At 38.7% G+C, this 72089-nt stretch overlaps 1 protein-coding gene across 1 annotated transcript; it reads right to left on the reverse strand.

Annotated features, from left to right (window-relative positions):
- Window positions 1–18291: 18291 nt before the first annotated feature.
- Window positions 18292–51611, reverse strand: LOC127550791 (tyrosine-protein phosphatase non-receptor type substrate 1-like). The gene is made up of 6 exons (XM_051979975.1): window positions 51413–51611; window positions 38800–39123; window positions 27707–27835; window positions 25785–25806; window positions 25231–25267; window positions 18292–21414 (listed from the first exon to the last, which is right to left on the reverse strand). The coding sequence occupies exons 1-6, from the start codon at window positions 51474–51476 to the stop codon at window positions 21295–21297; spliced, it is 696 nt and encodes a 231-aa protein (XP_051835935.1). The 5' UTR covers window positions 51477–51611; the 3' UTR covers window positions 18292–21294.
- Window positions 51612–72089: the final 20478 nt, after the last annotated feature.

Here is a 72089-nt window from a genome sequence, read left to right on the forward strand (position 1 = left end):
AGTCATTTGAAAAAATGCACTAAATCATTATTGATTAGAGAAATGCAAATTAAAACAACTCTGCAATACCACTTCATGCCTTTCAGATTGGCTAAGATAACAGGAAAAGATAATGATGACTGTTGGAGGGGATGTGGGAAAATAGGGACACTGATACATTGGTGGTGGAATTGTGAATACATCCAGCCATTCTGGAGAACAATTTGGAACTATGCTCAAAAAGTTATCAAACTGTGCATACCCTTTGATCCAGCACTGTTACTACTGGGTCTGTTTCTCAAAGAGATCTTTAAAAAGGGAAAAGAATCCACTTGTGCAAAAATGTTTGTAGTAGCTCTTTTAATGGCAAGGAACTGGAAATTGAGTGGATGCCCATCAGTTGGAGAATGACTGCATAAGTTATAGTATATGAATATAATGGAATATTATTGTTCTATAAAAAATGATCAGCAGAATGGAGGGGCCTGGAGAGACTTACTTGAACTGATGCTAAGTGAAGTGAGTAGAACCAAGGGAACATTGTACACAACAATAGCAAGATTATGTGATGGACGTGGCTCTTTTCAATAATGATGAGATTCAGGCAAATTTTAATAGTCTTGTGATAAAGAAAGCCATCTGCATCTAGAAAGAGGACTATAGGGACTGAATGTTAATCACAACATAGTGTTTTCATCTTTGTTATTGTTATTGTTTGTCTTTTTCCTTTCTCATTGTGCAGCATAATAAATGTGGAAATATATTTAGAAGAATTGCACATATTTAACCTATATTGAATTACTTGCTGTCTAGGGGAAGGAAGAAGTGGAGAGAGAGGAAGAAAAATTTAGAACACAAAAGTTTTGCAAGAGTGAATGTTGAAAACTATCCATATGAATTTTGATAAATGAAAAAAAACTATTATTATACTTAAAAAACTATTAGTCAAAGTCTGGTCCCAGTCAGTCACTGGGTCAGAGAAGATCCCCAGGGAGTGGAGAAACTCTGGGAATTTCCACCCACCTATGGGCATTCATTTTTAGCATCCTGATTTAATAATATAATATAGATCCAGTGGACAGAAACAGGAAATAAATGAAGAGTTCAGGAAACAAATCCCAAGTTTATCTTAAAGGCTATCTATAATAGGATTTACCTTACTGTTAGCCAAAAGAAGAATAGCTACTTTCAGTTTTCCTTAATGATACTTTCATTCGTCAACAAAGAGAAATTCCATTCTGAGTCTCATTTTCACCAAAAGAACACCACTGGTATCTGGGGTAGACAGGATGGGAACTTTGGGGAAAAATGATCACATTCTAGTATTCCAGAATTCATGATAGAGAAGTAGAGAAAAGCTGGTAAAAGTCTGACCTGCCCTCTAGATTTTAAGAAAGCAGATTTCAAAGGGTTTAGAGGATGGATAGGTAGGATCCTATGGCTTTAAATTCTATAAGAAAAATCAACCCAGGAGGGAATGGAAATTTTCAAGAATGAAATTTTGAAGACACAAAAGGAAACAATTCTGATGAAGAAGAAAAATGATAGTTGTGTGAAGAAACTCATGTGGAGGCATAGGGAGCTCCCCAGGCAACTTAGATAATTAAAAGTTTTATACCAAAAATGAAAGGAAAAGCAAGTGGTAGAAGATGAATAAAAAAAAAATCATAGAATCATCCTCTAAAAAATAGTCTTGGGTGTGCAAAGGCTCAAATGATCTGTGTCTGGCAAAGACAGCTAAGAATAATACATTTTTATTTGTTTGTTTAGATATAGTGGGAGGAAAAAAGGATCAAAGAAAAAATAGAGTTCCTGTCTAGAATGGCCAGAATGTTTATAGAAGCACAGCAAGGCTGCTCAAATCTCACTTTGCTCGCCTTTTCATTACCAAAGAGATTGAACTTTGGACTGGAAAGACCAGAACAGCAAAGGAAGTTGGAACAAATAACAGATATACAGATTCTGGTTTCTCTCTACTTTCCCCCAGACCTTCCTCTCCAACCCAATACCTGTCTTCAATTTTAGCGACTTGAGTGTATCTTGACTTCTCTCATACCCTGGTCTTCCAATTAATCAATCTCTTCAGTTCCCAATGATCTGCAATTTCAGTTCCTTTCAGCCATGCAAGTGACAATCTTATCCTTCCATCGCTCATTACACAGCTGCCTCCATGATTCTGAACCCTGAAATCCCTATTCTGATCACATTCTCCTGGCTTCTCTTCTCTCCCCTTTTTCTCATTCTTTCTAAATCTGTCTATTGTTCTGACCCTACCATCAGTCCCTTTGATCTACCTCAGCTTTCCTAGTTCATAATAACTATTCTTCCTCACTTTCTTGCCTCTGCAACTAGGAACCTATGGTTAATCAGTTCAATTATATATTGTCTTCTACCCTGGAATCCCTCCCCTTTTTCTCCCACTCCCAGCCCCATCCTATCACTGCTTGTATCTTGCCAAGCCCTGACCCTGGTTTACCCCTACCATTTGCCTTTTCCACACTTATTTGGGTACTATTTAATGTCTCTAGAGGAAGTCACATAACTGTTCCAACTGGGTCTATTACACATTTATGTTACTCAATCTCAACCCTGCTTTCATGGCTCGTGGCAATCCTTTTATTCTTCTATGAGAGACTACTGCAGTTCCCACAGTGACTGTTCCAAATCTTTTCTTCTTTCCTCAAGCCTCCTACACTACTCTCTCCCTCTTCCCTCACAGCAGATCTCAACTCTCACTTTATTGAGAAAATAGATGCCATTGGTTTTGTGAACTCCATTTTCTCTCCATTTCTATATCTCAAAATCCTTTGACATCGATCCCCCTTCTTTTCCCAAATACTTTACTTGAACTCTCAAACTCATCTTGTTCTCTTTATCTCTATATGTTTCTGTCCCTGTGTTTCTTTCTGTCTGTCTTTCTCTGCCTGTCTGTCTCTCCAATTTCTCTTTTTCTCTTGGTTCCTCCTATGTTCTCCCTTTCCTTAAAAATGTTTTACTTCACTTGGCCATCCCCTCATCATCTATCTCTCCAAATTCCCTGAAAAATCTGTCTACACTTTGCGTTCATGTGTTCTCCTCTGATTCACTACTTGGTTCTGTGCAGTACAGTTTATGACTCCATTCTTTGCCTGAAACTGCTTTCTCCAAAGTTATCAATGATCTCTGAGTCCTTTTTTTAGTTCTCAGCTTCTTGATTTCTAGGCAGAATTTTAATTTAACACTTTCTAACAGCCCCTCCTCCTGAATATTTTAACTTCTCTCAGCTTTTATGATTCTTGTTTCTCCTGATTCTTTTCCTGTCTATAACTGACTGCTCCTTCTCTGCTTGCTTTATTGGGTTATTATCTATCTTTAGTCCCCTTAACATGAGTCTGTCTTCTCAAGATCTCTTTTGAGTCCTTTTCTTTTCTCGCTCTAAAACTCCTTCTTTGGTGATCTCATCAGCTCCCCAGGGTTTCATTATCATCTCTATGCAAATGACCCACAAATATAAATATATATATCTAGCTTGAATCTCTCTTTCTCTTTTAAAAATTCATTTTATTTAAACAAATAGAATAAGAAAAAAAGAAAAACAGAAAAAGGATACAAAACAAAATAAAACAAAAGAGAGCATTGTCATGTGCCCAGCAGAACACCAGGTCTTAATCTCTCTCTTGAGCCTTAATCCCACTTCATCAAACTCTTGCTGAACATCTTTACCATAGACATCTCAAACCCAACATGTCTCAAACAGAATTAATATCCTACCCTACAAACTGAATTCTCTTTCCAAACTTCCTTATATTCAAAGTTATGTTGATGTGATGGCCCACTTTTCCCAGCTCTACCTGTCTATCGGTGTTAAGGGACATGTGACTCAGTCTCCTATGTGACCTGTAGCCAAGTCACCTCCTACCTGTGACTTTTGTATCCCATCTGCAAACTATCATGTTCTTACTATTTTGGGAAGGGATGGAGATACAAGAGTCCAATTTCTTTAGGGGACATTGACCTGTCTGAATTGTTTATCTCATGAAAAGTTGCCCCCCACCTTAAAGTCATTGCTGATATTCAGTGATCAGTCCATCAAACATTTTATGGCTTGATGTACTTATAACAAAATCCTTTTAATTCTTTTTGTTGAGGTATGAGAAATGAGGGTTGAGAGATCCCCTGGCCTGTGCAGGTTTTGCAGAAGAATTTGCAATTCTGAATGTAGGTGAGGTTTGTGGCAAAAATGGGTTTATTACACTGAGAAAATAATTCAGTGGGCTGTTCCAAAAGGAATTTAGCAGAGGTTTGGGGTTCATCCTTTGATTATATTGGGTTTTTGTGGCTCAGAGCTGGGGAGCCATGTCCAGATGAATTTGAAGGACTAATTTTCAACTCAATAAAGGGTGGTGATGATGCCCCAGGCCAAGATCACCAATTGAATTGTGGGTGGAGATCACTATGGGAGTTTCCCCTATGAACAGGAGGGTGGGGCTTTCTCTAACCCAGGACTACCCCCACAAAGATCAAGGGGATATAGTTTACATCATCTTTGCCCTGAATTTTGTCTTATTAAAGTGAAAGCCCCAAAGAAGAATTTTCCTTTTAACACCTATATTTATTGAAGGCACCATAGGTTTTACCTTCAAAGCCATCCTTGACTTGTTCTTCTCCTTCACTTTCCTGTCTGTTTGTTGGGTCTTCTCAGTTCTACCCCCAGAACATCTCACGTATCTGTCCTTTTCCATCCACTCACAGGGTCACCAAACCAGTTCAGATCCTCATCAGCTCTTGCTTGGAACATGGGAGGGACCAGCCTCCTAATTGAAGATTCTAATCTCTTACCTCTTTAATCCAATGTTGGTGTAGCTATCAAAACAGTCTTTTTAAAACAGTTTTGATCATTTTGCTTCTCAGTTCAACAACCTTCAGTAGCTGGGATGGAATAAATCCCTCATCTTGGCGTTTGAATCTACTTCTGCTGGATTATTTCACATTAATCCTCTGTACATTCTCTTTGCTTCAGCCAGATTGGTTACTTGATGGTGTTTAAAATCAGAAATCCATCTTCTGTGTGTCTGTGGGCCTTTGCACACAGAAGGAGAACAGCAAGATTTTGTTTCTAGCAAAAATACAGTATATAACGAAGGCAGGGATATGGACTAGTGAAGATGGGGTGGGAATATGTAAAATGATGGCTGGCAGTGTCTTTCATGGGTAGTTTCCATTCTATCAGCTTCATTTGCATGCTAATCCAGAAGATTTGGGGAGTGAATGTCACTCAGGCCTTCATATATTCCTGTGTTTTGTTTGTTTTATTTTTTGAGGAGGGGAAACTAGAGTCCTTGAAATAGGCAGGGGACACAGACTCACAAATAGGAATATAAGGAGAATTATGAAGTATTTTCTAACCCTAAGAGAGAGAGTTTTCTGAGATCATGAACCTTAATTTAGTATCAGATAGGAAGAGACAAAAAAAAAAAAAAAAAAAACGCTATAATCTTAGACTGGGTGCTGTGATCTATGATGTGGGGTTTGTTACCAAATGGTGGCAGGTACTAAAAGCTGGGGTTTGTGAAGAATTCAAAATGGCCATTCTCTTTGGCAAAAGGCAGATTTATTTAGGGGAATAGGTCACAGACAAAATTAAGGGATGCAGTAGACACTGGGAATGTGAATATGAAATATGAAATAGTGGGAGAGCATATGAAAGATAAGCTTCTCAGTGAAATTCATAATTACTCAGGAGAAAGGGAGCACCCCAGGAGGTTGGGGCCTGCCCTTAGCTGGCAGGCTAAATCCTGAAAGGGACTTAGGACCCTAAAAGAGTTTGTTAGCTATAAAAAAGAGAAGGGGGGTTGGGAAGCATAGTGGAATTAGAAGAGATACCATGTGGGGAAGGGGAAAGACACCGGAGGCAGAGTGCCACGGCAGACTGACCCAAAAGAAGCCAACAGCAAAGCCAAGGGCCATAAGTTGTTTTATGGGGAAAATTTAGCCTCTGAGTCTTGAAACAACTTGGATTTCTGACTGGATTACCTTTAGAGGGTAGGACCAAGGAACTAAAATGAGTTCTCCATTATCAGAGCCTAAGGGATTGATTTTTATCAATTGTTCTGCTAACCACACCTAACATTGAAGACCTCAAAAGGGGTATTTTATTGATTCTTGTTAGATTCCCATTAGTTATGGTGCTCGTGTCTTTGCTAAAAAAGAATCTAGGTGTGCAGTAGATAGAGTACTGCTCCTGAAGTCGGACTCATCCTGAGTTCAGATCCAACTTCAGAGACTTCAGTAGTTGAGGGACGATGGCAAATCACTTCACCCAGTTTGCCTCAGTTCCTCTCTTGTTAAATGAGCTGGCAAAAAATGGCAGACCACTCTGATATCTCTGCCAAGAAAACCCCAAATGGGGTCATGAAGAGTCAGACATAACTGAAAAACAACTAAACAACAACAGGGGGGAATATCTGCTTTCTAGTTGATTTTCTAGTGTTTTATCTCAGTGGAGAGTGGAGAGTGGAGCAGACCACTCTGAAAAGCTGAATACCCGCAGATGATATTAGGAAGCATTTTTGTCATGATGGAGACAACCAACAGAAACTTTGTAATGGAGAGCAGAGAAGTAACCCCTCAAAAAGAGGTATCCAGTGGACAGCAGACACGGGAAGAGGCCTTGCAGAAGTCCGATGACCTGTCCAGAGGACGTCTGTGGCTTCATGTTATGCCTTTGCCACATGTGGATATGATCACCTGTGTCCCTATGTGTGCACCTTCTGTAATGTGTCCTGAGCCCATCTGTCCCTTGCAACGCAGCTCCATGGAGTGCCTGGGACTTGGAATTGCTTTTCTAGGAGCTCACATGTAAGGGGATGTTCCAGGTGCTGCACATATGCTCTCTTTTGTGTCTAGCCTATATTCCCTACTCGTTTCTACTTAGAATCCTTAATTTCACTCAAAACTCAAATCACCTGTCACTTCATACACAAAGGCTTTCCTGAGCCCTTTAGTTATTAATGTTCGTTCCCTCATCAAAATGTCTTCTATTTACTCTTCTGTATAAATGTTGTATTTTTCCCCAGGAGGATGCAGTCTTTGAAAGCAAGCATTGTTTCTTGTTTTGCCTTTTTATCCTTGGTGTTTAGTACAATTCCTTAGACATGTCAATGTGATACATTAAGGATCTTGGATTTCATCAGTGCACGCATATAAATTGTGACCCATTTATTAAGTCTTGCAGATTTGCCTGAGGTATAGGGAAATGACTTGGCCACGGTGACTCTTATTTATTTGTTTATTTTGAGGCTGGGTCTCCCTACCACGCCCAAGCTAGAAATGCGGTGGTTATTCAGAGACCCAGTCTCATCCTGATCCGCATGGGAGCTTTCACCTCCTCTGTTCCTTGCTCCTCAGGCACCCTTGTGCCACCGTTTTGGTGCCTCATTTGGTGCAGATACCAAATTGGTTTTAACTGTATTCTAGTTCAGTACTCCTGAGTTCAAGCACCAAACTCAGCTCCCCCAGTAGCAAGGATTATTAAAGGTATATACCACCGTGCCTGGCCACACTTTATTTTAAATTAAAAACAAATTTAATTTTTATTGATATCTTTTGTTTTTATATCATCCCTGAATATTCTCTCTCTTGAGAGAAAAAAGGGATATAGCTTTTCTGCTATCTTTATAACAAAAATTAAAAAATATATATTTAAAAAGCAGTTCAGCAAAACCAGCCATTGCATCCTTGGACTTTGACAGTATATGCAATGTTTTACATCCATAACTCCCCTCCTCTTTAAAGAAGAGAAGCAGGTAAATTTTCTGATATTTTCTCTTCTATGGGGAGAAGCTTAGTCACTGTAATCTTCAGTATCTAGTTTTGGAGGGTTTGGGGAGAGTGTTGTTTTTCATTGTTATATATGCTTTTTTTCTCTAGTCCTGCTTCCTTCATTCTTCATTAGTTCATGCCTTCTCATATTTCTATGAATTCTTCATATTCATTATTTCTTACCCTATGATAATATTTCATTACCTTCAAGTACCAAATTTTCTTTTGTCAATTACCAATGATGGGAGCATCTTTTATTTTCAGTTCTTTGGAATCATAAAATATGCAGTTATGAATTTTTTTTATATTTGAAAGATTCCTTTCTGTTTTTGTTTTAGTAAGGGCATAGTAATAGAATCCCATGGAATTACTTAACTGATTGATCAAGAAAATCCTAGAGAAATAGTTTAATCTAGATTTTTTTTGAAATAGAGTTAAGTGACTTCTCCAGAATCATACACCCAGTAAGTGTCTGCGGTCAGATTTGAATTCAGATTCTCCTGATTCCAGGGTTGGTGCTATACCCACTGAGTCAGTGCCCTATTTATCTGTATTTTAAGAAAGCATGTGATGTAATGTCAGGCTGTGCTTATGAGAAAGATGGAAGAATGTGGAATTGACAGATTATAATGCATTAGATGGATTCAGAATGATTGAATGGCCATAATCAAAGAACAGTCATTAATAGGAAAGCTTGAAAGGAAGTCTTCAGTGGAGTGCTTCAAGGATCTGTGCTCAGCCCTATAATGTTTAATATTTTTATGAATGACTTAAAATTTTCAGAAGTCAAGAGAACAGTTATATGTTAAGGATGATAGAGTCACGATTCCAAAATATCTTGACAAGTTTTATTGGGCTGAATCTAATAAAATGTACTTTAAGTAAAGTCAACAAGCATTTATGAAGCATTTGCTACATTCCATGCTAAGTGCTAGGAAATGCAAGCGAGGTTAAAGATAGATAGTCCCTTTTCTCAAGGAACCATCTGCCTAGAGGGCAGGAAATATAAAAGCATCTTGTACAAACAAGATATATACAGGATCAATTGGAGACAATCTCAGAGAGAAGACACTGGGATTGGGAGGAATTGGAAAAGACCTCTTCTAGAAAGTGAGATTCTAACTGTAATTTAAAGAAAGCCAGGAGATAGGAATGAAGAAGTAGAGAATTCCAGGCATGGAGACAACTCATGAAAATACACAAAATTGAAAATAGAACAAATGTGCACCCTTTCACTGGGGTTCAAAAGATCAACTTTATACGTATAGGATAGTTAAAGTCTCATTAGATGGAATTTTATCTGAAAAAGGCCTAGGGGTTTAGGTGAGCAGCAAACATAATAAAAGTCAATAGTGGGTTATAGCATCTAAAGTTAATATCAAGTCAACAAGTGTTTTTTAAGCACATTGTGCTGAGTGCAGAGGAGCTCCTTATCTCAAGAGACCTTAGGTTGCATTGAAAGATGTATGTGTAGGACCAAGGAGGTGATAGTGACACTATATTCTGTCCTGGTTAGAACCTTCTGGGAACCATGTTTTAGGAAGGGCATCAATAGGCTGGAAAGTGCCCAGCGGTGGACGATTTGGATGCTCATGAATCTCTTCATGTCACATGAAAGTCGTTTGAATGCATCCATGAGACAATAAGTGGGTGGCTGTGGTAGAGTGTGGAGCAATAGTTACCTTCAAGTATTAAAAGGCCTTGGTCCTAATTTGTTCTTTCAGACACCTGCCACCAGAGCTCAGAGCTGGGGGTGATGGGTAAAATTTGCAAAGGCCAATATTCTTACAATCTGAGCTATTTGAAAGTCCATGGGAATGCCTCGGGGAGTGGAGGGCTCCTGCTCACTGAAGGCTTTTGTGCAAAGGTTGGCTGATCTGATATTCTGCAGAGGGATTTCTTATTCAGGCTTGGGCTGGACTTGATGACCTTTGGGATGCCTTCTACTGCTCAGATTATTCTGTAATTCCAACATTTGGGATTTTATGATTCAGGTGGTCTGTGGTTAGCACTGACCTGTAGCCCAGAAATATAGACTTGGGTTTACATGGAACAAGTTCAACCTTGGAGATGTTACAAATTGCTCTCCCTCATGCCCCAGCCCTGGGCCTTCCTTGAAAATATCAGGGTGAGATTAAATGTTCCAGACCTGGGTTTCCCCTTGGAATATCAGAGTCTGGCCTATGTGGTTTATATACAAAAGTACTCTCCTGTTAGGACTCAGACTCAGAAAACCTTAGCTATAGGATAGGTTTCATCTATATCCTCTCTCCCTTCTTCCCTACCTCCATCCTAAAACAGAAAGTACTCACCTTCAAATCCATGAACAGTAAAGAATCTTCTTCCTTCTTCACCTCTCCTAGGGACCCATATACTCCTCCAGACTTGTAGCTCTCCCCTAGAGTTGGGATTCCCTGACAAATGGAAAGTGTTGCTGAAGAGCAAAGCAACCCCCTAATTCCTGGTACAGCCTCTAGACTTACTGTATTATCCTGGAGGAGAGAGCCCCTACAAGTGGGAAATCCTCCCTGGTTGCTTGAGAACAAACTCCTTTTCCTTTGGGGAGTCCCCTTATCCACTCAGAGACCCTTCCTATCATCTGCAGACCTACAGTATTACTTTGAGACTCCTGCCTCCTTGTCCCCTTCTTTGTTCCTTCTCCTCTCCACTGGCAATGAGTGCTAATGAAGATCATTCAATGTCTCAAGAATCAGTTTCTTTTTCCTCAGCCCGGTCCATAGAACTCTCAGTACTAATGAAGGCCCGGTCCGGGTTTCCTCCTCCTGGGGCCCCTTGGCCAGCGTTCTGCTCTGATCCTGTAGCTCCTCCTTGGTCCAGGATTCAGCACTGATCACAGCTTCTCATCTTGCTAGGATATTGGTCCAGAGACTTGGCTGTGTCCTGGAGACTTGGTCATGGAATTCTGTTTGTCAAGGAAACTCCTCCATCCCTCCTTCACTGCTACTCTGCAGCTTCTGGCTCTTGACTCTGAAGCTTCCAGTTTGGCCCAGGAACTTCTCAATCTTTCACTAATTCCTCCACATATGGGACCATGTCATTCTCTTCTCTCCTGGGACTCTGATTCTGTTGAGACGCTGCGCAAGTTTCTCTCTAGGAAAGTAGAGGCTGTCCAACTGACTTTTCTCTGGCCCTTTTGGTTGAGGTTTATTCCATGCCTGTCTGCTTCTGTTCTTCCTTTTAAACTCAAAAATAATCCATAGTTCAGTGGTATGATTCTCCATGACTCAGACCATCATTCTCAAATGTCACATTAAAGGGAATGTTTACACCTTGGGAAGACATCTTCAAAGCCAAAACAAAAGCCTTATCTTTTAACATTGACTGATTGCCTCCTGGGCACATCAATTACATAACATTGTATGATTTTAAGATTCTAGCATTCTGTGATTTTGTATTTCTGAATTCTATATTTTTGTGACTCAGATTTTTTTATTCTATGATTATGATATTCCATGGTCCTTTGATTTTAGAATTTAAATATTCTATGGATCATCAAGTCAACAAGCATTTATTAAGTACCTACTATGTGCTGGGCATTATACTAAGTGCTGGAGATACAAAGAAAGGCAAAAACAGTTTTTGCCTTCAAGGAACTTATATTCTAATGAATGGAGCTCATAATTTAGTGGGAGATTCAACATAAAAATAACTATGGACAAACTAGGTATATATAGGACCAATTGGAAATAGTTTTAAAGTGTTGGGGATAGCCAGGGAAATGACACAGAACTGGAGAATGGAGTGCTGTATGTGAGAAATAGCAAGAAGTCCAGTGACTCTGGATGGTAGAGTATGCAGAGAAAAGGATAAGCAGATTAGAAGGTAGGAAGGGGCCAGGTGGTAAAAGACTTTAAATATCAGAGTATTTTATATTTAATCTTGGAGGGAAGAGGGAGCCTCTGGAGTTTATTGAGCAGGGGTAAAGACATGATCAGATCTGCCCTTTAGGAAAATCACTTTGGTAGTGAATTGGAGCATGGATTGGAAACAGAGAGAGACCAACTGCTCTTGAAAAGGTCAGCAATGAGTTGATTAGAGCCTGTGGCAGGGTCATAACTATATGCATGTAGGGAAGGGAATGAATACAACAGATGTTGTGAAGGTAAAAATGACAAGATTTGACAACAGTTGACTATGGAGTGTAAGTATGACTAACTCCAGGATCACACTTAGGTTGTAAGCATATGTGACTGGGAGGATGGTGGTGTCTTTGACAATAATAGGGGAATTTGGAAAAAGGAAAGGCTTGGAAGAAAGATATGAGTTCTTTTTTGGACATGAGTTTGAGATGCTTAAGGGACAACCAGTCTGAGATATTCAAAAGGCAGTGAGTGGGTGATGCAAAACTGAAGAAAGGTGTCATCCAGCAAAGGAGATAGGAGGTAGGATGAACAGTTCCATTTATTTTATCTTTTCCAGAAGATTGCCTCGGTTTACTGGCTGCTCCTCTACTGCCTTCAAACATGGTGATGTCTCCTCCATTCTCAAAAGATCCAGCCTTGGTCTGTCCATTCCCTTCTAATGTCCATCCCTATATCTCTTCTCCTTTTTATGGCTAATCAACTTGAGGAGACTCTCTACAGCTGGCATTTTAGCTTCCTTTCCTCTCACTTTCTTCTTAACTCTTTGCAATCTGGATTCTAATTTTATCATCCCACTGAAACTTCTCTCTCCAAAATTATTGATGATCTCTTTATTGTCAAATCGAATGGCTGATCTTTAATCCTCATCTGTCTTGACCTTTATAAAGGCCTTTGAAACTATAAATCATCCCCTTTGATATTCTCATCCAAGTTTTCCTGACCCTGCTCTCTCCTGCTTCTTCTCCTACTCCCTTCTCTCTATCCTCTGCTAGAGTTTATCTAGGTCACAACACTAACCATGGGTGTAACCCTGTCTTGAGCCACCATCTTTTCTTCCTCTATTTCACTTGATCTGCTCCCTGGTTTTAGTTGTCATTTCTGTGTAGATGATACAGATCTACTTGACCAACCCCAAACTCTTTATGGACTCCCAGTCTCTTCTCACTAACTTGCTGTTAGATATCTTTAACCAGATATGCTGTTGATATTTTAAACTTAATATATCCAAAGATGAACACATTATCTTTTTCTTCAAGCCCTCCCTTCTTCCTAACTTCTCTTTTACTGTCAGAGGTACCACCCTTAGGCTTCCAACCTAGAAGTCATTCTTGATTTCTCCCTCAGTTTCTTTCAACCCTTATATCCAATCAATTGTCAAATCCAATTTTTTGTCTATTTAAGACCTTTGCTATGTACCTTCTTCTCTCCTTCATAATTGCTGCTACTTTGGTGCAGGCCCTCATCACCTTACACTTACATTATTGATATAATCTTTCAGTTGGTTTCCTTGTCTCAAATCTATCTCTACTCCAATCCATCCTCTATTTAGTTGTCAAATTGATATTCATAAAGTTGATCGAGTCTGACCTAAATTCTGACCATGTCACTTCCTATTCAATATACTCCAATAGCTTTACTTTTAAAGTCAAATAGAAATTCTTCTTCTTTTGGCTTTTAAAACCCTGTATAACCTGTTCCCTTTTGATCTTGCCACTCATTTTGCATTTTATTCCCTGCCATGTATTTCCCAATCTAAGTTCAATGGCCTCCTTATTGTTCCTTGAATAAATAATCCCAATTCGAAGCCTTTTTGCTGTCTGTCCTTCGTGGCTGGAATTCTCTCCTTCTTCATCTCTAACTCTTGACTTTTCCTGGCTTTTTCCACATCTCAGCTAAAATCCCACTTTCTATAAGAAACCTTTTCCAGTCTAATCTTAATGCTTTCCCTGAGTTAATTATCTCTCATTTCTCTTGTATGGAGCTTATTTGTATGTTTGTATTTTGTCTTTCCCATTACACTGTAATTATACATTACATAAGCCAAGATTATTTTTTACTTTTATTACCAGCATTTAGTGTAGTGACTGGAACAAAATAGGTACTTAATAAATGTTGGTTGACTACCTGACAGATTGTGGAGAGTTTAGAATGGAGAAGTGGACAGAGCAAGTGTTGATGAATTTATCAAGTAACTTAGTCAAGAAAGGGAAGAGACAGGATGATAGCTAGAAAGGATGATAAGATCATGTAAGGTTTTTAATTAATTTTTTAAAGATGAAGAAGATATGAACCTGTTTATAGCAGCAGAAGCCAGTAATTAAGGAGAGATTGAGGATTACAGAGAGATTGGAGATAATAGGAAGAGCAATCTACAGAAGAAGAAAGAATAACTTGATGAGGGATTCATGTCAGGAGTTAGCCTTGGCAAGGAGAAGAGCTACTTCTTCATGAGAGAGAGGATTGTAGAGGATTATCAAAGGAAGAAATCTGAGTGATATGCGGTAAGGAGAAAGAAGAGAGAAACATTAGTAAATGATTTCTTTTTTTTTTTTTTTTCATTGAGTTATCAGGCAAAGTCCTCAGCTAAAAGTGTAGGGGAAAGGATGCCAAGAAAAAGTTTGTAATAGCCATTGTGGTGAGTTGGATAGGTAAGGAATTAGGGAGGTATAAGAGGACTGCCTTGCTGCACTGAAAGACCAATTAAGTTTATATAATAGAAATTCTCAGTAGACAGAGTCAGAATAATTTTGTGACCACTCAGCATATGAAGTCATTTTAACAAGCCAAATTAATAAGCATTTATTAAGCACTCACTATGTGCCTGTCACTTTGCTAAATGCGGGGAAGTTTTAAAAAAAAATAAAAGAAAAAAGTCTCTGCCCTCAAACAGCTTACAAGTCTAATTAGAGTAGGAATGAAGATGGCGGCTGTCAAGGCTTGATCAGAAAAGGAATTCAAATGTGGAAGAAAAGGTAGAGCTGAAGGAGTTCACAAAAGACTAAGGGAAAGAAGGGGAATAGAGCTAGTGCAAGGGGATGGCATGGGAAAGGGCTTAGGGTGAGAAGGACTGGTGGTCATAGTGAGGAGAAAGAATGGGGTTAAAGATTGTAAGATAGAGGGGGAGGTGGAATTCAAAACAATTATGATCAGATAAAGGGATTTCCAGCTCTTCCACTAGGACCAGTGAAGCAGGGATAGAGTGAACATGTAATCAGGTGGCCAGAGATATGGTATTGTTCAAAGGTAACCACATGGCATTGAGTTCTGAAGGAGGAAGATGTGAGAAAAGAAAAGGAGTAAGATAAAAATGAGTTTGCTAATTATGGAGGTGACAGTCCACAGAGCACAATGGAAGGGGCAGATCTGAAGTGGGACAATTTGGGGTTCATAATAGTTGGTTCTTACGTAATACGCTTCCATTTACAAAGTGATTCATTTCCTCCTAATAGCCCTGTAGGGCAGTACAAGAATGATCACCCCCATTTCAAAGATCATAGATTTATTGGGAAGGGATCATAGAACCTCAGAGGACATCCTGTGGAACTCCCTCATTTAACAATTAAGGAAATTTAGTGAATACTTAATCAATGAATCTAGATTTAGTACATTTATAATCCATGAAGTGAGTTGTTTGGTGTAACACATCTAAGGGATGAGTTGGATAAGTGCTTTTGGTCTTCTCCGGGTATTAGAATGGGAGAAAGGGAATGAGGAGAAAAGTAGGGTCACAAATAGAAATGAAGACGTTTCGGTGGGGAACTTCTTGGAAGCAGGGGAATCAATTTGAGATCCTCCCTGAAGCACCAGGAACTTCATGCTGCCTTGCTCAAGCTTCCTGGAAAGGGTGATTGTTTGGAAGAGGAACCAAGTGGAAAAGAGGGCTGGGGAGGAGTGGGGTTCGGGCCTCCGAGCAGTGGGGTTGGGGGGCAGTGACCTTCCCACCTCAGCACCACACCCTGGAGGGGAAGGGGAGTGGGCTGTGCTGCAGCCAGGACTCCCCAGGTGCCGGAGCACGCTTCTGGGCTGGTCATCTCAAGCATCCTCATGATCGGCAGCCTTCTCTTTGTCAGAGAGCACATAGATGTGTTTCATCTTCACTGAGCAGGAGGCTGCCTCACGTGGGCTCATCAAGGGGGCTGCTACAGCAATTTGCACATTTAATACGACTTTTCTCAGCTGCCCTTGGAAATCAATCTGTTCTCGGGAAGTCTTTACCTGGCAACCGCCGCTTAGTGACTGGGGAATGGCCCTGGTGGAAAGTGGAAGGGATTTTTCAAGGGAGGAAGCTGGTCCATCCCTCATGCATCGGAGAGACAACCTGCCCCTTTCCTGTGACCTTCAGGAAGGATGTCTGTCTCTCAGGAAGGGGCCCTGTCTCGGGGAGCCGGACTTCTGCTTTTGAGCAGCCCCAGACTGGGCTCAGGGAAGTGGGCCGGAAGGGCCGCCTCCGGGAAGCTCTGCCTGATCCGGACTCGTGCCTCAGTGTCACAGACATCGGCAGATGGGGAGCTCTGACCCGGAGCTGGGGTCCCACCAGAGTCGGTGTGCTCTCCTTCGGTATCTGCCTCTTTGTGACCCCACGTGGAGTGTTCTCGGCAGAGATCCTGGAGTAGTTCACCATTTCCTTCTCCGGCTCTTTATACAGATGAGGAAACTGAGGCAAAGAGAGTTAAGTGACTTGTCCAAGGCCACAGGGCTCATAAGGGTCTGACACCAGATTTGAATTTAGGGAGATGAGACTTCCTGCTTCCAGGGCCGGTGCTCCATCCACTGGACCACCTGGGTTCTATTCTCAGCTCACTTTGTGTAACCTGGGGCAAATCTGAGGCCATTGTGATCCCAACTCTGCAGCAACTGCCTAAGTAATTGGCCACTTGGCTCTCCCTGCACCTCGGAATCCCTGTAAAATGAGGATGACACAATCTGGTAAGGAAAGAACAATGAACTTGAGAACAGGAGCCCAGTTATTCAAACTCCTTGGGCCTCAGTAATGTCACCTGTAAAATAGGGCAATAATTAATGCTTATTACACCTGCCTCACAGGGCTGTAAAGTACTTTGAAGCACCTAAAGTTTTAGAAAAATGGGACCCATTCCCTCCATCCTCAACTCCAGTATGATTACTATTCCCCAGCAAGACTGGTTCTGTGCATGAAAAAAGTGCTCAGCTCGCTTCATGGTGCAATTTGAGAAACCCTGGCCCCTCCAGTCTATTTTGTAATTCTTACCTATTTCAGTAATGACTTTTGTCATCATTTTTGCCTCATAGAGCATTTCTTTCACCTCTTTGGTGTTCTTACCATGTAGTGCTATATCACCCTCCTACTATATCATGAGGGCCAGTGATGTCTTACCTAAATTTTGCATGTTTTCTAATTCCCAGCATAGGACTCTGCCTGAAGTAGGTGTTTAATACATATTGAAATACATCGTGAAATAAAAATAAAATGTATTATTCCTCAGGGGGTCATTGTTTCTGGAAGGCCATTGTGAAAAGGATGGATAAGGTCATAAACAGATAACCTCAAAAGGGAGGGGAGTAAGATGTAATGGAAGCAGATTATAGGTTGAGTTTTGGCTGAGCCATTTTGCTCTGTGGTCTCTTGAGCACATTTTTTTAAAGCATTTTAAGAATGTGAGCTCACTTTGAGTGGGGATTACTTCATTCTTTGTACATATATTCCCAGTGTCTAGCACAGGGCCTGGCTATAGTAGGTCTTAATAACTACTTGTGAACTGAATGATTGATTAAGGTTTTTACAAAATGTTTTCCTTGGAACAGCCCCTGGAGATAGGGAATACAAGAATCACTGTTTTACAGATGAGAAGTCTCAGGAAAGTTAGCTTGCCCAGAGTTGTATTTCGTAAAGGTCAGAGAGGGTACTCCATTCCAGGTCCTTATAATTCCAGGTCATTCTCTTTTTATTATGCAATATGGTCTCCCAGTTAGAGCTGGAAAGAACCATTTATTCTAACCCTTCCATTTTTAAAATGGTGATTTTTTTAAGGTCAAGAGAAAGGGCACCTCAGTCAAGTGCATGGCAGGGCTTGGCTAAAACTAAGGGCTTGCTTTTTAATTGTTTTTCTGATTTTTGCTTCAAGTATGTAAATATCATTTCCCAATTAGACTGTGAAGTTCTTGAGGGCAAAATCCATATCTTTTCTTTTTTTGTATCCCCTATAGGACTGGGTACACAATGAGCACTCAATAAATGCTTATATAGTGATTGACTTTAGAATGGGGTTAGAATGATTGACTTTAGAATGGGGCCTCACTGCCTGAATAAGATGTATACTTAAGGTTGGTTTTTTAATGAGTAGGAATAGGGAGCTTTGTGTCATCCAAACACCATCCACTTTTCTTGTGACCACAACAAAGTCCTACTTACCTCCTTGACTTCCTTTAAGTCCTCAACTAAAGTTTCATTTTTTATAAGCCTTTCCTAACCCCTATTAATTCTCTCCTTTAACTAGTTTCTTATAGAGAGACAGATAGACAGAGAGAGAGCTTGTTTGTACATATGTGCTATTCTGCTGTCTCCCCCTAAATTGTAAGCTCCTCGAGGGCAGGGACTGGCTTTTGCCTCTTTATATCCCCAGCATTTAGCACAGTGTATGACACATAGTAGTACCTGATACAAAAATTAATATTTATTGCTTGACTGATCCATATGAATGGAGTTTTCATACAAGGATTGGTCCTGTCCCCCGATTTTTTTTTTTTTTATCACATGTACTAACAAATTGCCCTTTGAAAGTAAAAAGTATGTCTAGATCCCAGAAACATGGAAATAAGGCATTTCTTTCTAGTAGATTATTATTTAATAATAAAACCCTCCTTTGAGTAGCCAGTGAGTGGGTCAAGAAAAATGTTTAAAGTCTCTTGCCCTCATAGAAGATGAAAAGAAACTCCAGGGCCTATTTATGGGATCATAGATTTGGAACTGAAAGGGATTTCAGAGGCCAATTAGTTCATCTGAATCCCATTTTATAGTTGAAAAAACTGAGACCCAGAAAGTGATTTTTTTCTAACATTACTTAAGTAGCATCAGAAAAGGATTTTGAACTCAAAATCTGTGATATTTTTACTATGCTTCATTGCACTATTATCAAGTTATTCCTTTGAAATCCTCCTTGATCTCTCTTAAAAAGCAATTTCCTTGGGAAGGCATCATGGCTACTTCCCTGTCCAGGGAAGGTTTCTGTCCTTGGGCTAAGGACACTTGTGTTAGCCTCCCCATCCCTAATCCCCTTTTACATTTGGTACCAAGGTGGGCCTGATGATGGATATCAATGATTCACAAATGGGGAGTGTTCCTAGGTGTCCTTGGTTCCACTGTCCCTTTTCATGTCATAGTTAGCCCCATCTGGCTGGGTAAACAGGGAGGGAAGCAGTAAAGAGCCTGTCTTTCTCCTACCTGGTCAGTGCAGGAATATTTCTTCATGGGTCACCGATTCAGGGGACGCCTTTCTAGCAGAGACACAGGGCAGGATTATCTTGATTCAAGATGATAGCCCAGGGATTCTTAATCATTTTTTGGGTTAAGGATGCTTTTGATAGTGTTTGGTGAAGCCTATGGATCCCTCAAACTGTTTTGCTTTATAATCCTAATGCATTTGATTTTAGGTATGCAAGATTCCTCAGAATAACAGTTTTAAAATGCATAAAATAAAATATGTAGGATTATAAAGGAAACCAGTTATAGTGAAATAAAGACATAGGATTCTTTTTCTTATCTAAATTTACAGGCCTCCGGAAATCTATCATGGATACCTCAGGGGTCCATGGGGAGGGAGATAGTTCTGTTCATTAAATGGGGGTCACTCTCCCTTCTGACCTGCTGTCTGCTGGAAGAACTTCCAATGGCACTATATGAGGACCAGACTAGAGCGATGGAACCTAGCAGGTTCTAGAGTCTGACCTTCCCTCCTGCTACTTCTCTTTGACCTTGCAGCTCTGAAGGGTCTGATAATTCTTCTATTTTTCTTCCCCCCCAGGGGAGCTATGGGACTCCCTTCTGGCCTTGCTTGCTGACCTAAAGCTGATGATCTGACCAGTCCTGATTAGCAGAGATCTGGCTTTGTAGTTCTTCCCTGCTCTCACTTTCTTCCCCAACTCCTCATGCCCACTGTGGATGCCATCCAGGAATGCCCACCTGGACTTAAGAAAAGTAACCTAGTGCCAGTCTGTGGGATTCCTTATGTTGTTTCTTTCTTTATTTTTTAAACAGGCCATATGATTGTGTTCTTGGGGGGAGTTCCCTTGACTAAAGCAGATAAAAATAATGGTGATACAACATGACTAATATGGAAATATGTTTAATTTGATTGTATATGCATAACCTATATCAGATTGCTTGTTTTCTTGGGGAGGAAGAAAAAATGGAACCCCAAATCTGGCAAAAATGAATATTGTAAACTATCTTCACATATAATTGGAAAAGTAAAATACTGTTGAGAAAAAAAGAAAATAATTGTAATAAATAAAGGTGATAATAGTTTTAGAGGAATGTCCAGAATTACTCAGAAGTCAGGCGACCATGTCTTTTCTTTTCCTTTATCCTCTACAAAGCTGGGCACCCAATAGACACTCAATAAATACTTATTTATTGACTAATGATTGTATTCTCCTAGAGAATTAAAAGACACAGCCAAATATGTGGTGGAGATGGGACTTGAATCCATATTTTTCTAGCTTTGGAATTAGCTTTCTATCCACTATACCAGACTGCCTCTGGTTGTTTTATATATTTGGGATTGTTGTTAAAGACTCAATTGTTTCCATGTAGAATTTATTATTGATAGTTTTGTATGTTGCCTAGGGATTCCCCTGTTGGCCTATGGATCATTTGTGCTCAATAGTTCAACCGGGTGCTAGACTGGCAAATTCATTATTGAGCCAAGAATTCCCCTCTTGTCTCTATTCTGCCGATCTCTACCAAGCATTTTTCTTCCTAGAGCAAAACCCGAGAGTATTTTTTGTGTCATTTTAGGGACCTAAGCCAGAGGTTTCACCTCCTAGGGTGAACTGAAGCAGATGAAAAATGTAATTGTGAAATATTTAACCAACTAAATAAAAATACAATAAAACAAAGATAACATTACATTTTAAAACTAAGTAAATATGCAGCCAGCAGGGATCCTTCTGTATGGCTTAGTGGCAAACTGGATACCACTGTTCCAGTCCAGGGCCAAAAGATCTGAGGAGATCTGGTACTCCAATTAAATCGGGGGAACATCATATTCAGTGCCTGCTGGAAGTTGAGGAGCTACTCCCAGGTCAGCACTAATACAGCTTTTTCCAGAAGGGAGAGCCAGTAGCGAGATAGGGTTTTGTAGATAACAAAGGATTCTTGTTATCTCATTTAAGCTTTGTGAGCTAAGAAACTGAGGAGTTATTATCCCATTTTACAGACGAGGAAATTGGGACCAGACAAGGGGAGGGAGTCGCTTGATATTACATTGCCCAGAAACTGGGCCTGGTACACAGAGTGTCCTAGTGCTCCCGGATCGCGCGGCTTTATTTTCAGGTTGCTGAAAGAATCACCAGCTTTCTGACTGGAGCCGGAGAGTCCTCAGGATTTCCTGGGAGCCGTTCTTTCTGTCCTTGGGGCCGTGTCCGCTGCGCCCAGTTACTGGATGTGAATGGTCGCATACTCGGAATGGAGACCAGGCTCCGGGGCCGGGCTCCTCGGCCGGTGGTCTTTCCTAATGTGAAGGTCCGCATATACGATCTCTCTGTTCTTGGCGGGCTGGAAAGGCAGAGAAAAAAGGCTTGGTGAGGAGTTCGGGGAAGGGGAGGAGGAATAGGTGCCTCTTACTAGTGAAGCTGACATCTCTGTGGGGAAGGTGGGGGAGGGCAGAATCAAACCGCACAAAGCCAAGTGGGACTTCTGCCCAGGGCTGCCTCTTTCGGTGACCTGGCCATGGCGGGAAACGGTCCCGACTTAGAGAAGCTAATGTGGCATTTGAACCCAGGTTCCAGCGTTTCGTCAGCACTGCTGGCTCTGGGCATTCTGGTCCCTGCATCTGTGGGCCAGGGTGGGAAGAAGGGATGATGAACTCCCGGTTTCAGAAGAACCCCAGAACAAGCCTGCCGCTCTCCCCGTTTTGGTTCCGACACCTGCCTTCCCCGAAGTCGGCTCTGAGGCCGTGTGGCCTCCCAGCCCGCAGCCCCGCCGGTCTCCTCCACCCCTGCTGCTGCATCGCAGTTTCCCCTTTGTTCCTCATTCCCCCCCCCCCATCCCATCACCGCCGGGGCTCAGGCTCTCCTTCTGAGTGGAAGACACAAACTACTGCGGCCCCCCTCGGCCAAGGACTCCGTCCCACGGCAGCGGAGCGCCGACCCTGCCCTTCTGTGGGGCTCAGTCACCTCCCGAAATCACAGAGCCTAAGGACTGCAGCTGGAAGGGGCTGGGACGGGCCTAAGCCCACGTTCTCACAGAAGACCGCGAGGTCCGTGGAACTGCCCCGTCCCAGGCTACAAGTCGCAGACTTTCACTCTGTGGGAGGAGGCTCAGGAGGGAGTCCGTGCTCCCCTTCGGGGGTGAAGTAACCAACATTCTCTCCAAGGCACCACATAGTCAATCAGCAAGCGGCGGCCGGCGGCGGCTCTGTGGGGGGCTGGGGGATAAAGGAGGCGGTCCCTGTCCGCGGGGAGCGGACGCTCCCTTAGGGACCACCATCCCAGCCCTCTATGACAGATGCAAGGTGACTTCGGCCGCTCTGGAATGGAGCCAAGGCTCGGGCAGGCCTCTCGAAGCCAGGAAGGGTTTCTGCAAAGTGGAGGAGGGTCACGTGGCCGGCCTGTGGGACGGCGGGCTGTCGGCATGGAGACGGCGCGGCCGCCCTTGTGAGGCAGGACAGAGCCACCGCTAACGAGGCTAAAAGGTGAGCGGGGGGCCAGGCGGCGAAGCCTGTAGCAGCTCATCTGCCGCCTCTATGGCAGGGAATAAAGAATTCTTCCTTTGGAAAAGGCGACGGCGGAATCGGGTGATCTAAGGTCCCTTCCCGCTCCAAGTCCTGTGATCTAGGAGGCTCCAGGCCGCGGAGCCATTGACAGAGGCTGTGTAAAAGCCGTTCCCAAAGCCCAGGCTCCCCAGAAGACCATTCAAAGCTTCTATTGAGGTTACTGAAGGATGTCACTGAAAATAGCATGAATGGAAGCGGCCGGATTTCTCCGCAGCCACAGGTGGCGTCCTGGCGCCGAATCCGGGGGATCCGGGAGTTTTCAGGCCTTTGGGATGAATTTAATCATCGGCCCTGCCAGGCAGGACACTCATGGGGAGGTAAGCATCAGATTCTCCGGATCCCTGCTGGGCGTAACCAGAGTCATGGAAGCCACGGCCGTCTGGACTCTGCCCTGCCCTGGAGGGGCTCACTGGGGGCCCAAGGAAACGGGGAGGAAGGAGGAAGAAAGAGGGGAGGGGGCAGATCAGGGAAGGTGGGCCCCTGCTCCGAGTAGAATGAACCGTAGATTGGTAGTCTGGAGCTCTGGGCTCAGGCCCTTATTGCCACTGCTACGCAGAGAGAACTTGGGTGGGCATTTTCCTTATCTAGGACCTCATTTCCTCACCTGTAAAAATCAATCTATTGATAAGTAACAAATAAATATATAAAAGAGAGCTAGACTATATGGTCTTTAAAATTATCTCTAAGAGCAAGTAGGTGGTACAGTGTACCAGGCCTGAATTCAAATATGGCCTTAGATACCTACTAGCTGTGTGACCCTGGACATGTCACTTAATTCTGTCTCAGTTTCCTCCCCTGTCAAATGAGCTGGAGCAGGAAATGGCAAAGCATTCCAAAATCTTTGCCAAGAAAACCCCAGACAGGGTCCCAAAGAGTCTGATAGGACTAATGGACAAAACAACAAAGCCCCCTCTGGCTCTGATATTTTATTGCACTAAGGGTCCTCCCACTTTTGGCATTCTGTGATTCCTTTCAGTTACCTCCCAACTCAGCAATCCCTCTGAAAAAGATTCTTCCCTTTTCTACATCCATGGCTGAGTCTGACCAATGGGAAATACATGTGATCAGTCGTCAAAGGACCCCTGTTAGGCAAGGTCTCTAGGAACAGTGATGGGCCTGGCCTCTAAGCAGGCTCAAGGGCTCTGGGCAGGACCCCTGGGAGGTCAGCACCATTGCACGTGGGTTGCTGATTGTCACTGTGGGATGCCCTGGCCTCCCTCCAGCTTGCCAGTTTCCATGGCACCCGTCACCATGGTACCTTCAGTCCAGAGGAAGAGATGGGGAAGGCACTTACCAACGGAGCCGCCTTTTCCCCTCCCCCATTCCCTTCTATCCTCCTGGGAGCATTGCATTCCTCTTCCCCCACCATTTCTGAAGATGGTAAAGCAGTTGGGAGGAACGGTTCCAATACTAGTCAATAGATTGAGCTGGGAAAAGGGAGTGACTGCCCTGCTAGGAATCCTCGGGTAGCTGTTACTGCGTCTAAGAGGATTAGAACATTCAGGGCTGAAACGTATAGAATACCATATCTGGAAAGAACCTTAGCGACCCCCTAGTCTAATACTTTAATTTTACAGAGGGGTAAATGGAAGCCTAGAGAGAGAAAGGACTTAAGTAATACAACGACTCAGTGGCAGAATCCAGATTTACACCCAGATCTGCTGACTCCTGATCCAGTGTTCAAAGTTTCCAGTATGATCAGTAACTACATACAAGCAAAAATTATATACATTTTTATACAATCACTAAGTGATGAATATTCAAATCCAGTTAAACAGCTGAGTAGTCATGCAGTATTAAGTTCTGATCAAAAACACTAATCCTGAAAAATTATTAGTATTTTCAGGGAAGATTTTTCTGGAGGCAGTGAGTTTTTGAGGAGGTGGACCAGGAGATAGACTTGTGTGAAAAAGTAGGGAAGGCTATACATGCATACACACACATGTGTGTGTATGTTTGTGTGTATATGAACTCACTGGGAATCCAACTAATATCATATTCTCTAACAGGGCTAGAAGGGACTACTGAGATCATTTAATTGGTGGTGGAGTACTAGGTAAGTCCTTTCTTTCTGGGACTTAGTTCATTCAACTGAAAAATGAGAAACTTGAACTAAGCCATTGCTAAAGTTCCTTTTATTTCTGATAATCTGTGTTTTAAAGATCCCTCCTAGCTCTGACATTCTAATCTATGGCATTTTAGTCTAGTCTATGACATATTGGTCTACGACACATTCTTTTTCATAGTCGACTCAAGAATTTTTTCCTTTAACCTAATCGTATTTTTGCTCTCTCATATCCTGTTTCTTCCGGAAAGATTTCCCTGATTATAACTTATCTATCTCTAATTTCATCTTGAGTTAAACTCTAAAACTTCTGAAGCCTGTTGTTTAATAAATATTCTAAACCTTACCAGACAAGTATGTATGTTCTTGTTCTTCTGAATTGAACTTGAAATTCCTTGAGGGAAGAGACTGTGTCTCCTAGTTCCTCTCTATCCTTTTCCCTAAGAATACTTAGTAAAAAATTGGGCTCAATAGTTGCTTAGTGATTCATGCCATCCATGCCTTTCAAGGGGTAGTCCAATCAAGCCCTTACCTCTTTCTGTGACTGATTCGTCTTTGAGGTTTTTAGCCTAAAAGAAAAAAGAAAGAAGATGCTGCTAAGACCAAAATATGATTAGTTTTCCTGACCTGCCACACGTGAGGGGACACCAGGGAAAGATATTGCATCATCTTATGGTATGTGAAGCAGTAATGTACAGTGACAAGAGCCCCGAGTCATCTCTGAATGTTACATAATTTAAAGTGGGGATGTTTTGTGACTTTGCTCTTTCATTCCCAGGGACAGATACCTCCCTCCAAGGTTTGAGTAAAAGGTTAAAGCTTGGTCTGCTCTTGAAAATGAGGACATACAGTGATAAGGTATGAATTCCCCCTCTCCACCTTTGCCACACAGGATTGGACTTTTTGAAGATAGAGCCTAGTGGAGCATGTATTTGGGCTGGGGTGTTGGAGGCTTGGTGCTAGGATTTGGAGAAATGTACTGGGAAATTATCTGGGCCCAATGGAAGAAACTTTCTCCTGGGAAGAGTAAAGGAGAAAGTAAAGTCTCTTTTGGGGTGGGGCAGCATCCAACACATCTATACAAACCTGGCCAAACATGGGCTTGGACCTAGATGGAAAAAAGAAAGAGATAATGTTAGACTCTGGGTTCAGGCCAGTGTCAGTATGATTTAGAGCCCTTGGGAATGGCAAGCTGTGCTGGTGGATGATGGGCCCAGCTTTGGAGCCTCCCCCAGCTCCGAGCACTGCTAAGGAGAATCTTGGGCAGGGACTCTGGGACCCTGCAGGTGGGCACCCCCAGCAGGTACTAAAAGAAAGCCGGAAATACCCAGCACTCCTCTACACTTATTAATCCCCCACATCCAGGAGGAAGGCCGGTTCTCTGACTAAAGATTGACTTTCCACTACATACATCCTCCCCACCCATCTCAGGCCGTACTATTCACCATAACTGCTCTCCTTCCTCAGAATCTTGGACGCTGCTGATTCCACAGGTATAAATACATCCCGGGGGTGGAAGTCTAAGGAAGAATACACAATGGGATTTCCCCCAACTCCCACATGATAATAGCACTTTAAGACTCGCAAAGCACTTTACTAGTATTGTCTCATTTGATTCTCACAACATATCCTGGGAATTAGGTGCTTTTATCATCCTCATTTTACAGATAAGAAAACTAAGGGCAAGAGTATCTGAATTTAGTTTGACTCCAAATTCAGAGGTCCATGCTTCTCACCACCCAGCTGCTTCATGGACCCCTCCCTTCTTTTAGGAAAGAGTCCTGCACAAGGGAATCTAAGAGCTGGCCCAAGTTTTAGGACTGCCCTGGGGCCTTGGCTTCCCTTTTTTTGTAAAATGAGCGAGTCTGACTGGATGAGTTCCAGGTCTTCCATTTTATGTTCTATGTGTTCCTGCCAGATGGCATTCCAGATGAGGTTTTGTTCTTTATCTAGACACAGAGTGGCAGAGGAGAGGGAGTGCTGGTCATTTGGAAGCCACAAAGACCTAGGTTCAGTCCCCTCTTAGACAGTTAGTACCCAGGAGAGCCTGGGCAAGACCACCTCACAAGAGGCTCCCCTTTCTCATCTGTAAAATGGGACTAATAGACCTTAAACCATTCTCATCTCACAGGGCTGTTGTGAGCAGGTTTCTGCTACTGTGACACTGAGATATAAGAGCTGAAAACTGATTTATTTTAAAGATGAGGCTATGAAGTCCTAGAAGGCTGAAGAGATTTGTTCAAGATCACACTGGCAGTGAGTGGAAGAGCTGGTCTTAAAATCTTAGAACTCAGCTTCTCCTCCTTCTCCTCCTCCTCCTTCTATTTCTTCTTCCTATTCCTCTTCATTCTCTTCTTCTTCCTTCATCTTTTTCTCCTTCTCTTCCTCCTTTTCCTCCTTTTTCTCTTCTTTCTTCTTTTTCCTTTTTTCTTTTTTCTTCTTTGTCGTCTTCTCCTTCCTCTTCCTCTCCTCCTCCTCTTTGTTTTTCTTTTTCTCCTTCTCTTCCTCCTCTTTCTTCTTCCTCTTTCTCTTGTTCTTGTTCTTCTAGTTCTTCTTTATTTTCCCCCAGTTATATGTAAAGACAATCTTTAATATTCATTTTTACAACATTTTAAATTCCAAATTTTTCTCCCTCCCTCTGAATCAATTTTGGTATTTTGCGTTGTTCTACAATGAAACAGTAGGTGTTCAGGTGGCACAGTGCATGGAATTGTCCTCAAAATTAAGAAGACTTGGCTTGGGCATCCTGCCTCTGCCACGTGTGACCTGGAGCAAGTAAAATGGCCCCCAGGGCTGTAATGCAGTTACAGACGAAAAGATGTTGCTCTGCCTTGAGCTCCCTATGTGGACAGAACCACAGGTTTGGTCCCTCCACCCACAAAAGCTGGTGGATCCTCCAAGGTGAGAGGAATCCCTCAATCTCCAACAAGACTGTGCTCTCCCCCTCACCTCGAGCTTGACTCATAACATTTCATCCCCAACATCAAACCTGAAAAATCAGTCTTTACCTTTTGACCTCTTGAAGTAGTAGCAGAGGACTAAAAGAATGAGGATTAGGGCCAGAGACACAGCTATGGCAGCTGTGAGGACAACTGATGATGATGATGATGATGATGATGATGAATCTAGGCTTCCGGCTGCAATGGGAGACAGGAAAACAGTCAGTCACCAAGCATTTATTACCAGAGGTACCTGCCCTCTGAATGTAAGTGTAAGGAAACAAGAAAGACAATCCCTGCCCTGAAGGAGAGTACATTCTAGTATGTGAAGACCACATTTGGAGTGTTAAATGCCTGAAGAGCCTGGTGAGAAATGAAGAAATCGGATAAACTGTGTGTACTGTGGATAACTTTGGAAACCCAGACCCAGTTCCATTTTAGACTGTATGAATATGTTCATTCATTTATTCAGTAAGTGGCTACCCTATGTCAAGCACTAACTTAGAATACAAAGATTAAAACTAAAACGGCCTCTATTTTCATGACGCCTCAATTCTATCAAAGGAGGAAGACACATTTACATAGATCATTAAGTACCAAATATATTTAAAATTATTTCAAGGGGATGGCAGTAGCAACTGGAAAGTTCAGAATGGGCTTCCTGAAGGAGGAGACCCTTGAATAGAGCTTGGAAGGAAGTTATGTATTTCATGAAATGGAGGTGAGAAGGGAGAGTGTTCCACAGAGGTCAGGGATGGAAGATCATGGATAGGGGACAATCATCAGATCAGTCTGTTTGAATAGCCTAGTTTCTAGGACTAGGGAGATAGCAGAACCACTCAGAAGAGATCTGAGGTCTAATTGTGGGTACCACATTTCAGGAAGGACATTCATAAGCCGGGACATGTCCAGAGAAGGGTAGTCACCAGCTGCTGAAAGGCCTCAGACCATGCTATATGAAGAGTTGGTGGGGGAAAAAAGGAGGTGGGGGAGAAAGGCCTTAGCTTTAAGAAAAGAAGACTGAGTGAGTTGGGGAAGCAAACAATAACATTAGTTTTAGATAACTGAAGGGCTGTCATGGCAGAGAGGGAACAGATTTGTTGGAGAATTAGACCAATAGAAAAATGTTTGGGAAAGATTTGGGCTAAACATAAAAAATAACTTCTGAATAATTAGAACTTTTCATAGGATCATAGATCTAGAATTGAAAAGGCCCTCAAAGATCATTAAACCTTAACCCCCTCATTTAAAAACCTATTTTCTCCACAATTCCATGTTAAAACAATTTTTAACATTTCTTTAAAAAGTTTTGAGTTCCAAATCTTATCAATCCTTCCTTCCCTTCCTCAATCGCTTCCTTGAGTTGGTGAGTAATCTGATATAGCTTGTACATACATAAGCAATCATAAATGATTTTATAAATGTTTTATAAAACATTGCCATATTATTCATTTTGTACAAGACAAAGAAAAAAAGAAAAATAGCATGCTTCAGTCTGTATTCAGTAAACATCAATTCTTTCTCTAGAGGGAGATAACAAGTTTTATCAGGAGTTCTTTGGGATTGTCTTGGATCACTGTGTTACTTAGAATAGCTAAGACTTTCTTTCACAGTAGTTTATTGGATAATATTGTTGTTATTGTATGCAATGTTCTCCTGGTTCTGCTCACTTCACTTTGCATCAATTCAGTCTTTCCTGATTTTCCTGAAATAATCCTGCTTATCATTGCTTATAGCACAACAACGTTCTGTTATAATCACATATGGAAAATTGTCCAGTCATTCCTCAAATAATGGGCATCCCCTCAATTTCCAATTCTTAGCCACCACAAAAATGAGCTGTTATAAATCTTTTTTTACATGGAAGTTTTTTCCTTTTTAAAAAAATCTCTTTTGGATATAGAACTAGCAGTGAAATTGCTGGATCAAAAGTATACACAGTTTGGGCATATGAATGCTATGGAATATTATTGTTCTGTAAGAAATGACCAGCAGCATGATTTCAGAGAGATCTGGAGAGACTTACATGAACTGAGACTGAGTGAAATGAGCAGGACCAGGAGATTATTATACAAGACAACAACAAGATTATACAATGATCAATTCTGATGGACATGGCTCCCTTCAACAATGAGATGATTCAGACCAGTTTCAATTGTTCAGTGGTGAAGAGAGCCATCTATCTATACCCAGAAAGAGAACTGTGGGAACAGAGTATGAACCACAATATAGCATTCTCACTTTCTCTGTTGTTGTTTGCTTGCATTTTGTTCTTTCCCAGTTTATTTTTTCCTTCTTGATGTGATTTTTCTTGTGCAGCAAGATAATTGTATAAATATGTATACATATAAGGATTTAACATAAATTTTTAACATATTTAACATGTATTAGACTGCTTGTCATCTGGGGAGGCAGTGGGGGGGAAGGGGAGGATAATTTGGAACAGAAGGCTTTGCAAGGGTCAGTGCTGAAAAATTACCTATGCATAAGTTTTGTAAATAAAAAGCTTTAATAAAAAATAAAATAAATAAATTTATATTTTTTAAAACAGATATACATAGTTTTATAGCACTTAGGATACAATTCCAAATTGTTCTCTAGACCGGTTGGATCAATTCCCAACTCCATCAACAATGCATTCATTAGTGTCTCAGTTTTCTCACATCCACTTCAACATTTATCTTCCTTTTTTTTTTTAACATTAACATTTTAACATTTTTTAACATTAGCCAATCTGATAGGTATAAGGTAGTACCTCAGTTATTGTAATTCATATTTCTCTAATCAATAACGATTTAGAACATTTTTTAATATGAATCTAGATATTTATGATTTCTTTGGCTGAAAACTGCCTGTTTATAACCTTTGATCATTTATAAATTGGGAAAATGACTTGTATTCTTATGAATTTGACTTAGTTTTCTATATATTTAAGAAATGAAGCCTTTATCAGAGATACTTGCTACAAATTCCCACCCTCTGTCTCATTTTCTGCTTTCCTTTTAACTTTGGTTGTATTGGTTTTGTTTGTACAAAACCTTTTTCACTTTTTTTTTTGGACAGTCAAAATGATCTATTTTACATTTTGAAATGCTCTCTATATCTTATTTGGTGCTAAATTCTACCCTTATCCATTAGATAAACTAGTCACATTCTCCTAATTTGTTTTATGTGTAACATCTTTTATGTGTAAATAAAGTACCCATTTTGACCTCATCTTGATATATGGTATGAGATGCTGTCATTTTATTTTTAGTTTTTCCATCAGTATTTATCAAATAATGAGTTTTTGTTCCAAAAGCTTGGACTTTTGAGTAGAGAATACTAGATAACTATAGTCATTTACTATAATGTATTATGTACACGATTTTTTTCATTGATTGACCACTCTATTTCTGAACCAGCACCAGATTGTTTTGATAATTGCAATTTTATGATACAGTTTGAGATCTGATATGGCTAGATTACTATCCTTCATATACTTTTCCACTGATTCCCTTCATATCCTTGACCTTTTGTTCTTCCAGATGACTATTAATATTTTTTTTTCTAGCTTTATAAAATAATTTTGGTAAGTTGATTGGTATGGCACTGAATAAGTAAATCAATTTAGGGAAAATTGTCACTTTTATTATATTAACTTGGTCTCCTCCTGAGCAATTAATATTTTCCCACTTGTTTAGATCTGACTTTATTTCTGTGAAAAGTATTTTGTAATCGTATTCATATAGTTCCTGGGTATGTCGTGGCAGATAAACTCCAAGTATTTTATATTGTCTACAGCTATTTTAAATGGAATTTATCTTTCTATCTATTGCTGCTGGACTTTGTTGGTGATGTATAGAAATGCTGACGATTCATGTGGATTTATTTTGTATCCTTCAACTTTGCTAAAGTTCATTATTTAAAGTAGATTTTTAGTTGATTATCTCTCTAGGATTCTCTAAATATACTATCATCTCTTCTGCAAGGAGTTATAGTTTTGTTTCCTTATTGCCTATTTTAATTCCTTCAATTTCTTTTTCTTCTCTTATTGCTATAACTAACATTTCCATTACAATATTGAATAATAATGGTGATAATGGGCATCCTAAATTCCCCACTAATTGTGCTGGGAAGGCTTCTAGCTTATCTTCATTACATGGTGATACATACATGGTGATAATTTTAGATAAATATTACTTATTTTAAGATAAGATCCATTTCTTCTTACTTTCTCTTTGTTTTTAAAATAGGAATGGCTATTTTATTCTGTTAAATGCTTTTTATGCCTCTATTAAAATAATCATATCATTTCTTTTGGTTTTGAGCAATACTTTTAAAAATATTGAACCGGTTCTGCATTCTTGGTATATATCCCATCTGATCCCATCATGATCTTTGTGATATGTTACTGAAATCTCCTTGCTTGTATTTTATTTAAAATCTTTGCCTTATCTTCATTAGGGAAATTGGTCTGTAATTTTCTTTTTCTGTTTTGGTGGTTCTTCATTTGGGTATCAGGACTAAGTCTCATATGAGAATTTGCCTATTTTTCTAAATAGATTATATAGTATTAGGATTAATTGTTCTTTAAATATTTGGTAGAATTCACTGGTGAATCCATCTGACTTTGGGAAGTTTTTCCTTAGCAAATTAATTGATGGCTTGTTCAATTTCTTTTTTCTAAGATTGGATTATTTAAGTATTCTATTTCTTCTTTTGTTAATCTAGGTAATTTATATTTCTGTAGATACACATCCATTTTATTTAGACTGTCTATTGGCATATAATTGTCAAAAGAACTCCTAAAATTGTTTTAATTTCCTCTTCACTGGTGGTGAATTCACTCCTTTCATTTTTGATACTGGGAATTTGGTTTTCTTTTTTCTTTTAAAAAAAATAAAATTAACCAATAGTTTATCTGTTTTGTTTATTTTTTCTCACAAAACATACTTCTAGTTTATTAGTTCAATGGTTTTCTTATTTTCAATTTTATTAATTTCTCCTTTGATTTTCAGGATTTCCAATTTGGTGTTTAATTGGAGATTTTAAATTTATTCTTTTTCTAGTTTTTTTTAAAGTTGTGTAGTAGTTCATTGATCTGCTTTTTCTGTTTTACTGATGTAAGCAATTAGAGATATAAAATTTCCCTATAATATCACTCTGCCAGCACTTCATAAATTTTGATGTTGTCATCATTTTAATGAATCCATTTCTATGATTTGCCCTTCGACTCACTTAATTTTGAGGATTAAATTATTTAGCTCCCAATTAATTTTTAATTTTTCTTGCTGTTGCCCATTATTGAATGTAATTTTTTTAAAAATTGCATCAAGATCTGAAAAGGATGCATTTAACATTTATGCCTTAACACAGGGTCAATTTTTGTGTAGGTGCCATAGTGCTTTTTATTTCCATTCAATTCCTCCAGAGATTTATCATATTCCAGAATTCTATTCACTTCTTCAACTTCTTTCTTGTTTACTTTTTGGTTAGATTTATCTAGTTTTGAGAGTGGAAAAGTTGAGGTCTCCCCCAGTATAGTTTTATTGTTTATTTCCTCCTTTAATTTATTTGGTGAATTTGTGTTTATTATTGTTATTAATTCATTGTCTGTGTTATCTTTCAATAAGATTTCCTTCCACGTCTCTTTTAATCAGATTCATTTTTGCTTTTGCATTGTCTGAGATCATGATTGCTATCCCTACTTTTTTTATTTTTTGCTTCAGCTGAAACATACTAGATTTTGCTCCAGCCTCTTATTTTTACTTTGGGTGTGTTTCTGTGCTTCACATGTGTTTCTTTTGATCAATATGAGATTCTGGGTTTTAATCTATTCTACTATCTGCTTCTGTTTTATGAGTGAGTTCATTCCATTCACATTTATATTTAGGATAACTAATGGTGTCTTTCCCTCCATTCTATTTTCTCTTTGTTTATCTTCATCTTTCTCTTATCTTTACCCTGTTCCTCCTCACGAATATTTTACTTCGCATCATTTCTCCCCCAATTCACCCTCCTTTCTATCAGTTCCCACCCCCCTTTTCTTATCACAATGTCTTTTTTACTTCCTTTTAAAGTAAGCTAGATTTCTATATCCAATTGAATATGTATGTTATTTCCTCTTTGAGCTATTCTGATGAGATTAAGATTCAAGGTTTTTGTCTGTTACCCCTCTCCCACAATCTTTTCCTTTATTATAAGTGCTCTTTCACTTCTCTTTTATGTGATATAATTTACCCAATTATATCTTCCATCTCTTCTCCCAGTGTAATCTTTCTCACCCCTTTGTTTTGTTTTTTTCTTTTCTGGGGTATCATCCATTCAAGTCACCTTATATCCACACTATCTACATTTACTCTTTCTAATTGCTTTTATGGTAATAAGTTCTTAAGAATAAAAAATATAATCTTACCATATAGGAATACAAATAGTTTGATCTTATTGAATCTCTTATATTTTCTCTTTCTGGTTTCTTTTTTGCTTTGTCATGTTTTCCTTGAATCTTATATTTTGAAGATCAAATTTTTTATTCAGTGCTGGTTTTTTAATTAGGATTCTTTAAAAGTCCTCTATTTTATTAAATATCCATGTCCCTTCCCCACCCCAAAGGATTATACTCAAATTTGTTGGGTAGGTGATTCTTGGTAGTAATGTTAACTTTTTTGTATTCCAGAATATCACAGTTCTAGCCGTCTGGTTCTTTAATGTGAAAGCTGCCAATCCTGTGTAATCCTGACTGTAGCTCCATGATATTCGAATAGTGTCTTTTTGGCCACTTGCCATGTTTTCATTTTGGGATCTATTTCAGGTGGTAATTGGTAAATTCTTTCAATTTCTATTTTATCCTCTGGTTTAGGGCAATTTTCCTTGATAATTTCTCGAAAGATGTTGTCCAGGCTTTTTATTTTTTAATCTTGGCTTTTAGATCGTGCAGTAATTCTTAATTTAGTTTTCATGAATAGATTTCCCAAGTCAGTTGTTTTTCCAAAGAGAAAGTTCACATCTTCTTTCTTATTCTTTTGATTTTGTTTTTAACATATCTTGATGTCTCATAAAGTCATTAGCTTCCACTTATCCAATTCTAATTTTTAAGGAATTATTTTCTTCACTGAGCTTTTGTACCACCTTTTCCATTTGGCCAATTCTATCGTTTAAGGGTTTATTTTTTTCAGTGAATTTTTGTATAATTTTTCTCATGCTGTTGACTTTTTTCCATGAATCCTTTGCACTACTCTCATCTCTTTTCCCAATTTATTTATTTATAAATGAGAAAACTGAGATTCAAAAAAGTAACTTACTCAAGATTACACAACTAATAAATATTGGAGGAAGAATTTGAGCTTCGGTCTTTCTTTTTCAAGTCCATGGTCCAATGCAGCCAGAAGCCTGAATTCATTGGAATGAATTCAGTATTCAATGCATTTCAATAAGAAAAAAGAACTGCTTCAGGACTTGATGTTGCTCCCTGACAGTGGCAGTCCTCGTTGCACTTGGCTGCTGCCTTGGTTGGGCAGCAGGAGCCTGAGGCTGGCCAGACACATTGAGCAGCTCCCACTACTATTGTCCTGGGGAAAGGGCAGCTCCTTCCCAGTGCATGCTGCAATGCTCAGGATTGTCAGATTGGAGCCCACAATGTTGTATAGATTGGTGGGCAGGTCTGGGGTCAGTTCCTGCAGGACCATGTGGCTGCAGGTCTCTAGGCTCCCAAAACATTAGCACTGGGAGGAGCAGTGAGTAGCAGGGCTTGGCAGGAGGAGCCGCAGTGGGAGCAGAAACAGCAGTGACTCAGGACTCCCAGAGCCCCAGTCAGAGCCAGAACTCTGGGCAGGGGAGGGCCTGGGATCATGGCTTCCACTTGCACATTCAGACTGTACCCCAAGGAAGCTTGGGCTGTGTAGGGTGAATAGGGGGAGGGAAGAGTATAAAAGCCATGGTTCCTCTCAGCAAGTGGGTCAAGAAGGGAGGAGCCTGGATGAGCTGGGCTGGCTTTTTCTTCACAGCCGGAAACCCTATTTGCCCCTTTGGGAAACTGGTTGGAGAGGGATGATTAGTATGAAGACTGGAGGTGCTTATGGGAAAAATTCATTCAGTTTTTAAATTCATTCATTGTTTTTGCCACTCACTATACCTTTTGGAATCAAATAACAAAAAGTTCCAAGGTATCATTATATTTTACAAAAAGACACATAAGGGCAATTTTTAAACATTCATTAAAAAAATTTTTTTTGAGTTGATAAATGTTGGAGGAGATTGTTGGTGGAATTGTGAAATGATCCAACCATTCTGGAGAGCAATTTGAAACTATGCCCAAAGGGCATTCTCCTTGACCCAGCAGTGCCATTATTGGGTCTGTATCCCAAGGAAATCATAAACGAGGGAAAAGGGCACACATGTGCAAAAGTGTTTGTAGCAGGTCTTTTTGTGGTAACAAGAATTGGAAATTGTGTAGATATCCATCAATTGGGGAATAGAGGAACAAATTGTGGTGTATGAAGGTAATGGAATATTATTGTTCTAAAAAAAATGATGAACAAGCTGATTTTAGAAAGGCCTGGAAAGATTTATATGAACTGATGCTGAGTGAAACAAGCAGAACCAGGAATACATTGTACACAATAACAGCAAGAATGGATGTTAATCAATTATGAAAGACTTGGTTGTTCTCAGTGGTTTAGTGATCCAAAGCAATCCCAATAGACTTTGGATAGAAAATGTCTTCTGCATCCAGAAAAAAAGCTAAGGAGACTGAATGCACATTCTAAGTTCACTTCTTTTTTTTCTGGGTATTTTTTTTTAAATCTCTCCCATGATTTTTCCCTTTTGCTCATAAGTTTCTCTCCCAACATAAATCATAAGGCAATGTGTATTAAAAATAAATAAATTTACAAGGAAAAAAATGAAGTACTCACAAACACTAAAACAAATCTGAGTTCCAAGTTTTCTCCTTTTTTCCTTCATCTCCCCTCTTCCTAAGATAGTGAGCAATTTGATATAAGTAACAGATGTGTAATCATGTAAAACACACTTCTATATTAGTCAGGTTGTGAAAGGAGAAAGTGACCAAAAGGAAAAAAGAATCTTTAAAAAAAAGTGAAAAATAGTATGCTTCATTCTGCATTCAGACTCCATGAATTCTTTCTCTGGAGGTGGATAGCGTTTTTCATCATGAGTCCTTTGGGATTGTCTTGGATCATTATATTGCTGAGAATAGTTAAGTTATTCACAGTCTATCATTGTACACTATTGTGTTACTGTGTACAATGTTTTCTTTGTTCTTCTTAATTCACTTTACATTGGTTGGTGTAAATCGTTCCAGGAGGAATCCAAATATGAATCCTATCTCTGCCACCTACTTTCTGGAAGACTAGCCACTATAATTACTTAGAATTCCAAACAAGTCCCATTGCCAAGGAGACAAAATACTGTAGCTGAAAACATAAAGGTCATTTGCAAAATAGTGAAGAACTCTGGAACATGAATTATGGTTCACAAATATAATGCAATATTACTGCGCTGTACAAAATGATGACTATGATAGACCCCGAGAAGTCTGGGAACAGCTACATAAAGTGATGAAGGAAGAAGAGCTGAAAAAAATTCATTTACACAGTAACCACAACAATAGAAATAGAAACAACAGCAACAAAAATCTCAAAATTGAGTGTGGTGAAATCATAATGAACAAGATTGTTCCCAAAGAAGAGATGTGAGAAGATACTGCCTTTCTTTGCAGAGAGTGGGGGTATATGAATGCGAGACACTGTTCTGTTGCTTCATTTTAATTCTTTTTTTTCCCCTCTTTATTATAAAGGATGACTTTGGAAGGGGGAAGGGAAATGATGCAATAATAGCTGTAAAAGAAAAAGTAAAGGGCTAATGACCATGTGATAGGCACTGGTGGAAAGGGCAATTATCTGATGATTGGGGTTTGAAGAAATGATCTTTAAGGTGTCTTGAAACCCTTAGTTTCATGATTCATTGACCTTTCCTCAAGGTCCAGAAGTGATAGCCCAGAAACTAAAGAGACAGCAAGAATCATCTGAAAGAGCTCCTTCCTGGAGAGGATGGGAAGACAATCATCCCCTCAGCATGAATGGTACTGAAAGCAGAGTGCTTTTTAGCAGAACCATACATGGCTTCCTTGAAGACTCAGCTCAAATTCTGTCTTTCTCAGGAGTCCTTTCTCTGATTCTCCACTGCTCAGGCCTTCTTTCTGGGTCTGCTTCCCATACTTGTGTATATAGATCTTGTATATACATAATTGTTTGTATGCTGTCTACCCCTTGTAGATTGTGAGCCCCTTGAGGGTAAGGGCTGGTGTTTCTGTCTTTCAAAGTATCCCTAGTGTGTACTATATGCCTTGTACTCAGGAAGTGCTTCATAAATGCTTGGTGAGGGGTAGCTAGATGGTACAGTGGATAGAGCACCGGCCCTGAAGTCAGGAGGACCTGAGTTCAAATCCAGCCTCAGATACTCAATACTTCCTAGTTGTGTGACCTTGGGCAAGTCATTAAACCTCAATTGCCTCAGAAAAAAAATAAATAAAAACAAAAATGCTTGATGACTGGATGACTTAGCAGGAGGAAGAATCCCCAGGAAGGTAAGCTGGGATCTGGAGTCTGTAGAACAGAACTCACAGATAATAGAAGACCATTAGATTCAGAGTTATAGGGGATCTTAGAAGTGATCTACTGTACCCTTTCATTTTTATAGATCTTCAGTACTGACAGGATTCTAATAAGAATATAGAAAGGACCTGTGTCAGGAGAGGGAATTCATGGTGTGTGTGAGCTCCCTGCCCAACAAGCCTTGTAGTCTGATAAGTTGTAGAGAATTACTTGAAGCATATAAAAATACAGTGACTTGCCCAGGATGACAAAGCTATTAAGTATCAGAGGCAGAATGTGAATCCAGGTCTTCTTGACTCTGTTTACAACACTCCAATTAGGTGGCACAATGGATAAAGTGCTGGACCTGGAGTCAAGAGGACCTAAATTCAAAACCAACTTGAGATGTAGTAGCTGTGCGACTTAATCTGTCTGCTTCAGCTTCCTCAGCTCTAAAATGAGGGTAATAATAGTACTTATCTCCCAGGGTTGTTACAAGAATCAAGTGAGGTGATATTTATAAAGCACACTGTTTGCACATAGTAAGCTCTTTCTCCATTTTGTACTTACCTATGCTGAGGAAGGTACCACTCCCAGATTGATATTCTTCCTCAGGCGCTTTCCTGAATTTGACACAGTAGTACATTCCTGCATCCTGGTCAGTAATGTTGTGTATGCAGATGTCCCAGACAAAGTTTGTGTTATTTATCTTGTGGATCCGGGGGCTTGATGCTTTGTCACTGAAGATAAACTGCCTATTAGGCTTGGTCCCCTTAAACCACTTCACCGGCCCAATGGGGAGGTTCTCTTTCACTCTACAAGGCAGTACTGCTGAATCTCCAATGGCTGCTGTCACATACTTTAAGGGCTGCTCTACGGCCTGGTCTTGAGTGTCTGAGAAAGAAAATAATCCAAGGAAAATTAGCTAGGAGTGAAAGGCAGGGGAGAAGAGGGGCGAGATTTTATATTCTACTTTAGAGGTGGCTGTCGTGGATTGACAAGAGCTGTGGGTTAGAATGTGGGCTCTGCAAGGCAGCAGTATGGAACAGTACAAAGGGCGCTGCATTTTAAAGCGAGAGAACTCAGGTTTGAGTCTCAATTCTGCCATTTATTCTCTGGGTGATCTGAAGCAAGTAATTTTGCTAAATTTTAGGGATCTTAGCAAAAATAAGGGAATGGATTGGAAGGCCCAGCTCTGAATTTATGATCTTATATTTAGGGGAAGTACCCACTCTGGGCTTTTATTTTTATTTTTTAATCCATCAAATGGATTCAGATAGATTAGACCTTTTTAAGTTTCTGGCTAGCTCTGAGCTTCTATGTCTTCTGTTCTAATGTCTCTTCCAGCCCTGGCATTCCATTCTCCATTGTGCTTTCTAGATATAACACTAATTTTAAGAGCTTTAAATGAACCTAAGATTCTATGTATGTCTCTTTGGCAGACCTATCCGACTTGTCATTTTTGTCTCAAAGATTTTGTCAGTGTTAATATTAAACCCCTTCAGGAGAGAAGGATTTGGTGATTCTGTGAGGGCTGGGTTTGGATCTACCTCTGAGCCTGGGCAGAAGCTCCCCTGCTAGGACAAACAAGAAAAAGTTGAAAAACTTGTCCTGGTTTCTGTCTGTAGACAGAGCAGCTGCAGGAGGGAAATGATTTCCACAGAGATGATTTTTTTTAGACTCTAAACTAGGATGACCTCTGGCAGCTTAGCCCTTAGCTTCTTCTTTTTTCTGTCTCTTTCTATAGTTGGACCAGATGGTTTCTAAGATGCCTTCTGATGATCTGGAAACTCAAGTCACTGCTAAGTAAATGAAGGATATTTATTTATCCTTCACAATGATAAAATACTTGAGCTATAGATTGACAAAGATTTGGAGGGTCCTCAGAATACCAAATGTTAAACCCGGCAGAGGTCACAGAATACAAAAGGTCAGATTTGGGAAGGGTCTTAAGAGAGAATATCAGAGCTGGATAGGGCCTCAGAATATGGGATGTCAGAGGAAATGGAATAGTAGGCTGGATGTTCCTTTAGAACATAATTTCTTCAGACCTGGAAGACACTCTATAGACACTCTATAGAATTAGAGTTCTTCCATTAATAGCACAAAACATCATAGAGTTGAAGAATTTTATCACAGTAAGAGTCCTAAAAATATAGGAAGAATTTGTGTCAGGATAAGGGAACTCCTGGCATGTAAACTCCCTCTAGCAATCAGTCTACAACTTAATAGACTATTACTTAGTAGTTTGATAAATTCTAAGGAAATGCCTGAAACACATGAAGATAAAGTAACTAGCATTGGTCTACAATACTAATAAATACTAGAGGTAGAGTATGAATTCAGATATTCCTGACAACAAACTCAGCAAGCTGGGTTAGACTTTGTTTACAACTCATATTCCTATCACTTTAAAATTGGGGGAACTCTTAGATAAATTCTCTGGACTAAATTTTAATCAATTACTGAAGTCATTATAAAAGGAAAAACAATCTAACCCAAGAAAAAACAAAAGTGAAAGAAAATATGCTTCAATCTCTACTCAGAAGTCAATTATTTCTCTCTAAAGGTGGATAATATTTTTCATTATGAGTCCTTTGAAACTGTCTCAGATCTTTGTATAAGTCAAAACAGCTAAATCTTTCACAAATGATCACTGTTACAATATTGTCATTACTGTGTACAATGCTTTTCTGGTTCTGCTCACTTCACTTTCTATCAGTTCATGTATATCTTCCTAGGTTTTTCTGAAAGAATTCTGCTTTTCTTTTTTTATAGCACAATGGAATTCCATCACAATCATATATCACAACTTGTTTAGTCATTCTCCCACTGATGGACCTTCTCTCAATTTCCAGTTCTTCACCACCACTAAAAAGAGCTGTTATATATATTTTTGTACACACAAGTTCTTTTCCTTTTTTTAAATCTCTCTGGGAGATAGATCTAATAGTTCTCCGGCTGGATCAAAGAGTGTGGACAGTCTTAAAGCCCTCTGGGCATAGTTTCAAATTATTCTCCAGAATGGTTGAATCAGTTCACAACTACAACAACAACGCATTAATGCCCCAATTTTCCCATGTCCCCTTCCATATGTGATGCATGTGAGGCCATACCGCAGAGTTGCATTTCTTTAATCAATAGTGATTCAGAATACTTTTTTCATATGATTATAAATAGCTTCGATTTCTTCTGAAAATTATCTGTTCATATCCTTTGGCCATTTATCACTTGAGGAATGATTCCTATTTTTATAAATTTGGCTCAGTTCCATATATTTGAGAAATGAGCCTTTAAACTTGCTGTGAAAATGTATCTCCTGTTTCCTACTTCCCTTCTAATTTTGGCTCTATTGATTTTCTTTGTGCAAAAACTTTTCAATTTTATGGAATCAAAATTATCCATTATATATCCTATGATCATTTCTATTTCTTTTTTTATAATAAACTCTTCCCTCATCCACAGATTTTTTTCATAGTCCTCTAATTTGCTTATGGTATCACCCTTTATGTCTAAACCACATATCCAGACTTTAACTTGGTATATGGTTATAGTCTATGATGGTCTAGGCCTAGTTTCTGCCAAACTTTTCCATTTTATAAGCAGTTTTTGTCAAATAGTGAGTTCTTGTCCCCTAAACTTGGATCTTTAGGTTTATCATTCCTAGATTGTGCATCTAATCTATTCCACTTATCCATGACTATATTTTCTTAGTACTAGAATACTTTGATCATTATCACTTTATAATGTAGTTTGAGATCTGGTACTGCTAGACTAATTTTCTTTTTTAAAAAATAGGTATTTCTTGACTTTATGTTCTACCAAATGACATTTGTTAATTTTTTTTCCCTACATAAATATCACTATATACATACAGTAATTTAGGGAGAACTATAGGCATAGTAACAGAACTTTACAACAAATTTTTCTGATAAAGTTGGATGTATAGGAAAGTGACATGAATATATAAGAATAATAGTCATTCCCCAAAAGATGAATGACCAGAAAATAGGAACAGGCAGTTCTCTAGGGAAGAAATCTAAACTATCAACAATCATGTACAAAATCACAAATCACTAATAATAAAAAAAAAAGAAATTAAAACATTACTGAGATTCTAACTCATACTCATCAGGTTAGTAATGACAATTTTTAGATGGGCTCTAGGAAAACAACCATATGAATGCCCTGTTGATGGAGCTGTGAGGTGGCTTAATCATTCTGGAAAACAATTTGAAATGTTTCTCCAAAAGTCACTAATCTGTGCATGCCTTTTGACTCAGAGATAGAATTATTAGGCATATACTCTAAAAAGAATCAAAGTTGGAGGAAAAAGAGGCATGTTTTAAAAAAGCAGTTTTTGTTGTTACAAAGAACTAGAAACAGAGTATCTCTCAAATGAAGAATGGCTGAATAAATTTTGGAATGTGAATGCAATGGACTATTATTAATGCATGTTAAGAACTAACCAACCTGAGAAAACTTGTATGAATTCATCAAGTGATCAGAACCAGGACAACAATTTATATACCACAACTTTGTAAAGGAAAACAACTTTGAAAGACTTAGAACTCTCACTACCAGAAGAAATTAAAACAATTATAAAGAGCTATTTTGCTTAACTGCATGCCAATAAATTTAATAATTTAAATGAAATGAATGAATATTTACAAAAATATGAATTGTCCAGATTAGAAGAGGAAACAGAATACATAAGCAAAATCCTATTTTAAAAAAAGGAAGCAGCAAGGTAGTATAGTAGATAGAGCATTGGTCCTGAAGTTAGGAGGTTCTAAGTTCAAATCCAGACTCATGACATTTGACCCTTACTAGCTGTGTGACTCTGTACAAGTCATTTAACCCCGATTGCTTCCCCCAAAAAAAGGAAAAAGAAAAAAGAAGGGAAAAAAATCAAATAAGCCATCAGTCAGCCAAGAAAAAAAATTAGTTCCATGACCAGATGGATTTACAATTGAATCCTACTTTCCAAGTCATTATTAATCAGAGAAATGCAAATTAAGACAACTCTGAGACACCATTACACACCTGTCAGACTGGCTAAAATGACAGGGAAAGATAATGACAAATGTTGGAGGGGATGTGGGAAATAGGGATATTGATACATTGTTGGTGGAATTGTGAACACATCCAGCCATTCTGGAGAGCAATCTGGAATTATGCCCAAAAAATTATCAAACTGTGCATACCCTTTGACCCAGCAATGTTACTACTGGGCTTATATCCCAAAGAGATACTAAAGAAGGGAAAGGGACTTGAATGTGCCAAAATGTTTGTAGCAGCCCTGTTTGTAGTGGCCAGAAACTGGAAAATAAATGGATGCCCATCAATTGGGGAATGGCTGGGTAAATTGTGGTATATGAATGTTATGGAATATTATTGTTCTGTAAGGAATGACCAGCAGGATGAATACAGAGAGGACTGGCGAGACTTACATGAACTGATGCTAAGTGAAATGAGCAGAACCAGGAGATCATTATACACTTTAACAACAATACTGTATGAGGATGTATTCTGATGGAAGTGGATTTCTTCGAATAAGAGAAGATCTAATTCAGTTTCAATTGATCAAAGATGGACAGAAGCAGCTACACCCAGAGAAGGAACACTGGGAAAGGAATGTAAACTGTTTGTATTTTTGTTTTTCTTCCCAGGTTATTTATACTTTCTGAATCCAACTCTCCCTGTGCAACAAGAGAACTATTCAGTTCTGCACACATATATTGTATCTAGGATATAATGTGACATATTTAACATGTATAGGACTGCTTGTCACCTACATGAGGGGTGGAGGGAGAGTGGGGAAAAGTCAGAAAAGAAGTGAGTGCAAGGGATAATATTGTAAAAAATTACCCAGGCATGGGTTCTGTCAATAAAAAAGTTATAATTATGAAAACAAAACAAAACAATTGAGTCCTACCAAACATTTAAAGAACAATTAATTGTAATACTATTAATACTAATTATTGGAAACTAATTTGAAAAATAGGGGAAGAAGGAATGCTACACAATTCCTTTTATGACACAGATATAGTGATGATATCTAAACTAGGAAGAGCCCAAACATAAAAAGAAAATTATAAACTTATTTCCCTAATAAATATTGATGCAAAAAAACTTTTAAAAAAATTAGCAAAAAGATTACAGCAATTTATCACCAGATAATGCACTATGACTAAGTGTAATTTATGGCAGGAATGCAGGGCTGGTTTAATATAAAGAAAACTATCAGAATAATTGACCATATGAAAAATAAAACTAATGGAAATTATTTGATTATCTCAATAGATGCAAAAAAAGCATTTGACAAAATACAATACCCATTCCTAATAAAAACACTAGAAATCATAGGAATAAATGGAGTTTTCCTTAAAATGATTAGTAGCATCTATTTAAAAACATCAGCAAACATTATATGTAATGGAAATAAGTTAGAAACATTCCCAACTAGATCAGGGATAAAACAAGAATGCTCATTATCATCACCCATTATTACCACCAATATTCAGAATTGTGCTAGAGACAGTGCTAATGTTAGATATAAGAGAAGGGGAAAAAATGGAAGGAATGAGAATAGACAATGAAGAAAAACTATCATTCTTGCACATGTTATGATGACATATTTAAGAAATCTTAGAGAATCAACTTAAAACCACTTGACACAATTAACAACTAACTTTAGAGAAGTTGCATGATATAAACCAAACCCATAAAAATCATTGCTATTTCTATGTATTACCAACAAAGACCAACAGCAAGAGATAGAACAATTCCATTTAAAATAACTATAGACAATATAAGTCTACTTGCCAAGAAAAACACAGGAACTTTATGAATACAATTACAAAATACTTTTCATACAAAGTCAGATCTAGACAACTGGAAAAATATCAATAGTTTATGGATAGGCCAAGCTAATATAATAAAGTATTATAATAAAAACGACAATTCTACATAAATTAATATACTATTCAGTGCCCTCTCAAACTGCTAAAATATATTGTAGACTTAGAAAAAATAATAACAAAAGTAATCGGAAAGAAGAAAAAAATCAAGATTATCAAGAAAAATAATGAAAAAAATGCAAAGTACCAGACCAGTTTATATAAAGTGATAATCATCAAAACTATTTGATACTGGCTAAGAAAGAGAGGGGCAGATCACTGGAACAGGTTAGGTACATGAGATACAATAGTCAATGACTACAGTAATATCATGTTTGATATGCCCAAAGATGCCAACTTCTGAATTAAAAACTCACTGTTGACAAAAATTGCTGGGAAAATTGGAAAAATTTCTATGATCTCTCTGGGATGTAGACCCAGTGGTAGCACTGCTAGATCAAAGGGTATGCCCAGTTTTATAGCCCTTTGTATATAGTTCCAAACTGCTCTCCAGAGCAACTCCACCAACAATACACTGGTGTACCAATTTTCCCACATCCTCTCCAACATTTATCATTATCTTTTCCTCTCATATTAGCCAATCTGATAAGTGTCAGGTGGTACTTTAGAGTTGTTTAATTTCTCTAATCAATAGTGATTTTGAGCATTTTTTCATACTATTACAGATGGCTTTAATTTTATCATCTGAAAATTATCTAATTGCAGAAATTAGGCATAGACTGCCCAAAAAGTTATCAAACTGTGCATACCCTTTGATCCAGCAGTGTTTCTATTGGGCTTATACTCCAAAGAGACACTAAAAAATGGAAAGGGACCTGTATGTGCCAAAATGTTTGTGGCAGCCCTGTTTGTAGTGGCTAGAAACTGGAAAATGAATGGATGTCCATCAATTGGAGAATGGCTGGGTAAATTGTGGTATATGAATGTTATGGAATATTATTGCTCTGTAAGGAATGACCAGCAGAATGAATACAGAGAGGCTTGGAGAGACCTACATGGACTGATGCTAAGTGAGATGAGCAGAACCAGGAGATCATTATACACTTCGACAACGATATTGTATGAGGATGTATTCTGATGGAAATGGATTTCTATGACAAAGAGACTTAACTGAGTTTCAATGGATAAATGATGGACAGAAACAGCTACACCCAAAGAAGAAACACTGGGAAATGAATGTGAACTATTTGCATTTTTGATTTTCTTCCCGAGTTATTTTTAACCTTCTGAGTCCAATTCTCCCTGTGCAGCAGGAGAACTGTTCGGTTCTGCAAATATGTATTATATCTAGGACATACTGCAACATATTTAACATATATAGGACTGCTTGCCATCTTGGGGGAGGGGGTGGAGGGAGGAAGGGGAAAAAAACGAAACATAAGTGAGTGCAAGGGATAATGTTGTAAAAAAATTATCCTGGCATGGATTCTGTCAATACAAAGTTATTACTAAATAAAATAAAATTTAAATTAAAAAAAAAAAAAAGAAATTAGGCATAGACCAACATCTCACACTCAAAATGGTTCATGATTTAGACATAAAGAGTGATACTATGAGCAAATTAGGGATAGTTTACCTGTCAGATATTAGGAGAAGGGAGGAATTTATAGTCAAAGAAGAATGAAGAAACATTATGAAATATAATATGGATAATTTTGATTACATTAAATTAAAAAAGTTGTGCATAAACAAAATCAATGCAGTCAAGATTGAAAGGGAAGCAGAAAGCTGGGAAACAATTTTTAAAGCTCGTGTTTCCGATAAAGTACTCATATTTAAAATGTATAGAGATTTATAAAAATACAAGTCATTCCCTAACTGATAAATGATCAAAGGATATGAACAGATAATTTTCAGATGATAAAATTAAAGCCATCTGTAATAGTATGAAAAAATGCTCAAAATCACTATTGATTAGAGAAATTAAACAACTCTAAAGTACCACCTGACACTTATCAGATTGGCTAATATGAGAGGAAAAGATAATGATAAATGTTGGAGAGGATGTGGGAAAATTGGTACACCAGTGTATTGTTGGTGGAGTTGCTCTGGAGAGCAGTTTGGAACTATATACAAAGGGCTATAAAACTGGGCATACCCTTTGATCTAGCAGTGCTACCACTGGGTCTACATCCCAGAGAGATAATAGAAGAGGGAAAAGGACCCATCTATGTAAAAATGTCTGTAAGAGCTCTTTTTTGTAGGGGCAAGGAATTGGAGATTGGGTGGATGCCCATCAGTTGGAGAATGGTTGAATAAATTATGGTATATGAATTTAATATTTCTAAAAGAAACAATGAGCAGACTGATTTAAGAAAAGCCTGGAAAGACTTAACATGAATTGATGCTGACAGAAGTGAGTAGAACCAGTGGAACATATATACAGTAACAGCAAAATTGTGTGATAATCAACTATGATAGACTTAGCTCTTCTCAGCAATTCAGTGATCCAAGATAATTCCATTTCCAACAAATTTGGGGTGGAAAATTTCACCCATGTCCAGACTGTTGTTTGTTTGCTTTTTTTCTTATCATTTTTCCTTTTGCTCTGATTTTTCTTTTACAAGATGATTAAAATGGAAATATATTAAAAATGATTGAACATATATAACCCATATCAGATTGCTTTCTTGGGAAGGGGGGATGCCAAGGGAAAAAGGAGGAAAAAAGTTGGAACTCAAAATCTTACAAAAACAAATGTTGAAAACTATCTTTAAATATAATTGAAAATAAAATACTATTGAAATTTTTAAAAAAGAAAACTATAGACCAGTTTTCCTAATGAAATTTGATGCAAAGATTTTATGTAAAATATTAGCGAACATTACTGTGGGCTGCTGTAATACTACTGTGGGCTGAAAGCTCTGGAAATCATCCACTGCCACTGCTGATTCAGTATATTATAGCAATGTATCATGAGGGTAATAATTGGATGGGATTTATTCCTGGAATGCATGGCTGTTTCAATATTAGGAAAACTATTAGCATAATTGATATATAAATAATAAAATTAATAGAAATCATATGATTATTTCAATAGATGCAGAAAAAATCTTTTGACACCAATAGCACCAATTCCTATTAAAAACACTAGGTATCATAGGAAAAAATGAAGTTTTCTTTAAAATGATAAGTAATGTCTATCTAAAACCATCAGTATTACTTGTAGATAAGCTAGAATTGTTCCCAGTAAGATCAGGAGGGAAATAAGGATGCCTATTATCACCATCATTATTCAATATTGTACAAGAAATATTAGATTTAGTAATATGAGAAGAAAAAGAATTTGAAGAAGTTAAAATAGACAATGAGGAAACAAAACTATCACTCTTTGCAAATTATAGGATGGTATATTTAGAGAACTAACTAAAAATTACTTTAAAAAATTGACAAATTCAGCAACATTACAGGATGTAAAATAAATCCACATAAAACATTAGAATTTCTATATATTGTCAGCAAAGCCCAGCAACGAGAGAGAGAAATTCCATTTAAAATAACTGTAAAAATAAGATGGCAGAGAAAAGTCAGTGACTCATTAGAGCTCTCCTCCAAATCTCTCTGAAGAACGTTAAGTATAAAACAACTCCTGGAGTAGAAGAACCCACAAAAGGATGAGGCAAAATAATTTTCCAGCCAAAAACAACTTAGAAGGCCAGCAGGAAAGATCTGCTGTACTTGGGTGAGGGAGTTGCATAGTCCTGTACAGACTGAGACAGCCTAGACCCAGCCCCAGGACCAGGAGCAGGTCTTGGGAACCACTGAAATCAGCAGTGACAATGGTGGCTTCCAGAGCATTGGAACTCAAAAAAAAAAAAAAAAAATTGGAACTCAAAATCTTACAAAAACAAATGTTGAAAACTATCTTTACATGTAATTGGAAAATAAAATATTATTGAAATAAATTTTAAAAAACCTAAAAAAGAAAAGAAAACTATAGATTGGTTTCTCTAATGAATTTTGATGCAAAGATTTTATATAAAATATTAGCAAACATTATTGTGCACTGCTATAATACTGCTGTGGGCTGAAAGCTCTGGAAACCACCACTACCACAGCCTTCATCCCACATCAGTATACAGCCCACAGACAGGGGATCAGACAACTGGTCAGAAGGAGATTACAGAAGTCTCTTTGCTGACTCTGAGGCAGGACTCTGTTGCTTTACTCACACTTGGATCTGGATCACATTCCTGCGTGTCAGTGCCAGGGTGAGAAGGAATACTAGCACACCAGAGTTTGTGGCCACAGAGGAGCAGGGCTCAAGGGCAGAAGGGTTCTTGTGGTCACTCACAGACCAGAGCACAGGTCAAGATAAACCTACTTTTTCCTACATCACACCATCTTGGAAGAACTAAAAACTTATAGATCCCTAGAAGTATCTCTGAAAACAGCTGCATCTTCCACCCTGGAGGCAGAACTCAATTTTAGCAAGGAACTAAAAATCAAGAAATAGGCTGGAAAAATGAGTAAATAACAGAAAAAATCTGTCCATAGAAAGTTGCTATAGTGACAAGGAAGATTAAAATAGACACTCAGGAAAAAGATAACAAAGTCAAAGTACTTACATCCAAAGCCTCCAAGAAAAATATAAATTGGCAAGTAAGAGAGGTAGATGAAAGATTGGAAAAAGAAATAAGTGATGCAAGAAAATAATGAAAAACGAATCAATGGCTTGCCCAAGACACAAAAAATACTGAAGAAAAAAAACCATAAAAAAAAGAGGTACAAAAGACCAATGAGGATTGCCTTAAAAGGCAGAAGTGGCCAAATGGACTAAGAGGCACAAAAATTCACTGAAGGAAAAAAAATCCTTAAAAGGTAGAATTGACCAAATGACAAAGAAAGTACAAAATCTTACTGAAGATAACAATTCCTTAACAATTAGAATTGAGCACATGGAAGCTAATGACTATGAGAAATCAAGAAACAATAATATAAAACCAAAAGAATGAAAAAATAGAAAACAATGTGAAATATCTCATTGGAAAAACAACTTACTTGGAAAACAGATTCAGGTTCTTCAAAGAATGTAAATTATTTCAAATGTAAGAGACTAAAAAAAAAAAAAAAGCTTTTACAGTGGAGGGGAAAAGGGGGGGGGGGAAGATGGTGGGGAATGCTTGAACCTTATTCTGATCAGAATTAGCTATAAGAGGAAATAATGAATACATTGAATTGAGTGTAGAAATCTATCTTACTTATAGAAGAAGAAGAGAAGAGGAGAATAAGTAGGGGCTTGGGATTGGTAGAGGAGATAGTCAAAAGCAAAACATTTTTGAGGAGAAACACAGCGAAAGGAGAGAGAGAATCGAATAAATGGCAGGGGTGGGGGTGGGGAGAATAGCACAGAGGGAAATAAGCAATAGTAATTGTGAAAATAAAATTGAAGCAAGTTTCTCTGATAAAGGCCTCATTTCTGAAACAGAGAACTGAGTCACATTTCTAAAAAATAAAAATGCCATTCTTGATTAATAATGCAAAGTAAAATGTACTCTGTACAAAGTAACAGCAATATTGTAAAACGATTAGATGTGAATGATTTAGATATTTTCAACAATATAAGGATCCAAGACAACTCTGAAGGACTTTATGATTAAAAATGTTATCCATTACCAGAAAAAGAATTCATGATATCTGAAAACAGATTGCACATTTTTTTAAACTTTATTTTCCTTGAGGGTTTTTTTTTTTGTCTATGTTTTCTTTCACAACATGACTAATATGAAAATGTTTTACATGACTACACATGTATGACCCATATCGAATTGCTCACCTTCTCAATAAGAAGTGGAGAGGGAGGGAGAGAATTTGCAAAACAAAGTCTTAAAATGGATGTTTAAAATTATTTTTACATGTAACTGGGCAAAAACAAAATACTAACTAAATAGAAATATTCCTTAAAAACCTCTAAGAAACAAACAAAAAATCCTCTACACAATATGAAATATTTGGTAGTCTATTTTCCAAGACAAACCTAGGAACTGTGTGAACACAATTACAAAATGCTTTTCACATAAATAAAATCAAATCTAAACAAATGGGAAAATGTCAATTGCTCACGTGTAGGCTGAGCTAATATAGCAAAAACGACAATTTCAACTAAATTAACTTATTTATTTCCTGCCTTCGAACTAAATTGGGCAGACCCAGCCTGGGAGATGTCAATCCCAACCTCAGCCCCTTCTCCTTCCTTGCTTTCATTTTCTCCTTCTGAACTTCACTCCCTAAACTGCCAGTTTAGCCCCTTCAGTACTCACCAACGTAATCGCAGATGTGGAGTATAGTCAGCAGAGATGAAGCCCAGAAACTCAGAGAAAACATGCTGTGATTCTCCTTCTTGGTTTAAAACTCCAAATATCAGCGGTAGAAACAGGAAAAGGAAGTAGAAAAGGGCTGAACTTTACAAGCTAATCCTTCTAATCTTTGTACCTCCAAGAGAGGAGAGACTGCCCCCAAAGCCCCAGGCAAGCCTTCAGGAGGAGGCTTGTTTTCCGGAGACTCACTAGACCACTTCCCTTTTTTCCCTGTCATCCATGTGATAAGTGGTTAAGTTTTTCCATCTCTTCTTCCCACAAAGCTAACTGGCTAATCACTTAAGCTTTCCAGGTCTTAATTTCCTTCTCTGTAACATGGAGGGGTGATTTAAGTGCTTTCCAAAGTCCCCCCAAATTCTCAGATCCCTTTCATTTCCAACATTCCACCCATGAAAACCCACGGGATAGTTTCTCTGAGAAGGGAAATAGATTTCATTGACATAATTGAGCTAAAAGAAATTTTTAAAACCATATAATCCATAATCTTTTTTTTTTTTAATAGATGAGGAAACTGAGTCCCAGAAAGTTATGACTCTGGGATCCTGAGTCCTGTAGCTGAGACCTTAGGAGCCATCTGATCTAACCTTTCCATGTTACAAAGGGAGGTAAGTCCCTTGTCCAAGGTCTTGAAGGTAACATCAGATGCAGATAAATGACTTATTGGTTAGAGCTAAGATCAGACATACACTGACTTTTAACTTCTCAGTTTTGAGCACTGGCTTTGCCTCTTATAATATTTTCATTTATTCACCATCAGCAATGCTGGAGATTTCTCATTGAGTCCTTTCAGAGAGAGAATGTACGTCTCCAGCCTGGGTTAAATAGGAGGAAAATAGGAATTAGGGTAAAGAATCTAGGCTTATTAACAAGCTCAGGATAAAAATGTGACAATGACAGGCACATGGCCAATGCAGCATAGGGGAGCCTAGATAAGAAACTGACTTTGCCCAGGTTCGGTGAGATATGAGAGAGCTGGCCTTGAGGGGCTTAGCCTTTTAATGCTAATGGAGTAATGAAAAAGGCTTTTGCCCAGAAAGTTGGAGGGGAGGACCCTTTTAATCCCTGTTTGTTTCTTAACATGATTTAAATATTTATGTTCCTATCTAGGAACTTTCACAGATTCATTAAGAACCTAGTCCAACCTCTAATTGAACAGGCTCTCTCTCAGCAATATCACTGATGGTTTATACTTATTCTGTTTAGAGATCTCAAGTGAAGTTGTCTGGGATTAGCCATAATTCATTTCCTCTCCAGCTTTTATTTCTGACTTTCTGTACTTGACCTCTATGTCTTAAACTGCCTTCTCACAATGGAAGTTTCATTAGGGCTTGTGGCCTCACCTCCCAAAATCCTTGTGTCTTTTGTGCATTTTCATCTTGGAACATCCCTATGTTCTGCAGCCCCCTTCTCTCCTTGGTGATCTCCTCCCAGAACCTACATTTTGTGTAAGGGCCAGGCCAGGCCATCCTTCACCCTCTCCTGGCTCTGCCCCCAGACCTCTGCATGAGCTATCTCCTACTCCTTCCCTTTCAATTCTTTTTTATGCATTGTCTTCCCTTATTGGAATGTAAGCTCTTTGAAGGCACAGGGTGTTTCTTTTTATTGTATTTATATTCTCAGTTTTAGCATGGTGTCAGACATATAGTAAATGCCTAATACATTGACTTTTTTGACTAGACCTTTTGAGGCAATCTATTCTACTGTTGGTGGCTCAGTGGATAGAATGCTGGGCCTGGAGTCAGAAGACTCATCTTCCTGAGTTCATAACTATCTTCAGACACTTAATAGCTGTGGTAAGACCCTGAAAAAGTCATTTAATCCTGAGTTCCTTATCTATAAAATGAACTGGAAAAAGAAAATGGCAAAACACTCCAATATTTTTGCCAAGAAAACTCTAAATGGGTCACAAAGAGTCAGACCCAACTAATGGACAACTGAACAACAAGGACAAAAATTCTACTGTTGGATAGCTCTATCTAGTATGTTAGTGTAGAGATCCTGCCTCCACCTTGTTGTCAATCAAAACTATGTCCAAGTTCAAGGAACTATCTGAGTAAGCAGTTATTCAATATCATAGCTCATAAGCTCCTGTCACAGACTTCTTTTTATCATAGAAAATCAGAGGGCACATCAACTCAAAACAAAGAAATTTTAATTAAAAAGAGTAGCAAGACAAATTACAAGGAAAAATTGACACCTTCCTCCCCCCGTATCAAATACTCAGGGATACACTCTCCTAATTATTCTTATGCTGCCAGTTGGAGAGGGAATTCAGACTGGAAAACTCACACTCATAGGGTTGCTTTCCAGCTGGAAAACCTTCTGCCTCTGAAGCTGCCACCTGTTTCTTCCCCATGCAGCTACTTTTACCTGCTGGACTTATTTCTCTATTGCATCTGAATTTCTTGGCTGAGCTATTACTACCATATGCTGTTTCTCTGATAAAAGGCAATTTTGAGGGGACCTCTTCATCAAAGGGTGGTGTTTCCAATCCTTTTATATGATATTCCAGAGTTCCAGGACTACTACATCTCTTCTGTTAGTCAAGCCTACAGCAACCTCCAGCTAGTACAGCAAAAATCTCTTGGCTCAGATTTGTTCTTGACAATTTTGTTTGCACCTCAGGGACAATTTCTCCTGATATTTAGGTTGGTCTAAGGAAATTCTCTGCAACTCCCTAATGCCTCAGCAACTAACATTAAATCACAAAGATTATCTGAACCTTTCACTTAGCAGGACTGAAGAGCAAGGCTAAAGCTTCTATTGACTTTTGTCCTGTGTTTCTGACTCTTCCTACTACTCTCCCTCCCCCTCCTTTGAAGAAGCTTAATTTTTCCTGCATGCAGCTGGAACCCATTGTACCTAGTTATTCCTTCTGGGACCAAGTTGAATAACTTGAATCCCTCTTCTTTATGACAATTGTCATTCTTGAAGTAGGTGATTATGTCTCCCAGTCTTTTCTTCTCCATGCTATTTCTCCCCAATTTTAAATTGCTCCTTATGGTTTCTGGTCCCTTTAACATCCTGATTGCCTTCTTTTGGATGTGCTCCCGTTTATCAAATGTGATTCCTGAACTGGGCTAACGCTGAGACACGGTTTTACCAGTCCACAGGACAATGATTCTATCCTCTCACTTATTCATTCTGGGTCTCTGCTTCCATTGGCCTGGAGATTGAGATGCTGCAGTTCACAAGGAAGAGTCAAATGCAGGTGGCTGCTGGAGAAGCTAAGGAGGGCAGCAGCTGATGTTCCAGTTTTGGAAAATGGGATGGCATTTTGTTGGCATATGGTGAACGGCAGTGGACGTCACAGCAGCTGTGATACAGACCCTTCGTGGGGAAGTCTGTGACCGGGGCAGTTACGTATTATTTAAGTCATAGGCCAGAAAACACCAGGGAGGGTCTCTGCTCTCACTCATTTAATAGAAGAAACTGAGATCTGGAGAAGTGAAGTAGTTTCAGTCCCAAGATCACAAAGCAGTAAGTTAGCAGAGTCAGGTCCTCTGGCTCCCAATCAGGCAAGCCGTCTCTAATAGCCTAAGCTGCCTCCTCTCTCTCAGCGTTAGCGGATTTAGTGAATGTGGGGAGGAAGCAGGGGAGGCTGGCAGCTGCGCAGAAACTATGGTGCCAGTTACCTACCTCTGATTTCTTTATCCTCGGTCTGTGTGGGGGTGCTCATGGAGATCTGTCTCGTTGGGGTGGTCTGTGGGCTGGTTACTTTGGTTACCCCTACCCAAGGCTCAGAGCTATGAAATCGGCTTTTATGAAGAAAACGCGTGTGTAGGGGGTAGTGTGAGGCAGCAGACAAGTTAACACTGAGAGGAGCTTTGACTCGAAGGTGGTTCCTTATCTTTGATTCAGGATCCCTTGGAGGGGTGGATGGGACCACCTGGGCAAGGGAGGCTCACAGCCCTGCCACTCTAGCCCCTGCTTCTCAGGGGGTTTGATCACATTCCAGGCCCCTTTCTGAGGGAGATAGGTTCATAGAACTATAGACTTACAACTGGAAGAGACTCTTTACTGATAGTATAACCAATCCACTTAGTTTCCTGTGGAGGAAAATGAGATCCAGAGACATTAAGCAGCTTGCCTAAGATCCACCGTAAGTAAGTGGCAGAGCTGGGATTGGAAATGATTGGAAAATCCGATCAACCACCCTGCCTTTCCGTAAATGCCTTGGAATTCCTGAGGCAAAGAACACTTCGGCTTTATCTTTATCACCATCCTTATCTTTAGAATGCAGTCCTACACATTTTCAACCCATCCAATGAATGTGACCTTTAGTGGCTAGGAAACTGGGTCAACAGGCGGGTCCCAGGGTCTTTGTCCACTCTCCACTCCCCAGCCCCCTTCCAGTTTAGGAACAATGGCATTTACAGTACAGTAGAGAACAGTCCATTTATCAGTACATTCATGGTTCCTGGAAAGGATGTGCCCTTCTACTCCCCCGTGGCTTCCCTTGCCTCTCAGGCAAATCTCCAAGTCCAAATATCTCTCCCTAATCTTATTCTCTGTTTGTTGTTTCCTCCTGATGGGGTGTAAGTTACTTGAGGGGAAGGTCCCTGTTTTCATATGGATCCGGGAGCCAGACAGCAGGGGTTTCCCTTGGTCGCCAGGGTAAGGGTTGCCATAGACTATTTAGTGTGGGGCGTCTGTTCCCCCATGGTCTGTGGTCCCAGAACAGTGTCACGGGACAGCTGACATAGCTCGGTCTGGAGTGACAGGGGCCAGATCCGTAGGACAGTCATTGTACAAGAGGAAAGGCCTTCTACTCCTGCGGGCCAGCACTGTGCTTGCAAATCAACAGTCGCAGAAACTTGCCGAGGGCGCCAAAAGACAAGAGATGAAATGATTTGCTCAGGATCCAACCTCAGGACTTGAACATTCTAGCTTTGAAGCCAGCCCTGTGCCCAATCCCTCTACCCGGAGATTCTTTATAGAGTCTGATATGATCTGTTCTTTTTTTGTTTGTTTGTTTTAAAGTAAATTTCACTGTTTCTTATTTCTCATATCACCAGAATCAAAGATCCTTCCCCTATCCTTTCCCAGAGAGTCACCAGAAACAACAAATTTAGTGAGAGGGAGAGAGAAAAAGAGCAAAAGAAAAAATCAGTTAAAACAAGCAATATATCCAAAAAAAAAAATCTGAAAATCTATGCAACGCGCCATTTTGATAGACTGTTTGACTTCTCATGTCAATTCTTTGGAGTCAGTCTTATTCTTCGTAATTTTGCAACAATGATCTATGTTTGCTGTATGGATGTTCTCTCCAATTATTTACATTGTTGTATTTATTGTATACGCTGTTTTCTTAGCTCTGCATATTTCACTCTGCATATAAAACTTTAAATGCTTCTCTCTATTCATCATAACCATAATTTCTTTCAGCCCAGAAATCTTCCATTATATTCAGTTCCACAATTTGTTTGGCCTTTTCCTAACCAAGGGGCATTTACTTTGCTTTTAATTCTTTGTGTCCACAAAAGGTGCTGCTATCAATTTTTTGATGTATGTGGAGACTTTCTTCTTATCAGTGACTGGCTTGGGATGTGAACCTAATGGTAGAATTTCTGGTTCAAAGGAAGGTGAAACCTCAGGGTTACTCTGGTTTGAATTATTATTATTATTATTCATTTGGAGCATTCTTTCACATGAATACTAATGTTTGCAATTTTTTTGCAAGCTCTTTGTTTATATCCTTGGATCATCTATCAATTGAAGAATGGCTTTAGACATAAGTATGTGTGTATATATATATATGTTTTATACATGTGTGTACATATACATTATATATATAGAAACACACACACAACAGCAAACTTCTGCCTGAGAAATGTGATGCAAACATTCCCCCCATTTGAAGTGCTTTCCTTCTTATCCCAGGTGCATTTTATTTGTGCTTTTCAAATTCACATAATCTAAGTAATATATTTTATCTTTTGCAATTGCCTCTATCCCTTGTTTGGTTAAGAATCTATCTCCTAGTGATAGCTATGAAAGGAATATGATGTTTCTCTTCTAATCTTTTTATGCTATGATACTTCAAATTAAGGTCATGTCAAGTCAAGACAACAAGAATTTATTAAACTTCTACTATATACCAAGCATTGCGTTAAGTGCTGGGGATAAAAAGAAAGGCAAAAAACAATCCTGAACTTGAAGGAGCTTGAAGGAGTCTTATGAGGGAGATAACATGAGAACAACTATGTATGAACAAGATATATTGAAGACAGTCTCATAGGGAAGATACTAACTAGCAGAAGGACTGAGAAAGACTTCTTGGAAAAGGTGAAATTTTAGCTGAGACTTGAAGGAAACCAGGGAGGCTAGGAGATAGAGATGAAGAAAGAGATATTTTTGATGTATCGTGGAATATGGCTTAAAATGTCAGCATAAGTCTAAGTTTTGTCAGTCTGCTTCTCATTCTTTCTAATATTTTTTAGAAAATAAGGAGATCTTTCCTAAGAAAAACATTTTCTGATTTATCAAGAAGTTAATCAGCGCTATTGTTTCTGATTATCTAGTCTGATCTCTCTCTATTTTTTAAATCAGCACTTTATGATTTTATGTCAACTGTTTTATAATATTGTTTGAGGTCTAGAAGTGCTATTCTTCTTTCTAACTTTTTTTCATGATTTCTCATGATAGTCTAGATTTTTTTTTGTTGTTGTTTCTCCAAGTGAATTGTTATTATGTTTGGGAGTTCTGTAAAGGATCACTTAAATGGTTTGATTAGTATAACATTAAAACTATAAGTTAATTTTGGTAATATTTTGATAACTATTACATCGGCATCACCCAGTCATGAACACGGAAAATTCTTTCAACTACTCAAGTTGCACTTTATTCCTTTGAAGAGCACTATATAATTGAATCTATATAGATATTTTATGTGTATTGAAATACTCTTAAATTTTTATGGTTTTGTTGTTGTTTTGAATAGAATTTCTCTTTCTCTTGTTGCTTATATTTTGTTATTATTGCATAGAAATGTCATTGATTTTTATTTTGTAGACTGCAATTTTGCTAAAGATTTCTCAATTAGAATTTTTGCTTTTTAGGGATTAGGAAAATCCTTAAGATTTTCTAAGTAACTGATCATGTCATCAGCAAGTAAGGATGGTTTTATTTCTATTTTTCTGTACTTCCACCTCCTCCATTAAAGCAAGGGTGTGATGAGAGCCTAAGCTATCACAGTGGCTTCCCAAATCTAGATGGGAGTAGAAGAGCAGAAATTATTCCTCAACAGTAATCCTGAACTATGAAAAGACTGTCAATGTCTTTGAGACAAATAGGGAAGTTAGATAGAGAAGTGGTACTAAGGAGAATGAAATAAGTTTTGTTTTGGATGTATTAAAGGTGAGATGTCTAAAGGACATTGAGTTCAAATAGTTCAATCAGTCCCTCTCAGGGGTTCTGTCTGAGAGTTTAAATCCGACCTCAGATTATACTTAATATATACTTCCTTAATACTTCCTAGTTGTGTGACTCATGTTTTTCAACTCATGATATTATTGTGATACGTGTTATTAAATAAATATAATCATGAGTTGGAAAAAGAAATTAAATGAGAATTTTGGAGTTTTGTGAAAGCAGCAGGTGACATAAAGACCAGTTTATGACACAGAAAAAGTTTAGAAACCCCAATAATTCAGATTTCTCTGGTAGTAAGGGAGGGTCAAAAATTTAAATGTAGATTTTTCCAAATGGTGGAGGTACTAAACTCCTAACCCTCTCTCCCACCCCATATCCCTATCCCCAGCCATTTGGTATTACAGTATTCTCTCTGGTTGAATCTCTTTCCCTCCATGAATGTCCCCTCCTAGAGAAAAGGCAAGTTAACCCTCCCTAAATTAAAAGAAAAAAAATCTTGAATTGTAATATAAAATCATACTGATACTTCCAGATTTCCAGTTAAGCAGTCTTGTGCTAGAGTTTATAGTTAATAACTTAAACATTGCAGAAGTGAATGTCTTGCTTAAGTATACTCTGTATACCTTTTAAATTATAAAAATAAAGTTGCATTGAAAATAAACAAACTCTGAAACATAGCCCTTGGGCTTTGTCTCTGTGTCTTTTGCTAATCCACTCATCTATCTGGGAAACTATGGAAAGCTTATAGTTGGAAAACTGGTGAAGAATCATTTGGTAATTATTGGGCAAAAAAACCTTCATGTGGCTTAAAGTCTGTCCTTAATAGATTAAAATCAAGCAAAAATAAGGCACCTAAGGAAACCTCTAATTGGGTACCAGAAAATTGAGCCTCCCTACCTCCAAAACGCTCCTCCCCGCCAAAAAAAAAAAAAAAAAAAAAGACCCAAACATTAAGCCTAAGAGGAGTAGCTAAGTAGGATTCTGTTCCAAAGAGCTTGATTGGTGTTTGGGGATAAGGATTTTTGTTAGATAAGAGAGGCCTAAATTAGGTTCTAAAGCAGAGCCTTTTGTAGAGTAGGGGATTATTATTTATTTTTTAAAATTTATTTTTTTTTAATTCATTAAAGTTTTTTTTAAGTTCAAAATTTCTTCTAGCGAGGAAGTAGGTAGTGTAGTGGATGGAGCACCGGCCCTGAAGTCAGGAGGACCTGAGTTCAAATCTGATCTCAGACACTTAACACTTCCTAGCTGTGTGATCCTGGGCAAGTCACTTAACCCCAATTCCCTCAGCAAAAAAAGAAAAAAAAAGAAATTCTTTCTATCCATTCTTCTATTCACTGAAAAGACAAGTAATGATGTTCATTATACCTGTGAAATTAGGCAAAACATAGTTTCATATTAGCCATGTTGAAAAAAATAATAAGAAAAATAAAGTGGAAAAAAAAGGAAAAAAGTTTCAATTTACTCTCAGAGTATATCATTTCTCTCTCTGAAAGTGGATAGCAGTTTTATTTAATATTTTATTTTTCCCCAATTGCATGTAAAAATAATTTTCAAGATTCATTTTTAAAATTGAGTTTCAAATTCTCTTTTTCCCTCTCCCTTTCCTCATTGAGAAGGCAAATAATTTGATACAAGTTGTACATATGTAATAATGCAAAACATATTTCTATATTAGTCATGTTGTAAAAGAAAACACAGACCAAAATAAAAACCCAAGAAAAATGAAGAAAGTAAAAGAAAAGTATATTTTGATCTGTAATCAGACTTCAACTGTTCTTTCTTTGGGGCTGGATTTTCTCCTGGTTCTACTTATTTCATTTTGCATCAGTTCATTTAAGTTTCTTCAGATTTTTCTGAGAGCATTTAGCTCATTATCTCTTATATCACAGTACTATTTCATCTCAACCATATTCTCCAATTGTTCTTTCATTCCTCAAATAATGGACATCCTCTCAATTTCCAATTCTTTGCCACCTGAAAAGAGCTGCTTATAAATAAATATTTGGGCATATTTCCAAATTGCTCTACATAGTCATTGAATCAGTTCACAACTTCACTAACAATGCATTATTGTCTCAATTTTTCAATCTTTTCCAACATTCACATTCTCCTTTTCTGTCCAATCTAATAGATATGAGGTAGTGCAGAACATTCTTTCATATGGTTATAGTTTTGATTACTTCATCTGAAAACTTCTTATTTGTTGATCATTTATTAATTGGGGAATGGCTCTTATTATTATAAATCCTTTCTCTGAAGGATTATACTCTTTTGCTGGGGAGGTGATTCTTCTTCTTCTTTTTTTTAAGCCTTTTATTTTCAAAACATATGATAGAAAATCTTTTAACATTCACCCTTGCAGACTTGTGTTCCAATTTTCTCTCCCTTCCTCTCCCTCTCCCCCAAATGGCAAATAGTCCAATATATGTCAAACATGGTAAAAATATATGTTAAATCCAATATATGCATACATATTTATACAATTATCTTACCGCACAAAGAAAATCAGATCAAAAAGGGGAAATAATGAGAAAGAAAATAAAATGCAAGCAAACAACAACAAAAAAGAGTGAAAATGGTATGTTGTGATCCACACAATCCCACAGACCTCTCTCTGGATGCAGATGGCTCTCTTCATCACAAGATCATTGAAACTGGCCTGAATCATCTCATTGATGAAGAGTGTCATGTCCATCAGAATTGATCATCCTATAGTCTTGTTGTTGCCATGTACAATGATCTCCTGCTTCTGCTCATTTCACTTAGCATCAGTTCCTGTAAGTCTCTCCAGGCCTCTTTGAAATCATTGGGGAGGTGATTCTTGATTGTAATATTAGCTCCTTTGCTCTCTGGAATATTATATCCCAAGTCCTCAGATCCGTTAATATAGAACTCCTTAAATCATTTGTTATTTTGATTGTGGCTCCTGATGCTTGAATTGTTTCTGGCAGCTTACAATATTTTTCTCCTTAACCTGGGAGCTCTGAAATTTGAATGTAATTTTTCTTGGAGTTTTGTTTCTGTAATTTCATTTAGGAAATGATTAGTGGATATTTTCCATTTTTATTCTTGTTCTCTTGTTCTAGAATATCAGGTCAGTTTTCCTTAATAATTTCTTGAAAGATGATGTCTATGCTCTCTCTCTCTCTCTTTTTTTTCTTATCAAGGCTTTCAGGAAGTTCAATAATTAATTTTTGGGGTGGTGGTGATGAGGCAATTGGGGTTAAGTGACTTGCCTAGACCCACACAGCTAGTAAGTGGTAAGTTTCTGAGACCAGATTTGAATTCAGATCCTCAGGATTGGTGCTCTATTCATAGATGACCTCAGGATCAGCAGTCCAATAATTTTAAAATTATCTCTCCTGCATCTGTTTTCTAACTCAGTTGTTTTTTCTAATAAGCTATTTCACATTGTCTTCTATTTTTTCATTCTTTTTGTTTTGTTTTATTATTTCTTGATGTCCCATAGAATCATTAGCTTCTACTTGCTCAATTCTAATTTTTAAGGAGTTATTTTCTTCAGTGAATTTTTGTGCCTCTTTTTCTATTTGGCCAATTCTCCTTTTTAAGTTTTCTTCTCCTCATTGAATTTTTTGTATCTCTTTTACCATTCAGCCTATTCTGTTGGCTGTTATTTTCTACAGTATTGTGTATGTGTGTATGTGCCTCCTTTACCAAGGTGTTGACTCATTTTTTATGATTTTCTTGCATCACTCTCATTTCTCTTTCCAATCTCTCTTACTTTATTTTTTAAAATTCTTTTTTATCTTTTCCATGACCTGAGACTTATTCATATATTTCTTGGAGGCTATGCTTAGATGTTTCCGAGATGTTTTCATTTCCCCAGCCTATTTCTCAACTTTTAAGTCATTGTTAAAGTACGGCTCTACTTTAACAGGGTGAAGGACACACTGTCCTCATCTTCAGGGGTTTTGTGCAGTTCCTTTTTTTTTTTTTTGCTGATGCAATTGGAGTTAAGTGACTTGCCCAAGGTCACACAGTTAGGAAGTGTTAAGTGTCTGAGATCAGATTCGAACTCAGGTCCTCTTGACTTCAGGGATGGTGCTCTATCCACTGCACCACCTAGCTGCCCCTATTTTGCAGTTCTTTTCAGAAATACTGCTAGGAATCTGTAAGTTTTTCCAAGGAAGTGTGGCGTAAGGCAAGGTGTGTTTATCACTCTCTTGACCTGTGCTCTGGTCTGTGAGCCAGCACAAGAACGCCATTCTGCCCTTGAACTTGAGGAAGCTCCCTGCTCCACGGGGGCCATAAGCTCTGGTGTTCCTCCTCACTCTCCGACCTAGGACTGCACCCCGGATCCAGGTATGGACAAAGCAACAGAGCCCTGCAGCAAAGAGACCTCTGGAATCCCTCTGACCAGATGTTTGAGCCCCTTCCCATCCGTGGGCTGGAAGCAGCTACTGCAGCAACATCTAGCAGAAGAGGAAAGTGCCCGACAGCTGGAAGGGGGGAAAGGGAGGGGGGAAGAAAAAGGGGGAGGCAGTGACCAGTACCCTCCCCCCAGAGGCAGCACAGAGGAAACTTAGGGGGCTGTTACTGTCCTCTCATCCAGCCGCATCCGACTCTTCATGCTTTCACAGACCAGACCGTTTGTGGAGTTTTCTAGGCAGAGAAACCGGAGCGATTTGCCATTTATCTTTCTAGTGGATTAAGGTAAATGGAGAACTTGCCTTCGTTCAGACAGCCGTAAATGAAGATTTAAATTCAGGTCTCCAACCCTAGGCCCAGGTCTGTCACCCAGCCACCTCTGCCATTCCCTACATCAGAATCCACAGATGAGTGTTTGCCCTGGGTTCTCAGAGGGGACCGTGACATCAGGGAGATTTGCAATGCCATGAGGGAGGCTGGGCCAGGTCACCTGCCTCACCTTCCCCTCCAGAGCCATCTGGGTCCAGAAGCCAGATAGAGATCAGGATGACTGGCCATCCCCTGGGCGCAGTGGAAGACCTTGCCCTTTTTAACTAAAGTCTCAGTTTGACTAAAGCAATGCCTAAACAGTGATTAAACTTAGCTAAGAATTGAGGCAAAGAATGGCCTCCTTTACCTAATTAAAAAAAAAATCCAATCTCCAAGGGAAAAATCTCCAGCGTTTGTGGCCAAAACAGAAACAATAGTTTTTTACCTTTACTCCCAGTCAATCAGGGCCCCAACAATGACCAACTGGGACTTGATCTGGAACCTAATGTAGGACAATTAATGAAAGCCAGAATAATCTGAATTTAAGGCATAGTCCTTAAGGAAGAAAATTAGATAGTAAAACCCAAGTTATCATGGGAAGTTTTAGCAATAAAAAAAAATTATATTCCTTTAACTGTCCAATTCCAGTTGAGTCTCTAGTGTGGCAAATCTACTCACAGAGGCTGTTTGTTCTTCATTCTTAAAAAGGACCATGACATTAGGGAGGTAAGGCCATAACATGCAAGTGAATTAGATTTAAGTGAGGGAAAGCTGTTCAAGGTCATCAGCCTTACTTTCTCCTCCATCTGGATCCAGTGGCCAGATATGGATCAGGACAACTGGAGATGGCCCTGCATGCGCTGGGAGATTTTAGACTTCTTAAAGTTATGATTTTTAATAGTTCTCAATTTGACCAAGAAAATGCCTAATCAGTGATTAAGACTAGGTAAGATCTGAGGCAAAGAAAGAAAATAAAATTATATAGATATATCACCTACTTCTCAGAGTTGTTTTAATACATAAAATAAATATGTAGATTATAAAAGAAACCGACTTTATTGGAGGAGAAGTATAATATTTTTTGTTTATTTTTTCTCATCCAAGTACAAGAACCATGAAAAATCTATCCATGGATTTCAGGTTTAAAAACCCCTATCCAATGAGATAATATTTGTCATGGGCTTGGCAGTATACCTGGTAAGCAGTATGTGTTTATTAAACTCCTCAGATTCCCTCCTTAAATATCTCCTGGCCATCTGTGTGTCCTGGCTTTATGTTCTCCCTAAATGTATACTTTTCCATGCCCTATATAGTAGCTAATAGCTAACATTTATATAGTATTTACTATTATGTACTAAGCACTGTATTAAGTGCTTTATAACTTATTATCTCATTTAATTATCACAACAACTCTGGAAGATAGGTACTATTTTTATTCCCATTTAACAGATGAAGAAATTGAAATTAAGATGCCCCGAGTCACACAGCTAGTAGGGACAAGGCCAGATTTGAACTCCGGGGTTTCTGTTGCCAGTCCTGGGGCTCCTTGCTGCCTCTGTGAATCTTGCCATTCCTGTGAATGGAGGTCAGCCCCAGGACCCATGCTGGAGGACAAAGGCCGCAGGGTCCCTGCTGTGGCCCAGCACCCTGGATTTTCCCCCCTCTCCACCTCCTCCTTAAAGGGGCTTGCCTGGCAGGAGCAGAGTTGAGTTCCATTGTCTTTACCCTAGAGTGGTGGGTGAGGACAGGGCTGGGGCCAGAACTGCAACTGCAGTATTGCTGGATGAATTCCAGAGCACCAGTCTGTGGGAACCATCCCGCAGCCTTCCCAGAGCTTGGGGATGTTGAATGAGTGAGTTGAGGGTTAAAGATTAACCTGTTTGGCTGTTAATAATGAGGTCTCCTTAGGGTTCTTGGTGTCTTAGTCTGTGGAGAAAGCTGCATTTGCTTTATCCTGGCTATAATTCTTACATGGGAGAGTTTTGAGAAGTCTTGATGATCTGAAAAAATACCAACTTCTCCATTTGTTGATCACAGCATATGGCCTGTTCTTAATGAACTTATGCTAGCTCCTCACTGTTTCCCTTTCTTAGTGTTTGTAAAACCATCAGCATAATAAAATGTTCTAGAAACTCTCTAGCATAAAGTGGAATTAATCTTTTTTGTACTTTTTCAAAATTGGAAGAAGAATATTTACCTATCCACAGCCAAGGAACATCTCTCTTCTTTGGAGCAATTATTCAAAGAGCCTGCAAGGCAACTCAAAAGCAATACTTGGGAATGTTTTTGGTACTTTAGAACGTAGTACTCAATTCAAATCAATTCAATAAACATTTATTAAGCACTATGAATCAGGCCCTGTGCTAAGCACTGGGGATAAAATAATAAGACACTTTTTGCCTTCAAGGAGTTTATAATCCAATGGGGAGAAGACAACATACAAAAGGAAGCTAGAAGATGGGGGGATGGGGGTGGGAGGGGGAGATAGGTAAAGAGATACAGGAACAGGTGGGACACTAGGAATCTTGCTCTGTTGAGTTGAAACCAAGCAGTTACCATTTTCTGCCCTTTACAAAGGAAGGTTTGGGGAGGAATTTAGAGCTTCATCCTCCAATTAAAGGGAAGAAGAGGCTGAGGGAGGGAAGAAATATTGAATATCTACAGTTAGGGTTAGACTTGAATTCTTTAACACTTTTGTGTTCTTTCTTACCATTTAACTCCTCCAGTTTTTCAAGTTCATTGTAGACAGTTGGTTGTTACTGGTTTTTGTTGTAGTAGCAGTGGCTGTGGTCTTTCATCACCTCCCTCTCTTCCTTCTCCTTTTCTTGTTTTGCTCCTCTCCTTCTTCTCCTTTCTTCTCCTTCTATCATTCTTTTCTTATGTTCTTCTTTTTCTCCTCATCCCCCTCCACTTCCTTCTTTCCCTTTTCCTTCTATTTCTCCTCTTCCCCCTCCTTATTCTTCTCCTCTGGGTCTTCTATGTCATCCAGACTGGAAGTATAGAGGTCACTTATGGATCAAATACCACTATTGATTGACCTGGGAGTGTCAAGTCCTGAAATAAATCAAAGCCATGAATTGAGGAATTCTTTAATTGAAATAACAGGGTAGCAAACCTGCCACTCTAGGGGGTGTCTGGTGGATTTCCCAACCATAAGACCATGCAAAAGCTTATTATACCTTTAGGAGGAGAGAAGAAAGAGGCAGTATGGGTAGCAAGGTCTGGCCATAACCCTTGACAATTGGGGCAAGAAAAGCCACTTCATTCTGGCTATTTTGCCCTTCATGCCATGAATCCCAATGGAAGGGGCAAGAACACTACAAGTTGAGTTCCAGCTTGAGCTGGGCCCCCCACAGAGCAAAATCCCTGGGTTGAGGAACCTAGGCTGTGGTTCATTTCAACCTAATCAAGAGAAAATATCTTAAGAGTTACAGGAATATCTTAAGAGTTTAAAGGAACTTTCCATATTCCTTTTAGTATTAACAATTTCTGTCATTATATTGCTTATTTTCTGTCAGAAGCTTTTATCTTTTCTGTTTTCCAAGCAAAGTTCATCCCTCCTTAGGCAAAACTTAGGTAAAACTAATATAATATAAAATGGCAATTTAATCTAATTCATTTATTCAATGCCATCTCAATTAAATTACTAATTTTTTTTACTGAGTAAAAATAATAATAAATAAATAAAATTCAGAAGTACAAAAGGTCAAGAATTTCAAAGAAACTAAAGGTAAAAAATGTAAAGAAAGTAGATCCAACAGTACTAGATCTTAAACTAAAATAATGTGAGAGTATTGTTGAAGTATTAAATGGATAATTTCAATTATTTTAAATTGAAAATTTCTTGAATAAATAAAATCAATGTAGCCAAGCTTAGAAGGAAAACAGAAACTTGGGGAAAAAAATTTTCACCCTATCTTTCAGATAGGGTGTGATTGTGATGGAACACTGCTTGATATAAGAAATGATGAGCTGGTTGATTTAGAAAAACATAACAAGACTTGGACCTATGAAGAAAGTTGCTAGCCATCTCCAGAAAAAAAACCTGACAAATTGAACTATGCATAGTATGGTCTTACATATTATATATATATATGTGTGTCTATATGTGTATGTTTACAGATATGTATGCATATGTATATGTATTCATATTTATGTGGGCAGGGGAATAAAGGAAAAATAAAATAATAAGCACACAGCAGAAAATGAAAGAAAATCTAAAAGGAAATGAGAAAAGCTAGGTTGCTTTGAAAACAGTGCTTAGAGTTTATTACATAGGGTTTTAGTGAAATAGATAATTACTATTTTATATTGAATCTTCTCTTATGTTCTGCTGTGTACATGGAAATGTTCTTTTTTTTCTTTTCCAATTTTACATTTAAGTTCAAATGAATAAAAAAATTTTTTAAAATGTATACAAAAGTTGTAAGGCAACTTGGAGGAGGAGGCATTAACCACCCAAAGAATCAGGAAAAACCTCATGAAAAAGGTTGCATTTGAGTTAAGCTGTGAGGGAAACCAGGGATTTTCAGAGGAAGAACCAAGCAACTTTCTCCTTTCCTCCTTTTACCTCTTCAAATCTACTTATCTTTAGGGTCAGCTCAAGCCTTCCCTGACTGCTCCAATCAGCCCTAAGTTCCCTCTCCCCTGACCTCTTGACCACCTTATTATTTGCTCACAAAATATATTCTTGACTTGTGGCTTAATGTGAGTTATCCCACCTCTGCTGCTAGGGGTTGTGAACTTCTTGAGGGAAGAACTGTGAAAGCTGGTCCTTCATTTAATAACATCATAAGCTCGAAGTCAGCTTTGTTCTTTCTTTCAGTTATCAGAGTCCAGTGACAAGACAAAAGTTCTGGATGACTGGTGATGGCCCAGGATGCAGTGGTGACCTTGGCCTTTCTGAATTAAGGTCTTTCCCAGTTTGTTTAAGGTCATGTCCAAATGACTAAGAACTAGATAAGAAGTTAGATAAAAAACAGCACAATTTATCATCTCAAGTATATCATCTGAGTTTCTGGCCAGAGCAGAAAACAATTGCCATTTGCACTCATTCTAAGCCATTAAAGCATAAATAGTCACAGAAGCTTGGGCTGGGCCTATATGGGATACTGAATGAAAGCCTGGGTGTAGGGTATGCTCAGGGAAGCCTAGAACCTGTGGGGTGAGGGCCGCTGAGCCCCTTACCCGCTGCTTTCCACCTTTGGTGTCCAGCTGGTCCATCTCACTCTCACCTGTGGCTCTAAGAAGTTGTGCAGGGGCCACCCCCTGGTAAACCATTCTGGAGACAAGCTAAGGCAGGCTGAAGATAAACAAGGGGTCTCAAACTCTACGGTGAGTTGGGGGAGGGAGTCTACCCCAAGCATGTGGAACGGGTGAATGAGAACTTTGTTCCAATGGCCATGAAGGCAGCTGAAGCAGGTGCTGCAAAGTGCTCAGAGATTGGTTAATCATGGAAGACACCAAGGTCGTCCGTTGTACCTCAATCCATCACTAGTCATCTGGATTGTGTCTTGCCTTTGGACAATGATGACTCTGGAAGAGAGATGAGGTCTGACAATTTCCTGCAACTCCCCCTCACTTAAATCCAATTTGCACAGAAATTAAAAAAACTAGTCAACGAATTCCATTTGAATAACAATGAGCTTTTTAAAAGCTGGTGTTTCAGAGCTATATTTCAAGAAATCCAAATGAAAACTGAACAAGACAAAAGAAAATTGTTCCAGCTTTTGGGGAAAAATGATAAAAACAGAGAAGAAAAAGAAAAAAAATAATAGCAGCATTTCTCAACTTCTTTCTAATTAATAGGTTGGGCCCCCAGAGGGCAGCTACTAACTACTCAGAGAATATGGAAAAGACAGTTAATACAAAACCTTCTAAGAACCCAGTTCACTTCTTCCCATAAGTACATACACCATGCATGGGAAGAGTAGTCTTAAACTTAGACTAAATAGTAGTGAGGCACAGGTGTAATAAATAAGTGTGACAAAGGTTTAACTCCTATCACACCTCTCTGTGTAGAGACCTCATGCAGATCTCTTGTAGTTGTTTTGTCTTCTGGCAAAACTGTTGCTATAATTATTAATGTAATGATAGAAAATTGTTAATAGAGATTGCAATAGGGACTGCCTGAGCCTCTTAGTCATCATAACCATGTCAGAATTCCAGTAGGGTCCATACATTCTTACTTCTAAGATATTTATTTTGATTAGCTTAAGCTAATCACATAGAGGTTTTTCTACCCAGGGATTTTGTCTTGTGCAAAATCCAGCTCAAGCTGGACCTCAGCTTCTAGTGTCCTTGTTTCATAAAACAGGGAAATCCATTGCATGTTTTCAGGGTGAACTATTTCCTACCCTATAATCTCAAATAAAAATGATTTATTCCTCTTACTCATGGCTATAATTAATTTAAGGAATTGATGCTTTGTTCTCAAAAAGGACCAATGATATATGAGGGTCCACACATGGATTTTACACAGACCTCACTTTGCTCATAGTGTGAATTTAATAAATTAAAAATATTTAATAAAAATTAGTGTGAATTCAAAGTGAATTCTGTGGTTTACGCTCCATAGTAACTGCTCAGTGACTATTTGTTGAATCGGATTAATTCTATCTTTTTATCTGTCCTGGCCAGTGATGTTTCATAATGGTATTCAGAGATGTGTTAGAGCCACTCCAACTGGTGTGCTGATTGTCAAATTTTTAGTGTGAGCATTTACACCTTGAAAATCAGCAAACACTACAAACCAAACAGTTGATTTATTGTTTTGTTGATTGTCTAGACTTAAGAAAGTGATGGAGAAAATGTTAATAATGCATATTGAGTTTTAATGTGTCACATGACACTCCTCCCCAAAAAAACACATCACTGGTAGCATCATGGGAATGTAAGATGTAAAACAGGAGAAGGAGAAGGGTGGCAGAGACTTGGACGAACAGGAATCTCCTAGATGCTCTGCTACTTCGGAGAGAGGTTATTTTTGACAAATTCAGACAAATTCAGTTCCTTTTTTCATAAGAAACCAGGAAGGTTTCTTATGGTGTGACTGTCATGGTCCTGGTTTCCTCTGGGGAGACTGTGCCTTCCTGGAGTGGTCAGACAGTCATGTGGGAGTGAGGGCTTCATGTATTTCTCTTTCAGTCATACCATCCCCCTCCTTAGACTGAGTCAATCTGTATTGTACCCACTTAGTATTTCCCTTCTCTTGCTTCCTTTTTTTCCTTAGCACAGTGACTGTACATACTAAGTGCTTCATAAGTGCTTGTTGATATGACTTTACTTTTATTTCCTTAGCGAAGGCTGGCTCAGCTAGGAATAGAAAATTAAGTTCTTTATTAGAACTTCTGTTCCAGATGTGGCCCCCTCCCATCCAACTAGGGGGTTCATCTGTTCCAGATGTTGAAATCTGGGCACAGAGGGGAGCTAAGAGAAGCTCTTCTTCCGCAGCAGCAGACATCCTGGGAGAGTTTAGTTAATCCATCATCTATATTATATTAGACTCATTATAATGTAGACATCATTTATCCACCTCCTAACCGCAGATGAGGAAACTAAGGCTTATACAAAGGAAGGGATTTGAGCAGGTGGTAAAGACAGAATTCAAACTCAGCTCCCCTGACTTCAGAACCTGTACTCTTTCCTCTGTCACATTGCTACTTGGTTCCACATTTTCTCACAATTTATGAAATTAGTTCAGTTCTCATTTACAGATGAGAAAACAGAGAGAAAGTAAATACAGGTAATAAATGGCAGAACCGCAATCTAGTACTCTTCTCACTGCACCGCAAATCAGGACATAGAAGGGATGGTCAAAGTTAGAGGAGCTTTCTCATGGACGAAAATGTATTTCCCAAAAGAAATAAAATTGGAGTTAAACTGAAAAGAAGGGGGAAGATTTCAAAAGCAGATGGATGGGGGAGGGCAGAGAAGGCATCTTAGACCTTTCCTGCTCTTTCTCAGGGAGGAAGGGAAGCATCCTACAGCCATCCTGAAGCTGCGTAACAGATATATTGCGGAGGGAACCAAAGTTGAAAAGTGTCTGGCCTTTTGAGGATGGTGAGAATCCCTCAACTACTGTAATAGCTTCCCAAATGGTCTCACTTTTCCTCCAGTCAATCCTCAGGATGCCTGAGACATTTTTCAAATGTGCAGATCTAATCATGTGCTTGAAAATCATTGGCAATTCCCCTTTATCTATTGGACAAAATGGAGATTTTTAGTTTGGCATCAAAGGACCTCAATAATCTGCCTCCAAATTGTCTATAAAACAGTAATTTTTTAAGCTACTAGCATAAGAAGGGAAGCAATCAACTTGGAAAAAATATTCTCATCCAGGATCTATGATAAGGGTCTGATCATCAAAATGTATAAGGAATCAAAGAACATATATAGGACCAAAAGTGGTGATGAACAAATGGTTCTTCAAAGGAGAATCACAACTATTAGCAACTATGTGGAAAAATATTCCAAGTCATTAATGATAAGACAAATATATATATATATATAAGTCAAAACAATTTTGAGGTTTTACTTATACCCA

Source organism: Antechinus flavipes, chromosome 2 (assembly GCF_016432865.1).
Source record: "Antechinus flavipes isolate AdamAnt ecotype Samford, QLD, Australia chromosome 2, AdamAnt_v2, whole genome shotgun sequence".
NCBI classification, from domain to species: domain Eukaryota; kingdom Metazoa; phylum Chordata; class Mammalia; order Dasyuromorphia; family Dasyuridae; genus Antechinus; species Antechinus flavipes.

Excerpts from the sequence above, each read along its gene's own strand:
- LOC127550791 (XM_051979975.1), bottom strand. The coding sequence starts at position 51,476 with ATGTTTTCTCTGAGTTTCTGGGCTTCATCTCTGCTGACTATACTCCAC. Across the intron at positions 39,124-51,412 it reads CCACATCTGCGATTACGTTG|ACACTCAAGACCAGGCCGTA; the intron begins GTGAGTACTGAA and ends TTTCTTTCTCAG. Across the intron at positions 25,807-27,706 it reads CTACTTCAAGAGGTCAAAAG|GTCCAAGCCCATGTTTGGCC; the intron begins GTAAAGACTGAT and ends TTTTCCATCTAG.